The sequence below is a fragment of the Passer domesticus genome, chromosome 4 (genome assembly GCF_036417665.1).
Source record: "Passer domesticus isolate bPasDom1 chromosome 4, bPasDom1.hap1, whole genome shotgun sequence".
Taxonomy (NCBI): Eukaryota; Metazoa; Chordata; class Aves; order Passeriformes; family Passeridae; genus Passer; species Passer domesticus.
In genome coordinates, this window is record NC_087477.1 from 54,746,962 (window position 1) to 54,806,429 (window position 59,468).

At 37.4% G+C, this 59,468-nt stretch overlaps 1 protein-coding gene across 14 annotated transcripts; it reads right to left on the bottom strand.

Annotated features, from left to right (window-relative positions):
- Nucleotides 1-1,729: 1,729 nt before the first annotated feature.
- SLC7A2 (solute carrier family 7 member 2) lies at nucleotides 1,730-54,582 on the bottom strand. 14 transcript variants are annotated; one of them, XM_064418032.1, is made up of 18 exons: nucleotides 54,442-54,582; nucleotides 52,869-52,954; nucleotides 41,570-41,742; nucleotides 37,512-37,611; nucleotides 34,347-34,935; nucleotides 30,623-30,696; nucleotides 27,230-27,291; nucleotides 21,852-22,242; nucleotides 20,491-20,646; nucleotides 17,454-17,619; nucleotides 16,957-17,093; nucleotides 16,060-16,282; nucleotides 13,394-13,533; nucleotides 9,541-9,643; nucleotides 8,160-8,359; nucleotides 7,715-7,881; nucleotides 7,029-7,137; nucleotides 1,730-6,454 (listed from the first exon to the last, which is right to left on the bottom strand). In XM_064418032.1, the coding sequence occupies exons 8-18, from the start codon at nucleotides 22,225-22,227 to the stop codon at nucleotides 6,276-6,278; spliced, it is 1,956 nt and encodes a 651-aa protein (XP_064274102.1). In that variant the 5' UTR covers nucleotides 22,228-22,242; nucleotides 27,230-27,291; nucleotides 30,623-30,696; nucleotides 34,347-34,935; nucleotides 37,512-37,611; nucleotides 41,570-41,742; nucleotides 52,869-52,954; nucleotides 54,442-54,582; the 3' UTR covers nucleotides 1,730-6,275. The 14 variants fall into 14 exon arrangements, with proteins under 14 accessions (XP_064274102.1, XP_064274103.1, XP_064274106.1 ...); XM_064418033.1 differs by lacking the exon at nucleotides 54,442-54,582 and adding an exon at nucleotides 53,997-54,105; XM_064418036.1 differs by lacking the exons at nucleotides 41,570-41,742; nucleotides 52,869-52,954; nucleotides 54,442-54,582 and adding an exon at nucleotides 37,731-37,826.
- Nucleotides 54,583-59,468: the final 4,886 nt, after the last annotated feature.

Below are 59,468 nucleotides of genomic sequence, written 5' to 3' on the forward strand. Positions count from 1 at the left end.
ATATTTGCAGATTACTTTAAGGAAGCCTAGGCTCCATCTGCATCCACACAAAAAGTTAGAAGGTCCATGCACAGCGCTCCCCCGCCCTCATAAATACACACAGATGCAGAGTTTGGAGACTTGCTTGCCTGACCCTGCTCTGAGAATTCACTCTGGGGTACTTGGTTAGCATAAAGAAGCCAGTAGGGCCCAGGAGTGGAGTAGGATGATGAAATTTCATTATCTCTTTTTCATTCTGTTATCAGTGTATCATAAACATGTCATCCATTACCTGTAACAAAATTTTTAAAATACTATTTTGGTTGCTACAGGATATTTAAAAAGTGGTTCCCCCTTGAAGCAATTAGAATACCAAGTATTATATCTGAAAAGGTTATCAGTCTTTGGTTTAATGCAAATGAATCTCAGAGAGAACTCAGAAAAGTTGTGTAGTATAAACTGTAAATTTGCAGTGGAAATACAACTCCTGCTTATGATGAAGAGTGCGCTTTTTTTTCCCCCTGTCATCTGCAAAACTACTGGTTGCAATCTTTATGTGCCTTCCTAGGTGAAATTTCCCTTTTGTTTTCACACACAGGGTAGGTCAATGGTGTCTGAGCTTCAAGTATTAGTGTATTATGGAAAATATGGTAATAGCACATGGAAATAACACTCAGACTGCATTAATTTTAAGACATATTTAAACTGACATATTCCTTTTACCCATGTGTACAATGGGTACAATGAAGAAAGTTATTTTATGAATTTTACTCTACCATGGGTATGCATGAAAGACTTTTTCATTTATAGCCATCAGAACAGCTAATGTAAATCTTCATGTGAGGAACCGAGTCCTCCACATGAGTAAGCTGATAGATTAAAGTAATATTTTAAATGTGATTACATGCTTGCAGAATGACTTGTCCTCATTTAAATCAGTGGCCCTATTCCACTGCTTCATGGGACCAAGATTTTCAAGACCAGTCTTAGTATATCTGTATGTACAGTAAGGTGATTATTAATAATTTGAATACTGTTCTATGATTCCTTATAAAGAATATACCTCAGAAGAAATACTGTTATAACTACTTTTAAGTCTGTGAACAAAGATGACTACTCAAATGTCTTTGAAAACAGTGCCAGATGATAATCTTGCTCTGTAGTAGGGCTCTGTCTTCAGACCATTGTAATCCATTGCCTAGATACATGCTTTTATTCTCTTGCTATTCTCACAGTACTATCAAAATTGATGAAGGTTTTTGGGTTGGGTTGTTTGGGGTCCTTTTTGGGTTTTGGAAGTTTTTTCTTTTTTAGGATTGGGTGGGGGGGGGTGTTGTTAGTGTTGTGGTTAGTTGATTTGGTTTGGGTTTTTTCCACAAAAAGGGAACAAGGAGACAAAAATGAGCTTATTCGTCCAACTCTGCGGTCGGGTGAACACCAGGACAAGGCCTGGTGCTTCAGAAAGTTGAGCATGAAGCTAAGGGCCACTCACCCCCTCTGGAAATCAAACCTAACATCATCTCTGGTTTGGCAGTGTAACACAAAATGCCCAAATCAAAGGCTGTTATTCTCTGTTCCCTCAATACAGTGCATACAATGTTATCATGTTATTTATTTTACATGCACTCTGATTTGTGTAATATCATGACACGAGACATCTGGCATACTCATGACGTTAAGTTACTGCATTATTTTAGTGTTAACTAAAAAAACAGTAGTGATTAAAGTTACAGCTGCTGTATGAAAGACATACAAGTGATATTCAACTTTATTTAAAAATATGGAACAAATGCACTATTGTTATCCCACAAAGCATGTTTTACAGTAAAGGAGGAGCAATGTAATTCCCATTAAAATTTGGAACTAAGGTAACTAAAAATGTCACTGGTAACAATTCTGGGGAAAAAGCACCACATTCTTAAATACAAGCAATTTTACATTCATAAAAATTCAAGACTTTTCATTCTAGTAGAGCACTTCAAAGAAATACAAATTTGTAGTTTAAATTGCATCATAATCATCCTATCTACACTTTGAATGCTCAGCAGCACACAATACAGAAATAATGACTAAAATGTACATACAAACAAAAAGAAAAGATAGATATGAATGCTAATGTTTTATAAAATGATTCACACATAATTGTTTTTAAAGATATGTAACACATATTTCATGCTTTATTTCTGGTACCACAAAAGAAAAAAGCTCTCCTAAATATTCAAAGCCTCATGTTCTAACTCCAACTAAACTTGTTGAAGCTGGAGTTGACCTTGTACAAGGTTCATGAAAACACAGAAAAACAGAATTTATCCAACTGACAATAAAAAAATATATACACATACAGTTCTTTGTAATGCAGGTCTGCATGTCTATGCACAGAAATCCTTCAACTCAGCTCATGTAACGAGTTTGATTTCTAAGATCAAACGGAAAATAGATCAGCACCGGGTAAAGGCGTCATATTTAGCTTTGAAAAAGTCCAACTATTAAAAATGCAGAGGTCCTCAAAACATACCAGAAAGAAATACTAAAGGTACAGGAAATTAAAAACAAACACAAAGATCCTATACTATAGGAAATACCACCCGCTCTTTCTGTAAAATTTGTATTTGCTTAACACCGAGTAACCTCAGTGCCTTCAGTGAACATACTGCTATTCATACAGACTTCCCAGCATGTCCAGGAAGCATTAGGGCCTAAGAGCATTAAAAAGGTGCTTTCATTTTCTCTTTATACTCAAGTAAGACACATCAGACTTCTTGTGAATTAAATTCCTACTGTAAAAAAATGTGTCTCAGTGTCAAAAGCCTCATACCCAATTGCACAGTCCCACACAGGTTTCCTGCACTGTCACCCTCTCAGGATGCTTATGGCACATTGATATTGGCACTTATTAAAAATTCTATGAAAACACTGTACCTTATATTTCTTAAATATATCTCCATTTTTTTCATAAATTTTAGGGGAGAGGTGACTAGACTTGTAAATTTATCATGTAATAAAATACAGAATATATATTTAAGCTTTACCAAGCTTTGCCTCTAAATTCATTGTATCATTGAAAATTTCTGGATGACACAAGTCAATTCCTGCTTAAGTAACTCTGTATCACTAAGACTGACATTTATTGCTGCTGGTTCTCCAACAGCAGGTAATAAAAATGGCTTTAACACTTGGGAACATAAGCACAATATGACAGATTTCAGGAATCTGACCAGCATTTGTTGTGCAGGAAAAAGCATACTATTATTAACAGAATAGTTTTAGCCATGATAACAGACAATGAAATCTAAGTTACCACATAAAAATCCCATTGCAGAATGAGGACTGGGATACCACAGGAAGACCACTTTAGTTAACATGAATTATTCAGAAATGTTTTATAACTCCTATACATCAGAACAAAAATATTTGTTCTGTTTTAAATATACTTTGGCTTACTTTCTTAAAGACAACTAGGGAAGAATAATTCCTTTATCTAATGGCATATCCTGAATGTCCCAAAAAAAACCCCACCATCTTATAAGAACTTTTTTTCTGCAAAGGAAATAAAAGCCCAATAAGTTACCTTCAAAAGTAGATATTTTGTATTAATACGTACCATTATTACGCACAGAACAATTTACAATACCAACAACTGTGTTAAAAAATAACAGTTATTTAGTTCCAATGGACTTGTGCTTTCAGCTGATCTTTCAGCAAATGCAGAGATACAGCAAATGTGAGAAAAGGATCAGGATTTCTTGCATCCATTGCTTCTGTGTAAGGACTAGCAAGGCATGTCCTTTGCTTCTGCAGAGTTCCGCTAAAGCATCTGGAATTTTAAAACTGCATATACAAATGCACATCAAATTTACCATAAATATCTTACTTCTGGCTTGTCTGTTTTCACTCAGCCACTGACTCATAATGACTATACACACATATAAATAAGCTTTCTGCAGTTGAAGCAACTAAGACTACTTAATGCCTTTTCTTTAATTTCATTTTATATCTCATTAGTTATGTGGATAGTTCTGGTGCTGCAGCTCCTCCCATCTGTCTTAGCAACACTTGTACAGGTGCATCCTATTATTTTAAAATAATTAATTTTGCTAACAAGTGGAGAGAAATATTCATACAAGTGAAAGGGGAATTTGTCAATACACAAAGGGCTGACACATCCATCAGGTAAATAAGCTAGAAAATGTACTGCCTTAGCTAGCACTTGCTTTAGCCAGAAGCTAAGTGTATTGGCAGTATCCCTTGAAAGGGAAAGTCGAGTGCAATATAGAAATTATTTTAACCAGTACATCAAATTTGCTATTGGCTAATTTTAGACAGATGCAAATCCATGGACAGGTGTGCACACATACATTCTCTCGGATGGCCTTGGGAGGGAATGGAGTCTTCCTAGCACAGCATAGAACAGCAGCAGTTTGTGCCCTGGGAGCCTGGCTGGCCTGCTCTATGGCATCAACAACCATAGCAAAAAGTAAGTCTGTGCTTCCCACATGCTGAGATGTGGAAGGAATTTTAGAACTGTGTTCCACTGTAGGCTTGTAAAGACATCATGCAAAATCTTCACATGGGTGTGGCTGACTTGCTCCCACAGCAATGGCTGTTTTTGAAGCTGAGGATTTAAGACTACCAGGAAAGAAGTGATTTTAAGATTAAAAAGAACAATTTATTTCTCTGAAAAAGGAGAGAGACAGAAGCAACCTAACTAGTTTGTTTTTTCTTTCTTTTTTTTTTTTTTCCATAAAATTCCAGCTATTATAAAAAGTAAGGTGCTCTTCACTGTCAACCAACATAGCTCTCATGGCATCAAAGTTCTTATACCTAACAATAGAGATTAATACCAATGCTTAGTACCAGCAACAGACTGCAACTCTCCATGATAAAGTCCAAGACTGTTCTTACTCTAGGGAAGGACTTATTATAAATATATTCTTGCAAAATGACTTCATATTGTGGAATCAATCCTTCATGGGACCTGAACCTATTCCTTACTGAGAAAAAGTGTTAAAATATCTGGGTGCCTTTGACAGATAACATGACTTGAAAGAAGAACATTTTCTGGTTTTAACAGCATTAAAATAATTGTTTACCCAGCACTGCTTCACCAGTTTGGTTCTTTACATAAATTAGCATTTAGACATCATACCTACATTAATGGATTTGTGGATGTAGGCTTGGCTCACAAAAAACAAAACGTATGTTAGTGTAGCACTAACAAAAAATGTATAAGACTTTATGAAGCAATGAAATACTGTTTTGATAAGTTTTTTTTTCCAAAACCCAGACCTCTGTTTTTTTAGCCTCCCCTACCAAGTGAAAAGAAAGCTGGGATTTTGTTAGTTAATTTTTCGTAGAAGCAATATGTAACACTAATCTCAGCAATATCAATTCTGGAACATGTATAAAGGAGAAATTATAGGGGGGGAAACGAGTAGTAAGGAGGAAAACTGGATGACTGCTGGAGGTAAGTGGCAAATTATTTAGTCAGATGAAATTCTGGCCCTTCTGAAGTCAAAAGCACAAAGTTTGCTAAATCACATCTGATTGCCACTGTCAATACTGTAACCAACAGATTATTCCCCACATGATTTTGCAGAAAACAAAAGAGCTTCTCTTGTGAGAAGCATCCTTCAAAGAAAATGCATGCACTTAAGTAGAAAACTTGAATGCTGTTTAGAGGGACTAAAAACCTTTAAAGTATCTTCACTGCTTGAGTTCTCCATAACTACAGATTAACAGTCATGATTAGTAAAGATAAGCAATTACTTTTTTTTTCATAAATAAATGCTCCCTAATTTTTACAAAGTATCTAATCCATATAATTACCATTCATTTTGCAAATACTTTCCATGCCTGTATGAATGAAATTTATCTCCCATGAGTTACTTCAACAGAAAGAAGAGAATTTAGATTTTTACCAAAACACATAACAAAGATAAGGAGAAGGTATGAAAGGCACTTATGTTCACAGTGGATTGTCAAATACTCAGAACTTCTTTCAGACAGTTCTAAAATTCTTCATATCCGATGACTGACAGTGATTTTGAATGAAAGTTCAAACAATGTCTCCAAATTTTTCCTTGCCAAAGGTTACTTTTTAAAAAAAAAATTTAAATATTAATCTCCATGCTGTAAGTTCTTAAATTATGAAGATGGATTAGCAGCTTGTCCAAAATACCACTTAGGCCTTGTAGTAAACACTTTCAAGAGGCACATGTTGGCAGAAAGCTTCTGAAATTTCAGTCTGCAAGTAAAATGCCAATTGAAGGTTTAAAAGATTTGTGTGTTTGCAGAGTTTAACATTCACTTGTCCTTTCATGTGGAAGAAATTGATCTCTTTCATTTGCATTTTCAGGGTCATCCACTGGGTTCTTTTCTTGCATCCCACTATTTTCTGAACAAGAATCATCATCTCCGTCACCACGATGACCTTCAACACTGTGTCTGATGCCATAAGCAAAGTAAATGAGGAAGCCTTCCAAAAGGAAAAAAAAAAAGTTCATAGGGTTTTCAGGCAAGTAGTGCATTAAAAAGTAGGTATTTTTCTCTGTCTGAACAGATTTTTGCTAAAGAATATTCTTCTTCAGATTATCTGAATCAGAGCTCATACTTTAGGTCACCCCTGTTTCTACAAGAAATTCCAGTGCATCTTTTTTGCATAATTAAATGATCTAACAAGTTATGGGAAGTACTATCTCTAATTCATGTCTATATGGAATTAAGACAATTTTTTAGTTCTAAAAGAGGACAGACTGATATACTGGGAAGTAACCTGTTACAAGCAGGTTTCTACATAATTTTGGCTATACTTACTAGGAAAAAAAAATAGTGTCTTATTGGAATTCTTCCTCTTACTTAAAAACTGTATTTGTAATTTTGACTGCATATAAATACTGCTTCTGAAGCATGCTATTCCTTTTTATCAGAATTACTAACAGATTTTTATTAAATCACAGAGATTTTTTTAAATATTGAAGGACAAGAATGTTCTAAGATGGGAATAATGAGTTCTAGTATATGAAGAAACTGAAATGAACAGAAGTACATACCAAGTAACATCCAGAAGCTAAATCTTATCCAAGTCTCTCCACTTAATTGTACCATCAAGTAAATATTTACCAGTATACTGAATGATGGCAAAAATGGCAATAGTGGGACCTAAAAGGAAATATTTAATATGTTTCTATTAAACATACATTTTTTTGTATGTCACACTTGGGTATGTAACACAAACTAGAGGTAACATGTAATCACTAATAAAGAATTTAACTTTTTTTGGTGTTGCAATGTAGTGAAATTTTCACTGAGCTTAACCAACAGTTTCTATAGATCTTAAACTTTTAAAACACATTATGTTTCATATATATTCTCTAAGTCTACAAGAAACCTTTCCAGTTTGTCTGGGAAGTATACAAACAAATTCCTGTATTTACAGCTGAAAAATAATATATCTATCTCTCTTATTCTGAAATGTTCCCCCACCTCCACCAGATTCCTTGACCTTCATCACTATACCTCATTATTTCCATTAAATAACTGATCTTAGAACATAAGTGAAACTGCAAAATGAAAGTACTTTTACTCTGCATTAGGTCCAAAGGACTGCAGACTACACAGACAAGTGATTGTGCACTCATCAGTTTCTGACTTGTTTTCCAGCTTTAAGTTCTCTCTCACTCATTAGAATCCATCCAAAGCTGTCATCAGAGAATAACATAAAGAATAAGTTATTCACCATAAAGGCTACTTTCTGCTGGTTCTGAGGCTGCCTTTGGATGAGGAGAATGGTAACTATGAAGGATATCACCAATAAAGCAAGAAGGCCAATACTCCAGGGCTCCAAGTTAGCAATGAAATGAATCCCATATGTAATGAGGACACTCAAGCCACAAATCAAGCAAGCTGTATGAAAAACAAAATTACAGAAATGGGTCACTTAATCCTGCGTTGAAGAGGAAGTGACTTTTAAGAAGAGTGGTAGCAAGCTTCAACATGTACTGTTGTTATGAATACGTTTAATTAAATGAAAATGACTACAGATTAGATTGATTCATGAAGGATAGAAGCACAGAATGACACATGTATGACTGAAAGAAGGTATGTTATTTTTAATTCTGTCTTTAATAAAATTCCACTATAAATGTTAATGCATATATGAGTTCGGACAGCCAAATACTTACCTAAGAGGCCCACTAAGAAGTTAACTATAGTTGCAGTCTGCTTAGTGGGTAAACTGGATGGATTAATCAAGGCCTGAAGACGGAAGTGATTCTCTTCTATCATGTTTATCTGTGACTCACTTACTGCAGATTCCCTTTCAGCTGCAGCCAAAGCTGCTTTTTCTGGAGAGTATTTTGGTTCCTCATAGGTGGGTTGGTACCTATGCATAAAAAAAAGTAATAAAAAACCATCAAGCACACTTCTGGATTTGAAGCAATGTGACTCTAGGAATGTGCTGAAGTACTAAATTCTTTTCAGTAGAGCATTAGAATTTCCCAAGTTATAACTGTACTGCGTTATTAGTCAGTGCCATATATAAAAATACTATGGCAACACACTTTTTGGATTGTTTTGTTTGGAGATTTTTTTTAGCAGTTTTTTAAGCTACCTGAATGCACCAATAGCTCAGATAAAAGACCAGTCCCATACAGAAAAAAAGGACAGGGTCTGGTAGTCAACAGCAAGCAAAGAGTAAGGGATCTTGTTTCTGACTTGCTTCCTATACTCTAAGAGGCTTCTAATTGGCATTAACTGAAAATTGACATCTGCTTTGTTAGCTTTTGAGTGTATTTTTAAAAATATTTATGGTCAGTTCTTTTTAAATATAATAGGCTTCTTTTTTAAACTGTAAATTATTGTAACAGTGAATTTGAGCCAAATTTAAGCTGTTACACTTTTCAAAGTTAATTACTTGCCCTTAAGTAATAAAGGCTAACTTTTTAAAATCAGAAGAGCAATACATAATAAAGTGAGCTGTGGCTAGCAATATATAATTCCCTAGCTTTACAAACAATGACTGAAACCAGAGTTTTACTGAAAAGTATTTATAATCTCACTCATATTTGCCCTCTCTCCTAGGGCCACCACATCTTAGAACACTTGTCTGGTCTTATATTTCTGACTAGGATAATACAAAGCAACTATTAGAATTTGTTCATCTTGTGAACCTTCTGGAACATCAACCCCTTTCACATATAGTCCCCAAAATGCAATATGCCTGATGTACAGCGTAAATTGTATTCATATACAAGTAACATTCACTGAATTCTGTACTCAAGCTTATATTTAGTACCTTTGGGACTAATGCTTGGACAATACTTCTTCTGGAAAGTAAAAGGTGTCTTGATTTCACTGAAAGTTTTAAACTGACTCACTGCTATACTTATGTAACAATATACCATTGTTTACTTAGAGGAGTCACTGCTTCTTAGAAACCATTTATATGCTTACAGCTACTGGTTATCTAACAAAAACCATGTCTTGTAAATATGAATTCTGTTTATTTACTGACCAACCCCCAAAAAACCCCACAGTAGAATACAAAGGATGTTTTTGGCTCACCTAAGAATGAGGACACAAGTTGCCACAAGTGAATAAGCGAGAAGTGTGCCAATAGACATCATGTCCACTAACGCCTTTAGGTCAAACAGAAATGCCATCACAGCTAAAAAAGAAAAGAGATGGAAGAGATTCCAGGAGACTGACATAGAATTGTAGCATCATCCACACTGGGAAAGAAATTTAAGAACATCAAGTCTGAACATAAGTGCCAAGATTAATAATAAAAATGTATTAAGCTAAGATTTTAAAATCTGTCTGCAGCGTAACTTATTGTTTTACTGACAGCAATATGAGTGAAATCACAATAATCCTGAAAACCACATCTTTTAAGCTACTGGTATCATTCCAAACCCAATTTCCCACAGTTGGGAATCTCATTCATATAGATAGGTCCTGATGAGTCCTACAGTCATGCTGCATAATCAAATGCAGCTTGTATTAGATTTATTTGGATATAAGTATTTGCAAACATATTATTGAATTTGGGCCGTTATTAAAAATACGTTTTTACAGAATGAAGTTCAGATCCTGCAGCGGAATCTCACCAAAGCTGAAGGGATAGATCCCACTGCCAAACTGAGAAAAAGTCACTGTGATGTAAAATTTCTGCTGAGCTGGGAAACAGCTCTGTGTGAAGAGAACTTTCAGAAGTTGTCTCAAATAAAATAGTTTTGTGAGGTTTTTTTTGAATGGTTATCTAAAAATAGTTTTCAATTCACCTTCAGGAATGACCAGTAACATCTCCAAGAATTAATATTCTTATGATCATTGAACTCAGAGACAGAAACTTCCATAGCAGTGCAAATAATTATAGAGATCTTGTGTTTATAAAAGCTAATGCCATATTCATTTGGAAATTCTGGAATATCTTTTTTTGTCTATGCTGTTTGCACACAGAAGCACATTATTTATAAAGAAATTAGGAGAAGCTATCAGTAAATGAAAGGCTAATTCCAATTGATTTGAAAGACATACACATACTTTAAGAGCCTCTTAAAGGATTTGTATTTTATTAATATTTTTGAGATGCAGATTTTTTGAATCATCAATAATCTCAACACCAAAGAAACTATTAAATGTAGTCTTTATACACTGTGTGCATATGCACACCCGAATTATTCTGTATTCAAAATATTTAATATTTATGGTATACATTTGTTAATGTATTTGTAGAGAGCTGCATAAGTGCACAAACACATGGACACATACTCCCCTGGTATTTGATCCTAAAGGAGGAAGCAAAATGTGATTTTCTGAAAACAAGACTGCTGAATTACAGAACTTTCATATAATCTGGAAGACTCTTTTTCCAATTAAGAAAGACCATCCTGTTTTCCTCAATATGAGTGGATGTTCCTAAATCCAAAAAGCAATTTGCAGTGTAGATTTTTGAATACCTCACTGCTTTTCATGCTCTAAAGAGCAAAGGTGAGGAAAAACAGAACCTACTAAAACGTCATGTATGGTAGCTATATTTAATATTAAATCCCAGCTTTGAAAGGCTACTCTGCAACCTGGATGTTCTTTAACTTTAGAAACAAGGTGAAAAATGCCTGCAAGTTTCTCCTTAGTAATTCTTCTATACTAAGAGAAAAAAAGGCAGAGTATTTCTTTTCCCCATCTCTTAGTTCTACTCTAAGAGACAACAATAGGACCATTAATGGTGAAACTGGACTGACACCAAAACATTTTGCCACGTGCAGAGGTCAGCCATGGTGATTACCACCTGTGAAAAGGTCAGTCATGTAATAACACATGATGGTTGCCTCAGCTGTAGTCTTCACTTGATAACTTTAATTAAGCACCTCATCTCCTTAACATTTCTTACAGCTGTAAAACTACTCATGCTACAAATGCATTGAAAAGTCAGATAATATAAGCTTATAAGCTGTTGCATACATCCATAACTATAGTTTCTGTCAAAACTATTTATGACCACAAATGACCAAATATAGCTTAAAAAAAATTAGAAGAAATGCTGCTCCAGCAGTGGATAAAGCTGTTTTTCTGGTGAGCTGTTGATGCACCAGCTTGCTAAATATTGTCTAGAAGCAGTCCAATGTCAGCTGCTGCAGAGCTACAGGCAAGGCTGTGTAACTATACCAATCACTTTACCAGCTGGGTAATATACTATTCTTTCTTCTCATCATTACTCTGATTTCACATAAAGATCTTGATTTCATCCCACAAAACTGCACTTCCAAATTCTTATAGGAGAATATGTCAATTAGATAAATTCAAATAAAATAAAGTTGAAATAATAAAAGTAATGCTTTGCAATCTATTTGTACTCTGACCAAAGAAAAGGGAACTGATAAAAATGCGTCATGTGGGAACTATCTGGACAACAACTGTGCCTTTCTGCATTATTGTCAAGTACACAGATTGAGCAGGTCCAGTCTTGTGGCTTCTGAGGATGACCCTGACTACAAATAAAAATATTTTCGTCTCATTTCTGAACCGTTTTTTGAGATTAATTTTAGCCAAGGTTCATAAAAATTCTAAGGCAAGTATTTGATATTTGAATTACTTAAAAAACTTATTTATTTTCCTTTGAGCTAAATACTTCTAAAGCTGGTTTTCCAGGGTGATTAAACATCCCACTAAAATGACAATGAAATTTGGGCACAGCTATATGTACCTCAGCAAGAAATATGAACATAAGTGAAAGAATTGAATGTTAAGAATTTACCTTAGGAGTTGGCAATGGATCCCAAAATACTGTTTTGGCAAAATAAATGTAGGCACGTATGTGTGTACATGTATGTGCAGACACATAAGCCCCCAACACACACATACCCCTCAGCCACAACTTGGTAAGCCTATACAACAACAATAATTTTCTATGGAGGACAATTTAAAAAACCCTTGTAGTTGACACAAAAGTTGATACTCTGCAAATGAATTTTTTCCCTTATATCTCATTAAAAAAAAAAAGTGAGTTATTTTCCCCCCATTACAGATGGGATGAATATATTAGGTCTACAACAGACAAGAAAGCCCTGCCAGTAGAGCATCAGCCTAAGGGACTCAGATTAAGTAACAAGCTTATTCACCATATGGGGGTTAATATTAAAAAAAAAAAAAAGAAAAAAAATTAAAAATTGAATTCTGTGGCATTAAGGCCATCACCACCACCATGATTGGCTTGATCTGGAGTTCTTACACCCGTTGATTACTCAGTAATTTTATTCCCATTGTACATGCAAGGGACGTTAACAAGCAGCCCTTTTCAAAAATACCAAGTACCATGCACGTGCATAGAGTGTTTAAATCTCAGTTTTAAGTAACATGGGCTTTGAGAGCTTACCAGAGATGACCCCTGCTGTCAAGGTGGCAGAAACTGGTGCCTGCCTCTTATTCACTTTGGCAAGAAAACTAAAGAGTAAACCATCACGTGCCATGGCAAACAGAATTCGGGGCAAAGGGAACATAGAGCCGAGAAGACTAGAACAGAAAAATGTATAGTTCAAGTACAGGTTATTAAAAGCACAATGCTTTATTGGTAAACCCAACTACACAAAAAGAAAGCTTGGAGGAGTTAATGGGTTTAGGTATAGTTTTGCTTAGGCTCCGTGTTGCTGCTCTTAAGATTTTGTTTGGTTGACTGATGTTCTTGGTTTTGGGCTACTGTTTATTTTGACCCTAGGCTTTGAAAGCACTTGAGATAAACCAACAAGTAAAAATCTGAGGTAGAGAAAAATTTTACTGGTAGACTACTTTACCTAGCAACAAGCAGATTTGATCATTTGAGTCCAAAGCAAATCAAAGCTGCACAACAGTGGTTTATTTCCATATATTCAACGTGTTTAGCAGTGCACCTTTCTTTACAAGGATCAACTCTTAGTCTCACCTGCTACTGCACCAGACGATAGAGTAGCAACTAGTGGGGTCTTCGTTTTGGAATTGATTTGAGCTAGACATTTGAAAAGCAACCCATCCTTCGCCATAGCATAGATTACACGTGGTATTGGGAAAATGGATCCAAGAAGACTGAGTAAAAAGCAAACACATGCAACATGGCAAACACAATTCATGCAGAGTTGTATTCATGGACAAGATAAAAAATGTTAATTAATGGCATGTATAGAAACCAAATGCATGGTTGTAAGACAAAACCAGAAAGCCCCATAGCCCAAAATACTACAGATCAGACATGAACAGATTTTTTTAACTGCAAAGTTGATTTATCATTATTATTATATTAATTTAGGTAATAAAATAGCTTCACCAGATGGAATCCAGATTAGCAAGATAACTCTCTTCCCATCACCATAACTCTTGGGTATCAATTGACCAGGAACATGTTCCAGATCACACTAAATATGCAATTAAGCTTTAGTATCCCCGGAGAAAGTCTGTCAGTCAGCAGCAGCAAATAAATAAGCATAAGCAGCATCCCTTACACTCTATATTTCCATGTAAGCCTGCTGATTAACAGTAATTCAAAGTAAGCACCATCATACAAGTGTACTTGGGCAGATTAATTCTTTCGATTAAAGCACCTCTAGGCAAGCTGCATTAAGACTTTTTTGGAAGAAGTAAAGCTAATTAATTTAGATGTTATTAGAACACATAAAGCTTTTAAATTACTGATAACTTGAAGCTGTTAAACATATTTCTTAAATTAGTTGGTTTCTTTTCCTCAAAGAGAAATACTTTTAATTAAGAAAACAAAGATGAAGTCATAGCCAGTATAACTTCTGCAGCAAGAACATAATTTTTTAACCATGTGAAGGGTTTCCTTTCTTACTTTAGAGAAGCAACTATATCACTTAAAGAAGGCACAGCTCTTACATGCCACAGGTGCTAGGTACATCCAGTAATGCTTGTGGGACACAAGTATTAAGGATAGACAGAAGAGAAGTTTTATTGCAAATAAACTGATTTTGATGTGTACCTTCCACAAAGAAGGTACATTCAAAAAAATTCCGAAGTTTTTTGTTGTTTTAGCTTTGTAAGGTTCATTTGTCCTACCCTTCTTCATGTACATTCACATACATAATGACAGTATTAACAAACATCTTTACCTGGCAAAACAAGTTCATGACATAGCACAGTAACAGAAAACCAAAAGCAATTAATCCCAATGTTTTTCCTTTATTGTACCTCTAAACTGAGGAGCATGAAATACAGTTTCTTTTGTTTTGTTCTAAACTAACATCAGTCAACAGACCGAAAGATTAATCTCTCCACAGGAGTACATATAATTCTTCAGAATACACTGGAAAAAGAGACTGACACTTCAAATTTCTAAAAATTTCTTACCATCTCAGCTCCCTTTGTTTTCCAGTATTAATTTCTTTAATCTAGTTTATTGCATACAACTTGTACTATTTATCAATGTAAAGAAAAAAGTAAATGAAACCCTCCAACCTGAGGGGACCATGACAAATATATAGAAAATAACAAAAATAATCACAGGATGAACTGTGTAACTGTGACATTCTTCAGTCAGTCCTACATTTCTTTTAGTGTCCTTCTGGAACTACTTCATGTTTCTATCCCCTCCTGCATCTAAATGTTCCTTTCCCTTAGACCATTGCCCACAGTCAACAAACTCATATTCAGGCTAATGCTTGCGGGGTTATGTCAGAGTGCTGTTAGTGTTAGTGCTTCCACAGGCAACTTGCTTTCCTTTGTGGAAAGGCAGCCAGTGTTCTTACTACTGAAGCTCTTGGAAATGAGCTCCTTATCTACATAAGCTCAGGTAAAAGATGGGCATCAGCATTTTTCTATCCCTAAATTCAAGTATCAAGCAATTTTCTGTTTTATTTAAGTGTTTGTATCATGTTACAAGTGGGGTGTAATATATTTGAACACATACTAGTATATATTGTGCCCTCCCTGATCTTTTTAATCAAAATAATATGTTAAGGTTACATTCACAGTTTCACAAAGGGGAATAAATTATAATAGTTTCACAGCTATAGTCTACATCTCAAATACCCACACAGAAACCACAGGAAGGGATGATGTCAGAAGACAGACTGGCTGCTGGAGGAAAACAGAGACAGGCAATGAAGATGAGGAGTGGAGCTAGTTAATCATGTCTTCAATTCTGCCTGCAAATACACAGAGCCCATAAAGCTGCTGAGTCACTGGGAATGGACAGCAAAAAAAGGAAAAATGAGGGACGTTTACTTTGTCAGTTAATAAAGATAACTTTCAGGTCTTATGTTTGAAAATACTTATATATATATATATATATATATACATATATATATATACATATATACATATATACATATATATATATATATATATAAAATGGGTGTAATAAGCTCCTACCAAAGAGGTAGAGCTCAATAACTGTACAGTTAAAAAAACCCAAAAAGGAACCTAAATTAACACAGCTACTGTCAACTAGACTTGCTTAAGTTCAAAACTTGCTTATAATACTTTTTGCTAATTCTTTGCATGGACTGAGTCTTCAAAATGAACACATGAACATACATAGAAATGTAATATATTATTCATCAGCTTTTCCCAACAGAATTAGTATTTCAATATCTTTACCTTGTAGACAAAGCACAGAGGGATCCCACTGCTACAACGTATTTAGCAGGACCCCATCCAACATATTCAAATGCTACTGGCAGAGGACTTTTCTCATCTAGCAGATAGTATGGCATCATAAGCGTCAGTGCAGCTGAAACCAAGCAATACGCAATGAAGCACACAAGAAGGGACACCACAATTCCTATGGGTATGGCTTTCTGAGGATTCTTGACCTCTTCTCCTGAAAAAAGGAAAAGAAAATGCCCCACCAAAAATTCGTACTATTTTTCCCCTTCAGCTTTAAGAGACAACATCAAAGACAAATCACTTGTTAATCTGTCATGGGAATCACATCTGTAATAAAAGTATTTAAAACCTGAGTAAAATAAACTGAGACTCACAGAACAGAACTCAGTATTTTGTTGTCAGAAATAGTGTTAAAATAGTGGTAAATTAAAGGTCATAAAATACATTTTATAGGGAGAGTATTCCAAGCCTGTAATTTTTATTTACCTATGCTTTCAATGTACTCAGTATACTCATTCCCTGTCAGCCATAGACACCTTATCTCAGAGAACTGTAAAAGTGAGCAGGTGATTAACATTATTTGAGCAGAAAAATTGTATACTAAGCACTTTCCAGAAAAGTGCTTAGAAAGCAGCAATCATTTCTTTAGAAGAGGAATGAAATAAGCAGAACCTCCCACCTCTTCCCAGAAAGATAGCCACATTCAGGAATGAACTTAGACTCATTCTACATTGACTGAAAGAGCTTTGGAAGAAAGCAAAGTAAGAAGAGTAGACAGAGTATTATATTGTTTGTGGTTCTTTGTTGTTTTGTTGTGGGCTTTTTCTTTTTTTTTTTCAAAAATATCCCCATATTAAACATATATACACACATATATAAATACTATACCAGTTGTTGCAATGCAGTCAAATCCAACAAACGCATAAAAACAGGTTGCAGCACCAGCCAAAGTTCCTGTGAAACCATATGGCATAAAGCCACCACTCCCATACATACTTGTCACATTTTCATAGGATGAGCAGTTCCTATAAAGAACAAAAGTACAGCAGGAAGATAATTTTTCCCCCCTCATTATTGGTTGGACAAACACATGCACCCTCCTACCCTAGAACTCTGAAACAAAAAAGTTTTAAATGTTCTTGTCATGACAGAGGTCTGCTTTACAAAACTGCATGAGATGTCATTTTTATGTCCAAGCTTGTAATAAAGAGAAAAATAGCAGCAAAAGAAAGAACATCTGAATCAAGTAACTATTGTCATTGTCTTACTTTCTTTGAAGTTTGTAACAAAACATATTAAAAAACCAGCAGTGTTTATTACAATAAAGCATGTGTAAGAGGAAACTGCTTGAAATATGAGAAAGAAAATAGATTTTTAAAAATTACTCTGTTACTGCAGTAAAGTTTCTGAGATATTCTTCACTTGTCTTCCAGTTGTCAGCTTCACCTTTCACAAAACCAGAAATAATAACGAAGACTAGGACCAAGATGTTAATAGCAGTGAAAATTCTATTCACCCATGCAGACTCTTTTACTCCAAAAGATAAAAGACCTGTAAAATAAAAATATTTTATAGATGTGAATGGCCCATTATACTAATAAAATGGCATTTAAAGAAGGGACATATGTAAAAGGAGGGGTGCATGTGTGTGTGTATCTATATGCAAGTACTCTGAATAACACTGAAAAAGCGTCACCAGATTTTAAAAAAAAGCATTATCACAAACATACTAGACTCTTTAACAGCATGACAATAGGCAAATATATTGGAAGCCACAAAAGAGAAAGCTTCTTTAAGGATTTAAAAGTATTTTTAGCAATGGCTACTTTTTACTTCTCTGAGATACCAATCCATATCGCTGTTTTATGCCATGGAGTAAAAGTAGCTACAAGAATTCTATGCTTTGTAAAAATAGATTGGTAGAATACACTCCTTACAGAAGAATTCTCTGTTAGATTAAGAAAAGAGGCACAATTGTTAAATTAACAATATGACTGATTGACTCTACATTTTTCAGGGCACATCCATCAGACTAAGTCCCGCTTCCTAGTTCATTAGTAACAGCTTTAAAAGAAATGCACACCTCATGTTTGTAACACTGATGCATAGAGATTCTAGAAAACAGTCAGATACAAAATACACATGGCTTTAGATTACAGAGTAGAACATTTCAACAATCTGAAAGTTATTAGTCAGGATTCTACTTTATAATTAGATTTCACACAATTTTAAGTGTTAGAGTGTTAGCAGTTTAATGGAACAGACAGTGAGCAGATCAGGAACAATTAAATACAATTGGAAAGTTTTCACAGGTCCTTTGCTCTCTAAGCATTCCACTATATTACATACATACTTTCCCTCATTATTTAGAGATTAAGACTGAAAATTTTAAGCCTCTCAAAATAATGTCTAAAAAGTTTCTGACTCCACTAATGAGATATTTGCTATCTTATCAGAACACAGAAATTATCTTATGAGCTGCTTAAGTTTTCTTCACCAATGACATTTTTATTGAAATAGATGTATGCTTTCTTCAGCTCAGTTTTTCCCAAAAAGGCAGTCTGAATCATAGTTTGTGCATTTTTAAAGTCCTTTATCAAAAAAACCAAACCAAAACAGAACAAAAAAACCCCCAACAAATCCCCCACAAAAATAAACCCAAAGAAACCAAAAATGAAACAAACAATACCAAAAAAAAAAACACAAAAAACCCAAACAAAACAAAAATCCCCCAACCCCCCAGATTTCTATGTACTTTTTCTTGTGCTTAGCACATAACATTTTCTGTATAACATCACCTGCTACTCCTACAACTCAGTTTTACACAGCTCACAATCCAGTTACTGTATCATGCTCAGCCTACACAGTCCTGAGCCTGCCCCTCCTTTCAGCAGTGGAGAATTCCACCCAATTCAGTCACTGGGGGTTTGGCTCCTTATCACAGACACCTGGAGAGGCAATTTGAAGCACAAATGGGAAAGGAGTGAAGAAGGAATGATGGTAGAGATTAAAAGACAGGACACAAATGAAAACTCAGCAGCATTGATGAACAACAGGGAAAACATTTTCCCTTTTTTCAAGAACCTCTAATTCTGAAGCAGCAATGGCAATGGAGAAAACATAAAAGATGTCAGCATCTAAACTAGGACTGTATAGTTTGGTTTGTGGTATTTCAGAGCTCTGCTTTTCAGGGTGTTATTTTTTGTCTCCTTTGTTTGGAAGAGGTGAAACTGAAAAGTCTGCTCCAGTTATATTCCACATTCATTCCCAACTCTCCTGAGGACATAAGGGTCTGAACTGATCCTGTAGGCAACTCTGAGCTACAAATGTGGCAGGATGCTGGACTAAACCTAGTCAAGTCAACTCCCAGATCTTCCCAAGTACAGGAAGCCATTCTTTTATGTACAGAAACCTAATAAATCTTCAGATGCACTGGTCATTCATTCGAGCAATAGGTAGAACAGATTTATTAACAGAAATATTTTCCTGTGTCAAAAAAAAACCCCACTCAGAACCAGAGAACAGGTTATGTAAATATAACTTAGTTTCACTTTCCAGAGAACAAAAGCTTCTGCTTTGGTTTAATCCAAAGACAGACTGAACATGACAAGTATATGAGATATGGGTAAGACCTCTACTGAATATTAAAATGCTTCTAGTATTGCCTGAAAACAAACTTTAGAATACGCTTCCTGCTTCCTTCACTCCCAGTGGCAGTAGGAACATTTCTATATGGTAAGTAATTGTCAAACACAAACATGGAAATAAGTTGCAGTATTTTGAGCCTTCTGATCCCTCAAATAGGAAGTAGCTAATGTCAGCGTTTGCGATTTAAAAGCATGATACATGAGTAAAGAGAAAAAAAGGACTTGGAAGAGTAGACAGGAAAGGTTTACTCAGGTTTCTAACTGGTCTGTTGGTCCAAATAAGTACCTTAGGGTGCCCTTTAGGTCAAACAAACTCTAGGATAAACAACTGAAGACTTATAAAGGGGAATGTTATTATATACCAGTAAGTGAACAATTTAGGGGGAAAAACCCCTTTAAAAATACCCACTACCTGCACAATATATAATTTAAGGAGACCACATTACCAAACTAGAGAGCTTAACCTTTACGCCATTCCAGAAGCATTTGCTGGTGAGAGAGCCATGAAAACATGGAGAACTGTGTAATTTTCCTATTACCATCAATCTCTATAATAGGTTTTATAGAAAAAAGTACTGACAAGTGATTAGTTCATTATTCAGTTTCAAGAGAAGTGCATGTGAAAATCTGGTTATATATATTTAATTCACAGAGTCACTGTGTCAGTACGAAATGTGGCTCTGAACTTCCTTAAGGTATTTCCTGTGCAAAACCCTACAATTTAGCACTTGAAAAATATCACAACCACCATCAATTAAGCCATATATTTTCTTACCTGATAAAAGTAATATAAGGAGTACAGCAAAGAAGTCAGGATATTCTGCTAGCCCAGAGTAATTCATTTTAAAGTAGGCACTGAAGAAATGACCAATCCGTTTTCCAAGAAGTTCATCAAAGGTGCCACTCCAGGCTCTTGCTACACTTGAGGTACCTTCATAAAACACATGCATGTTTAGGGTTTTATATCCATACAGTGGGACACAGATACTTCTACTGAAAAGGAAACAAAACTAAGCCTGTTGCTACTTGTATTTTAAAAAGCAGAGCCTGTGATGTTTGCTTTGCTGAAGAATTTCAATGTTTAAGAATTTTGCTTGCTAAATTGTAACAAGTTCTTCTAGAACAAAAATATAAAATTTTTCTTTGCCTCATTTATTCCCAAAAGATTTCAGAAATTATTTCTGTGTCATTTATGCCTGATCCTGGAAGAAGTTTATTTCTAGCTATTTCTAATTTCTATGACAGATGTTAAACAATAAAAAGTAACATAAGAAAGCACTTTAAGAAAGAACATAAAGGAAAGTTTGCCCACCTACAAGTAAAGCAAAAAAAAATTACTAGCAAGACATATGTTACTAGAATGTGTATTTAAAATTAACACTCTCCTGTGGCAAAGAGTTCATGGCCAAATACAATTTGGTCAATCTTATTTGTATAACTCTCCTCTCAGGAAATACATTTTAATACAATACTGGGGAACATCAGTTTTTGTAATGTAATTGTTCATACACAATGTAATGGAAGTTTGGAACACATTCCTCTGGGAGAAATCATTTTAAATCCAAAAATGTTATCTCTGCTGAAGCACTGAAATAGCTGTTTGACTATCTGCCATATAAGTATTCATTTTACTCAAATCTGGTAAATTTTGTGTTTTATCGTATTACCTGACAGGACAGCACTTAATTAGCACAATGATATAGTTAGTGCTTAAACACCATGACTTTCCTGTAAGGAAAAGTGGACATTTACAGGACTCCTGTGAAGTCCCTGTAAATGTCCTTGCTGTATACATTTTTAAAAAATGTTTATTGGTTTTACTGAAATTATTTTTGCTGACCAAAAATGGCAAATAAATCTTGTTTATTCCTGTGCATCATCACAGAATTGTCTGACACAATCTTCATACAAGGTATGTGGTTCATATGTCACACTGTTACAAAAATATCCTGCAAAAAACCTGCTTGCAATGGTGATGCATAGAAGGAAATAACCTAATCAAATTATTTTGGTTATTTCATCTCAACAGGACTAAAGAGTAGCTAAGTGTAGAGACAGAAAAGAAAAAGAGCCCAAGTCTGTATCTTATCTGCTGTCTCTGAAACCCCTAGGACCGGTGTTAGTTCTTAAGCTTACCTATAATATAGGATAAAACGAGATTCCAGCCAGTGATAAAAGCCCACAGTTCACCTACTGTAACGTAAGTGTACAAATATGCAGAGCCAGTCTTGGGAACGCGAGCGCCAAACTCGGCGTAGCAGAGACCTGCCATCACAGACGCGATGGCAGCAATGAGGAAGGAAACAATGATGCTAGGTCCAGAATCAGATTTGGCTACTTCTCCAGCAAGGACATAAACACCAGCGCCAAGGGTACTCCCTACTCCCAGGGCTATAAGGTCCAGTGTTGATAAGCATCGGCACAGCTTGGTGTCCTCAAGGCTTTCGCCGCCAATGTTCTTCTTCCGCACCAGACACCGAATAAAGGACAGAGCTGTTCCACAGGGCAACATGGTGGATGTAGAGCTCTGAAATAAAGGAAATTGTTCCAGAATGCAAAAGGTAGTGTAGACTCTGTTGAAAATCAATGGGAATAAGTATTTGCATGAAGAACTTTAATCACATCTACTAACTAATACATTCACACTGTTTTGTGACATTAGATAAGACGGCATATGCTTTTCCCCAGGAAACAAATTAGGGATATACTATTCCTAAAGCACTTATGTCCCCAGGGAAAGAGATCCATTATCCTGAGGTTTATTACATTGCTGTAAAAAAGAAGAAACTGTTTATAATTATCTGCTAATGGCCACTTCTTAGCCACTTCTAAAACAGAAACAGCCTATTATGTCATATATCATAGAGCCTTTTAAGATAAGGATCAACACCAGCATAAATAAGGGGTTTTGGAATCTAAAACTAAGACTGTGAACAGCAAAAGTTTAAAATACATTATTCTGAGAGCACCAATTCAATATCCTTTTGTCTTCAAATACATAGCTTTTGCCTTTAGTATTTGCTTGAGTGAGAACGGCTTCAAAGCAGATTAAAATAGTGTTCATATTCTCTCATACACCAGTGAAGTTTCCCAGATCTAACTATCCTTACAAGAAATCTTTCACACTTCTGCCTAACAATCATCTAACAAGAACTGATGGGCTAACCCTTCCTTCCATGCCAGCTGCAGTTCTTCAATATTCTCAGTGCCTGCCACAGTGTGGGATGCGATCAGCTCTAGCACACAAGCTCAGAATCTGTGACCAACCTGGTTCTGGGTGCCAGCAAGTGGCAGTGTTTCTCTGGCCCACAGGGTGCCTGCTAGGAGCAGTAGTGATCAGCTTCCCAAGTAAAACAAATTATCACTGAAGGTCCAAAGCATTTGCTTGGGAGGGATGACATCAGCATCCCGTAGAAAATAATATTTTAAAGAGGCAATATTAATGTACAAGTTCTGTCTTCATGTATTTGTTTGAATTGTATTGTTGATGGATAAGAGTTTGGTAAGAATCAAGCAATACCATCTGTCATCTTCCCAAACTCATGTTTGTATTTGCAACTCATACCATAAATATCTATACTCTACTCACTCTTTGTTAAGTGAAGTGGGAAGTGAAAATCTATTTAATTTAGACTAAGATATTCTGCTGGTTTATTTCTTCCTGGTCTCTATTAGTTTCCTAGAGCAGTAAAGGACATTTCTACTCACACTAGTTCAATCCCCTAACAGGATGACTTTGTAAGAAGATGGATAGCTCAATTAACAGTGCTTCATCCTAAAACAGAGAGTCAAAAGCAGAGAGTATCAGGAACTCTCCCATCCTGATTGCTTCCCTACAAGATTGCAAATATCTCTGGATATTATGGTTTTCTCTGCTGAGAAGGAATCTCTATGGCAAAATAAGAGTTTTTCTGCTTCTGATTTCTACTTCTTGGGGAGAGGAAAGAGCCTAGTTCTTGCTAGCCACAAGCCAGTGAAAGACACTTCGACAGAAACCCAGCCTTTCTTCTTTAGTCTTTAGAAACTGGAGCACAACCAAAGACAAAGTTCAGTATACAAACTTTGTGTCGGTAGAGGAAAGAAAAAAACACCTCATGTGCATGGCAAACTTCTCTTTGTAAGTATATCCATCCTAACGCAGACTTGACAAACACGTGTCCTTTTACAACCACTGAAATCCGGCACATCTTCCACAGTTTCCTACACTTAGTATGTCTAAACTCATAACAAAAAATGCCTGAACCCTGCTCCACAACTTCTGTTGCTGCATGCCAAGTGCAGCACTGTACCTCAGGCATCGCCCCCTTTCAGATTTGGCTGCAACATTCCAAACTTCATACTTGATAAGACAGTGCAGCAGGAAGAACTGATGAGCTTACAAAGCTCTCTGGCTTAACACCGGACCAAATGACACAGCTATGAGGTGACAAGTGTCTTCAGAAATAACTGAGAAGTGTAATGTTTTTAAGTGTCCCTTGTAAAGCAGATCCTTTAATGCATTACCCCTGCAAGAGAACAGCCTGAGCAATGGCTCACTGCTAACGTGTGCTGACTCACAAGCAGTTTATCAGTACAGTGAGACAGAGAACATCTCGTCCTAAAATACAAACCTACAGGAGCAAAGAAGGTAACAGCTGGGTGTGCCTTTTGGTGGCAGCATTGTCCTAGACAAGCTTATACTGACTGCCACCACACACTCTTATAAGGGGTCTTATTCCTGCAGACCTACAGATCTTATTCCTGAATTTGGACAAATATCAGTTTTCTTTTCTGCTTATCTTTATGGCAGAGAGAAACATGAAGTAGGGCAAATGAGCATATTTAAAATTGTCCCTCTGCTTTTTGACTAGCAGGTTTCAGTATTTTCCTAACTGCTCCTTTATTTTTCCTCCTTTCCCTGCTGCAGCCTCACTGTGCCTCATCCTAGCATACAACTGTGGGCTCTGCTTCATTTTGGCTTCTATTGTTGTGCGCTCTGCCAGCGCTGGCCTGGGCCCCTGCTGAATGTGCTGCACAGCTGAGGAGCACTGGATCTGCTCTGAGCCTTCCTGGGAAGGCACATTTGACAGCCTGGGAAAGGGGGTTTTTGATAATTACACTGGGTAATCAATCAAGAAGGAAGTGAGTGCTTTTGAGGCATCTCTGGTGCACCTGTCCTACATTTCTTGGAGCAGAGGTGGATACCTGCCTGCTTTTGAACAGCAGTGTAAGGCATGTAGCCTGCAAGGACCACCAGTCATGGTGCGCTGTATTGTTCATGCAGTTTAAACAGAGAAAACATTGAATCCTCATCTTATACAGAGTTTAAAAATAGGCAATGCGTAATAAGAAACCACAAAGCAAAAAGCCCTTGAACTCACTGACAGTATGCAGTTATTTCTAATTAAGATGTGGAGACAACCTGATTAGTGTCTCATGCAATCCAAACTGTGCTAGGCTCCTCTTTGAAGTCTGCTTTACAGAGAGCACTGCGTCACAAGCAAAGCAAGTTTCACTTTGCCACGAGCAAACAGCTGTGAAGTCTCTTTGGCTCCACATCTGCTGGGTCACCGCACTTCTGAAGGCTCTTTGGACCAAGTTTTAATTTAGCTACAGGTTACGCTATAAACACTGAATACACCTCCAACAATCCTTCAAAAAAGGCAAGGTTCAGTTCAACTGCCTTAGACTTGAGGACCAACGACCAACCCTTACGGAAACAACCTCCTTCCTTGAACAAATTCCTAGAGAGAACGGCTAAGCTATCCACACTACAATTTCGTTTTACCCCTTCAACCCCCTTGAACAAAGATACAACAAAGAGGAGAGTAGGACATAATTCAGACAGGAAAGGAACTTGACAGATTTATCTAAAAGGGGGAGGATAAAACAAAACAAAACTTTCTTATGTCTGGTGGACTTTCATAGTATTTGTCAGAGTACCTGAATAAGTGGGTATTTCTCCAATCCCTCTTGGTCTTCATTGTCTTGGTTACTTTTTTTTCTCTACAACATCTGCTGATAAAATCATCTTAATTTCAGCCTCTCCTGGCCAACTGTAAACCAGATAATTTACCGCTTGTCCCCTACACCTCTGGACGCCAGTCCAAGAAAATAAGTTTAGCCTTACAATTCATACCAGCCCTTGGTTCAGGTGGATAATGAGGAACATTTAATCGTCATCAGTTGTTAGCCCTCTTACGTCAGAAAATGTTTGGCATCAAAAAATTTGTAACTAAAAACACGATGCAAGGGACAAAGTCTCTATCTGCAAAGATTATATTAATATTTAAACCTGCCTTGACTGTTTCAAAGTCATATAAAATCTACCATTTCTGCAAAGTATTTTTCATGTAAAAATAACCTAATACAACCTCCTATCCCACACAAAATTCAAAAAATATGTGGATATTGGAGCAAAAAAAGGTAACTTACATCATGTGCCAATAATTTTATTTCCATTAAAATAAAAATTTAATTTGATTGTCTCATACATGGTTTAAGTTAGTACACATTAAACCCAAGCTAGACATGGGAAAATCCAAAGTTTTGCTGCAGTTGCTATTTAACTTTTCCCACAAAATTTTCCATTAAAAATTCTAATAAAAAACCATAAAAATCTCATATGGAAAGCAAATGTTATAAAGCAATATGAAACCTCTGAAAGTTTTAGTACTGTTGAGATTTATGTTTAATGATTTTTGAAGCCAAAATAAAATAAAGATATTTTACTCAAAACTATTCTGTTGAGCTAGTATTATATTATATACTATTAATCTTATATGCAGTAGTTAAATATGTTAAACACCATATCAATTAAAGACAAAATACTCCAATAAGTTTGTAACATATAGAAAATGGGAAAATACAAATATACACTGGTTAATACAGATTCATTTAGCGTATTTTTTTCAGCCTCATTTTTTCCTAAAAACTCTGTTAAAGTTTATGCATTTTTTCCTATTAAGTACATGTAGCATTATTCAAAATTGCAGTATTACATTTACTAGATCTTGTGCAATAATATATGAAAGTAAGATCTTGTGAAATAATGCAAATAATACAGAGATGAAGTAAAACTAGGTATAATCTATGATTTACGTGTGTGTACACACATGCACAGGTAATACATTATTTTACTGCAAGTGTCCTAAAAATTCATGTGGTGCCCAAGACTTTCACAAAACTCCTAACGGCTTGAAATATTTAAAGTAGTGTATTTCAATAATAAACCATAAAATTGGAAAGCAGCACCTGTAACAGAAATATAAGATACATAAAAAGGAAAAGCAAAGCAAGTTTTATCATTCAAAAAGCAGAAACACCTTCTAGGCAGACTGGGAAGGAAAATATAACTGCATCTGATATATATTAACACAGAATCTTTACCAAAGACAGAATAATGCCATAATGTAAATAAACTGCATACCACAGCTCTTGCTACTCAAACAGCACATATGCTAAAGGCAAGGTTCCCCACGATAACCTACGTTGCTTTCAGGTTACTTCTTTCAGCAGTAAACTTCATTACTAACCTGATTCAGAACAACTTCTGCTGGGCAAATTTCTGCTCCTCTTACTCAGTCCCGAACTCCTGCTGTCATAAATAGAAGAGTAATGACTTAAAGTGATTTTATTAAAAGACTTGCTTTAAAAGCCAGCTGCAGATGGTGTGGGAGCCCTCAGTGTTGAGGGGTGGAGGCTTGGCAGCCCAGGTGATTGGAGGGCTGCTAGCTGGCTAGCTATTTGCCCAGCCAAGAGGCAGGGAGGGAAGGAGGGAATCTCGCTGGCATTCAGATAAATCCTATCTGCTCTTCATGTCTCCATGACACAAAACCCAACTAGAATGCCACTTCCTGCATTTAAAATGCCTGTGTCAGGGAAACTAGGCATACATTCTGAAGGAAATGCATGGGGAAATCCCACCATGATACCCTTCCATTGCCCTTGTGAAAAAAAAACTGGTTTTGAAGCATATTGAAGGATGCTTTGCGATGTTTTGAGACCTGAGTAAATTTTAGAAGAATATATGTAATTTTGAAAGTATTGCTGTGGCTAGAAGCAACACAGAAGGCAATATATTTACAGAGATGGTTTAGAGCCCATTCTGTTGAATTGGGGTAGAGGTACCATAGATGATCTTCTCCTTTATATGGCTTGAAATGAAAAATGCTGAAGGCTGGACTTAGAACAAGCCAAACATTCCTGTGACACAACCAATAAATAAACCTGAGTTTCTTAAAAATTAGCCTCCAGAATAAACCAAACCCCAATGTATAATTTTCAGCTCTATTTTTATTACTTCCAATGGCAGACAACCCTACTCCAAACATGTAGTAGTATTTCCAGCCAGTATTGTTCACAGCATATTGTTTCCTTCTAAACACTCATGTTTCAATCACTTTAGTTTTGTTCAGCTAACATAACACAAACCTTGCAGAGAAAAGTGCTAGGCTTCTCATCATTAAAAAGTCCTTCCTAGGAAAATATGTAGAAAAACACATAGTGTAGCAGCCCATTGCAACTTTCTCTCAGTTTTTACTTTTCCCTTAGTGTAAAGTCTGCCAGTGCTCCAGAAGCACAGCACTTTTTGCTTCATGAATAGCCCTACTTCCTGCAGGCACACACAAGGGAAGAATACAAGCTTTCCTCAGCTCTCCAAGATCCAAGCAGAAATGCATCCAAGAAAGTATGCTTCACAAGGATGGGCTGTGTTTCAAGACAGGAGTCCAGCTTATGTTACCCAAGCCCATTATCTTCTGACAGGCAAAAACATATTAAGAGAAAAGGTCTTTGTAGCTGAAGGTCTGCTGATGTTGACCTCATCCTTGTTAAAGATGAACTTTATCTCTTGCACAGTTAATACACAGTCAGAAGACAGAAACAAGAAGTTATGCTACAGGTTAGGTTTCTTGTACAGAAATGCATGGCAATCACTTTTAAGGAACATCACTCTGACCTGTGATAATATCTAGGCATTTTTTTAATCAAACTAGCACTCTCTAACAAGTCTATGAGTGACTCAAGAATTACTCAGGTGATTGTTGAATATCTCCAGTGAAGACTCTGAATCTCTCTGAGCAATCTCTGACCATGCTCTGGTCATCTGCACAGTAAAGAACTTCTTCCTCATATTTAGCTAGAACTTCCTGTGCATAGTTTTCTGCCCATTGTCACTTGTCTTGTTGCTTATCTCCTATCTCCCATCTGTGATAACAATTCATCCCTGGTAGCACCAATACACTTACGGATCATTACAATGACAGGACTGAGATGCTTTGGTTTATCTGACTTTCTAAAACTTAATCCTGAGAACAGTAGCACACAGAAGCTGCACTGCTAAAGGCATTTAAACCTAGGTCCCTCCTGACTCCAATCAAGAGGCAGGGAGCACATTGGCTGGTGAAATAAAGTGACTTACATCTGCCCCACCTCGACCTACCACTGTGGGGTAGACCAGTGTATCCCCAGTGTTTGGATCAAAGGTCCCACAGACAGACACTCAGACATAGTTTTGGGTGTGTTTTCAGTAACACATGCTCAAAACTACAAGAGCACCGTGTTGCCACCCAGCAAAGGTCATTTTTGTAGATTCAGCTGAGAGCTGTGTCTGTGTGGCTGAGGGTGATCATGAAAGAGATGATCATAAAGGGCTGGGTCTAGTGGGGGATCAGTGAAGGATGCCCCAGGTGCTGCTCTTCGGACAAGCCTGAGCAGACAGAGTGCTGTCTGGTGGCAGCTTCCTGTACAGCATACCCAGCTTCTCTGTCAGAGGAGATTGTTGTTTCTCTCCAGGAAAGAGCTGTGGTAGATCCACTTTGTGCCTCCCAGTTTCCTTCCAGTTACAAATCCAGCTGTGTTTGGACCAACAACATTAAGTTCTGACTTTAGAGACTTTTCTGCTCCTTAGAAACTACATCACTTGGATTAATCTAAAAAGCCTCATCTAAGAGGTCTCTGATTTACATACCCCAAGGACTTTTGTAGCACATTCTTTGCATTAAAAAGTTGATCAGGAATTCTCTTCTTGCCAGGAAACAGTTGGCCACATTAGAGGGAATGAACTGAAGGACAAAATTATTTTATTTTCCTATGAAAGGCTCCTTTTAAGGCTTTTCCTTAGAGTATGAACATATTTGTATACAGTTATGCAGAAATTCAAGCACAGAGGATTTTAATTTTACAAAAAACCCCAAACAAATAATTTAGGAACTTGCACAAACTGAAACAGAGTTCTCAGATGCCCAAGTGACAAAGTGATTAAAAGCTGCTCTGTTGTTGGTTCTGACTTGTCTCACATGCACAGCTACGGGCTGAGGAGTTTTACATAACTGAAAGTGCTAACTGTGCACACGCATATCCATGTGCTTGCCCATATAACTCACCAAAGTTAAACATGAACAAAAGTGCTTGCAGGCCCAGGCCTTAGTGAACCATGGCAATCTCTCCACTTTGCAACCAACTGTAACAAACTCAACTTTTGTCCTGCACAATGAAAAATAAACACATGTTCTGTACACTTTGTGCAGCTATGATGGGTTATGAGAAGATGTACTGGTATTCATAAGAGGATTCATCGAGTAGCCAGCAAGAATCTTTTCAAGATAAAGTAATGACATTTTAGTGGTTGTGACTTGTGGTTCTGAGAGTAAAAACCCAGTGCAATCTGTGTGCTAATCTACATACGATAATAATAAACATTCAAGAGAGAAAGAATCTTTATAAAGCTTAACAGTAGTGTAGGCCATCTCTATAATGTTATGACAAGATCATTTCTCAAGAGAATAAATTACAATTGAACACTTTTAAAAGGATTTCCATTTTATTAAAATAAAAATATATTTTAGATTGCTTCTCATGGTTTAAGCAGATTACTAAAACTAGTTCCTACAAAATATTGTACAGATTAAAATAAAATTATCACTTACCAAGTCCCTCAACTTTTCTTTAATAATTCTTTTTTTCAATTTGTACTTAGGAAGATACATCAAATCCTGAACTTCTGTAAGATAAATTTATAAAAAATAAACACATACTACTAGACTAATCCAAGCAGTAAGAATAAACCTGAAATCCTGCAACATTTAATATGTAGCAGGAAGAAGGGCTACATTATCACAAATTCCAGTTAGGCTTTTTAATCCAGGAATGAGTAATTTAACCTAATATTAAGCATGTCCCAAACAGCTACTAGCTGCCTTTTGGTGAATTCCAAATATTCCCAGGGGTCTAAAGGAAATTTTTTTTAGTGCTGTCTCACAGTGCTGTCCCTAAGTCTAAAATCAGATTTTTTGAGAAGGAAAGTAACTATTTAAAGCCATGCTTTCTATTAAAAAAATCCACACATACTTTTTCAGCCTTGAATACAGGATAAATATAGATAGAAAATTTAGATTAAAAAGTTTGTAATATATACAAAGAACAACCAAGAAAATAAAATTCAAACCTAAGACTTGATCTGTAATTGAAAATAAACTATGATGCTATGTCTTGCAAAAACTGAAATTATTCTGTTTTGCATCTCCCTGGACACCTGGGAAAGGTGTGTCAGATGCAGCTCCACATTGCAGCTTGGGCAGGAGCAGGAGAAGGCACCACCAGCCAGCTGAAGCATGAGGGCACTTCTCCCTCAGAGGCAGGAAGTTACAAACAGGCTTTCAATAAGAGCAAGGACAAAGATCTAACAGAAAACAAACTATTCAGGCATGGTGGATTTTTTGTGGTGTAAGCTATTGGGTAACATCTTACTCTGCTTTTTTATAAGCCTGTTTGAAATTACAACATATTGGACTGAAGTAAACGTTAAAAAAAAAAAAAAAAGTATTCAATTTCTGACAACAGTCCATGTTTGAGCCAAATGTGTGATTGCACATCTAAAGGCCACTTAGGTAGGTAATTAGGCACATTTCATAGAAATCATCCCAGCCTATGTAAATTCAACTGACATTTAAAAGTAGTACTTAATGTCAAAAAAGACAGAACACCAAGCTTTTTTACCCAAATAATGAGGCTCTGGCTTATTAATTATTAAAAGTTGTATAATCATGTATGAAGATAACAGTCTTTTAGCTATTTTGAATGTGCTTCATTTACAACTTTTTAAGGTCACCCTGTTCCAGATATCGCTTTCTTCACTACCTGAATTAACCAACTGAAAGTTTATTTCCCAATCCTTCTGTAATACAGGACTTCCTTTGACTTACTGTTGTTAATCCCAGGCAATCAATCTCTTTCCTCAGTTTACTTGGATTTTTTATTGCTGGAATATTGGTGAGGGGTTTTGGTTTTTTGGTTTTGGAGGTTTTTTGGCTGTTCTTTTTTTTTTTTGAGTTTTTGTTTATTTGGTTGGTGTTTTTTTCTGGTTTTGTTTTTATTTTTCTTTAAAAATTTTTAAACTGGAAAAGCTAAAAATTATCTTTTTTCCCTGTATCAAAAAGGGAAATCTTTCCAGTTACTATCTTTAATTAGCATTTTTTTCCTATAAAAAACAATTTCATGCAGAAAATTTCTATTAACTCCATTCCTACTTAACAATCATTTTCCCTTCCGGAAAATTATATGAAGGTTGCTTTTTTTTACTTACTCTTTTTAATCAGTAACAGAGCTTTACCTTTCACCCCATGGTTACCAAGTTTTTACTAACAGCCTCTTGTGTAAGACACAAGCAAAAGCCTCTCAGAAAGTTAAATCAGATCACTTCCCTGTATTGTGTTTTGTTGAAAACCTGACAGAATCAAAAAATAAAACTCTGAAAAATTAGTAGAGATGTATTTACAAATACAGTCCTGGAATATTTTTTTCTGGGATATTAGGAAAGATACACAATGACTGCAGGATCAAATTTAAGTCCCAAACATTTCCCTGATAAAAATTTTACTGATTAGCAAAAAAGCTGGTGATTCTCTAAAAGGGACTTAGACACTGGTTTTAAGTAGAAATAGTGAGAATCTTTTCACTTGCATAAATTCCTGAGGTGGCTTCTAGAATGTCTATAGAATCTATATTTTTTAAATGGCTTTGTTTGCACACTTCTGTGTGCTTCCACAGGAGAGTTGAAAAGCCCAAAAAATAGCCTAATCTCATGGTGCAAGAGTGGAAATTAAGCAAAGAACTAATGATTCACCTCATTTCTCTCTCCTCCCTTCTCAACCTCAGCTGGCTGGTTTGATGGCTTAGGTAGCACCAGCTCCAGGTGCTCCTACTCTGCTGAGGTTGTCCATCCCTCTCAGCCAATCTAACCAGTGCACCACTAATGGGCTCCACTGGGTCTTTTTGTTTCAAAAAACAGTGCAATTAATATTCTGTGCTGAGTCACTGAAAACTGTTTAAAGTAACTCAATTTCATATGTGTTGAAAAGGGTCCTTTCCCCTTATTTTCTGTGTGGGCCAAGAAAGGAACAAGAGTGAGTGGAGAAGAAAGAAAAGCTGAATATATATAATTTAAGACTAAAAGAAATCACAGATGATCCCAGAAATAGCCTCACTTACAAAAATATCATGGAGCAGGGGAAGGAAGGGAATTCCTATTACACATCTTATTTGTTTCTATATGAGTTTTTAAGGCACATGGAAAAGATGCCATCTCAAACAGTTTACCAAAACCCAAGAAAAATCTGGGTCTAATCAAGGTGTCACAACTTTCTCATAATGGAACATCTAAAATGAAGCATGTTTTAATTATCAGCCAAATACAAGAGTTTTTGAAACTTAAGTTTGCTTTCATTTGCTTATAGAAATCCAAGAATAAGATGCACAATATTTATATTCCATATTTCTTTTATCTCAAGCCAAAGGCAGTAAGAATTAATTTAAGGGATTCTTGCATAGGATGTTTGAAAAATCTCCTTTGAAATCAAATATTACTATGAAATAATGGCTAAGTATTTAAATTAGGATTCTTCGCTGGATCTGTACTGGACTTTAAATATTAAATCAGAGCTTGCTTCCATTCTGTGTGAAAAAGGAGCTGTGATATGCCCAGCACCACTGCCACACATGGCACACACCAGACATAACATGTCTGCTAAATGCACTGCTGTGATTTATTTTAGGTTTATACATCAGAACAATAGAAAACAACATAAACAGAAAGGATTAGTTCACAGGATATAAATAAGCTGCATCTGCAATGCTTAATCCCAGAAGCACTAAACAGCATTCTGTGGTCTGAAGTTACTGCTGTTAAAACCACCCCCGGATTCCTCGCAGTTACTTTCTGCACCCTGCAAAATCAAACACCACTTATTTCAAGTATGAAATCTCCAGAACAATAAGTCCCTGCAAAGTCACTAGAGCAACCCTGTTACAGAGCACTACCCTTTGACATTAAATGTGGACACTCTAGACAGACATTCTTAATATATACTGTACATATCAAGATCATATAAATCCAAATCTAACATGATTTATAACTGAGATAACTAATGCCAGAGCATTCCCTTTTCATTCTTGGCTTTAAATAGCACTACTACATTTAATGCTTCAGGAACAGAGTTTGAAGAACATTACAACCTTCAACTGGGTAATTTTTTGGAAAGACTTTCAAATTTCTCAGTATTTTTGAAGCAAGTGAATAAACAGCTTGATTGCATATAATATCTTATAAGTAGAACATGATTAAGACTTCAAAACACAGCAAAAGCCAGTACTGACCTTGACAGTTGCCCACTGAGATCTTGCTGACAGATTTCCAGGGCGGAATAGGTACAGCAATAGGTACAGCAAGTAACCCTAACCAGGCTTTCCAGAGAGCCTGAACAGGCTGCAGAGCTCCAAGATGTAACATAACATAGCATACCCTCAACATCTTTTGAGGGTACCTCAAAAACCCTCTGTGAACTTCCATTAAGAAAGAAGTGTCTATTGTATTTTGATCAAATCACAGCTATGCATGACGCTTGCATAACTGTGATGAAGACGTGCTTTCACATCCATGCAGATTTTACGTAACCTATGAAGACCAAAACATTGGCAGGTCTGCCTGAAGAAACCAGACCTCTTGGAATAAATCCACGTTCAGCAATAACATGAGAATCATTTCAGCAGAGCATTGAAGAAGCACAAGCACTGGTTCATAAAGCAATGAGTAATAACCTGTAAATAATAAATAACATACAGAATAGGACAAACATTTGAGAGAAAATCCAACTCAGGTGTTCACGTGTGTTTCTGTACTCCCAGCCAGCCAGCACAATAGTTCTTTACTTGCAACTTTATCTTCCATATAAATCATCTGGAGGTACTGAAAAAGCAAACAGTTTAGCAGTTCCACAGTTTTTCCAGGCGGCAGTTCTACTTATAAAAATCAAAAGTCATTTGGGCATTAAATTGCATTTACTCCACTTATGAAGTTACTTCACTGATTACCAAATAGCCCAGAGGAACAAACCACATGAATGTTGCCTGCAGTAATGTACCTGCAGTACTGACTGATGCCAGTTAAATACTAGCAGAAGTGTTTTCAGGGAAATTTGTGTCACATAGCAAAGAGGAAATTATTGGGACAGCCATTACTTTTCCTGCATGAAGATTGGGTGAAATACAAATTTCCAATTTTATTTTGTTGTGGCAACAGAAGATCCCATAAATGTGTAACTTTTTATTCTATCTTCAGCAAGCACAAAGCATCTCAATAAACATTCTATACCATCTCCTCCCCTCAGTAACTTTCTTCCCTTGCCATATCCAATGATCCTGAATGGCATGACCAACATTAGACTGAAAAAGTCAGGGAAAATCACACAGATCATTTCCTCAAACATCCTCCTCTAACTAAGGTGTACTGAACATAAGCAATACAGAACAACAAGCCCATTTAGCTACCAACTTCTCTCATATTTGCTCTTCAATTCTCTGTTCATATATTTCTTATCTTTCACTGCAACAAGTAGAGTAGCTGTCACCAAGGAGAGATCCTTCCACATATGTTGTGTGTATGTGGTTTTGTGTGTATTCATGAGCACAAACTACATTATTTCCCAGTTCCTACTATGCAAAAAGATACTTTTATTATGGCTGGATCGCAATTTTGGAGTAGAAGTGTTCTGCTTGCTCACTTTCTTCTCATGAGCTCTGGAGCAACAATAACAAATTAAGTTCCAGCAACCCGTGTAAGCAGAGGCAGGGTCTGGCCACAACACATTCCTTACCTGCCCCAGGAGAAAAAGGAGGCCCGGACAGAGTCACAGTCTCAAGGGCCAAACCCAGAGAACAAGCCACCAGTTGAAATGCAATGGTCTGAGAAATTACAGGCAGGAAAGATCAGACATCTCATTTTAGCAGCTGCTTGCAAGAAGCTTCGGACATCAGGTACCTTGTTTCATAGACAACTAGAATACAACCCCAAAGGGGTAAAATATTGAATGGAAAATGTCATAGAAATTCTTCTGATTTCAAAATGCCACCACTTCCCTTAGTAGTACCAGATGGAATATTTCAGCAACCTACTGATTTTTATTGAACCTGATCACTGGTTAATACCACCTGCAAATGATACATGTTCTCATAGTGCAAAAAAAATTTGGCATGAAGAGTAAGTACATATTCCTCATGGAAACACTATTAAAACATGAATCTTTAATTTTTCTACACCAGCCACAGATACTAATAAATGAATTTTGTTACATAAAATTATTGTAATCAATGTTAAATCCTTCATGCCTAATCTAAGAATAATTCTTAGCTAGTTTCAATGATAATCAATGCATCAGCAAGAATACCTTGGCTAAGACCTTTCTCACCTATGCATTCCTTTATTGGCCTTCAGAAAATGCCATTTTGGCATTTGTCAAACTATTGCTCTTTATTTCTGTCCCCAGAAACTTACCCAGCAATGCACATGCATATCTCATGCATCTCAATTTCCAGCAGCTGAAGAGGCTTAAGAAGAACCAAATGTTCCCTGTGATCAGACTCCCACAACTTCCAGCTACTTTCTTTTATTTCCATGTATTTTTGACCTTTTTCTATATTTCACATACATACTAGGTTCAAATTTTCATTATTTTTTGCCTACTTTAATCATGATTCATCATGCAGGAAAATACTATGATACAGTAATTGCTCCACTATGAAAATATTCTTGAAAATGTTTTAAATTGCTTCTAGCTATATAGTAAGAATTGTTTGTTTTGGCTCAAAAAGAACCCCTAACATAATTCTAATGTTTAGATGAAAAACAATTTAGAAATACTTTGATGATAAGAGAAGGAAAATCACTGCTGTTCTTCAGCATTTTTCCACTGAAATCTAAAAATAAGTCAAAAGACCAAAATATCTTCAGTTTTCAAACTTTATGTAGCCTTCTCAAACAAACCATCCAGAGATCAACATCTGTTAGTGAACTGCCTAAAACATTATCTATCATTTTTTTTGTAAAGAGGGGGGAAAAAGAAGAAAAATGCAGCAATTACTAGTCCGTGCATCATCCATTAGTAACAACATGATTCTTTTGGGTTATTTGGTCTGCGATAATAAACCATTTTGAAAAAAATGTCCTTGTTAAATGCTATCAATCTGATATACTTGAAAGACAAATAACAAGCCTAATTGAAGTAACAAAATGGGATGGAAGTCTGGAAATTCGAGGTAGGAAGTCTGGGTCTAGATAAAAGAATATGAAGGACAAAAAGCTCCATGTGATTTTCTGGATTAAGAGCAGCTACATACTTCCTAGCAAAGTTTCAGTGGTGCACAAATTGGACATGTTTTTTTGTGCTAGCCAAACACAGTTTTAGAAATCTATCATATACACAGCAGAATTTCTGGCTAGAACAAAAGGTAAAAAAATCAATCTTGAAGATAATCCAGGTGACTCACCTGGATTAATGGAATTAATTGTCATCTTCTTCTGATTTAGGCAGGGATTTATTCCTGAAGTCTAAGTTCCTCACTATTTCCAAACTCTGCATGCACAAAACTTTAAAAAAGAAGACAAAAATCAATGAAATCTGATGCTTTGCTTCAGCACTGCAGATACTTAAGGAAAATGGCATAGCAGCCTGCCTGTTGTGTACAAAACATCTGCAATTACTTTACCTCTAAATGATGGTAGATGTTCTACCTCCTCGTGTGTAACTCTCCAGTAGCATAAGCAGTCATCCGACCTCACCCTGGTTATCCCTAAAGATTAACTGGATGATGACACTCTACAGTCTCTTGCTGACATAATGTAGAGAGAAATTTTTGAAAATTGAGAGTACAAGTCTGAAAAAGAAAACTGCTGTTCTTCTAGCCATGCACTATAAACAGGTATTTCTTCTGAAATTTTCAAGACAACTAATTTTACATGTGAACTATTAGCTAGGTACTGTCCTGAGCAGGAAAGCTAAGACTTCACAAGGGTACAGTCAGTCAGACACATTTCACTTACTCTGCAATTCCCAACAGCTGCAAAGAGAAATGAAAAAAAAAAAAAAAACCAAAACAAGCTCCAAATCATTAGAACTGATCAATTATCTTAAAAGACGCCTTAAAAGACTGTTTTTTCCGGATGGGAATTACAGAACCCACCACAAACAGCAGACAACTGTGTGATGACCAGGCATACTTCTGAAAGGGTGTTCAGGGCAGGCCAACAGCAAATGGATGAATTGTCCAGAGCAGAAAAAATAGGTTTACTCCTGAAAGATATTGGTGGACTCTGCACTGGATTGCAATGATTCATATGAAACTGGTGACAGCTATTAGGCCAAAACATGAGAAAATGAGAAAAAGGCAGTAGAGCTACTGAGCCCAGAGATCAAACAGAACGAAGACAGCTACTCCTTCAGAAAAAAAAGGCTCTTTTAAAATTTTATTTATAACTTTGCTCTCTGATGATAGTTGTATGAGTGTGTGACATTAGAAACTTTGTCATGATCCAGACATAAATTACCAAAGAGCAGCAAATACATCTGAGAAAGCAGATAATTTGCCATTTCATGCCTATCACCATCAAATATACACTGGGATAAACGACATGATGACATGCCATGACTTCTTCAGAATTGAAGTAATTTTGTGCATCCTTGCATTCCACTTGTTTCTAATTCTATAATACAAACTCTGAAAAAACCAAACCTCTCAGAAAGCTATTTCATATGATTAAAGTTATGTTCTGCTAACAGGTTCTCTTCAAAGACATAAACAGAGCATGAAAATACCATTCAGCTGGGGAAATTGTTAGAACTATGAGTATGGCTCTTCCTAAACTTAGCTTAACTCAATTTGTTCACATTGCTTCTTTTCTTCTCCCCTTCCTTCCACAAAAGACAAAAGACCAAACAAAATAATGTTCAGTTTTAACTGCTTGGAAGTAAAACACAGCACATTCATTAGAATTTGTGTAAAAGCAAGGAGATGGACTCTAAGTGAATGTTATGTTGTGTTCAGAGTATTTCTTTGTTCAAAATTTATCAAACTGAGAATATGGCACACAAAGAAAGCACAAGTAACAAGCACATGCTGGATCAGAGGCTATTTGAAAAGGGCAATCAAGACCAAGTGAGCAGTCATGGATAAGGAGGAGTTAATTTTTGGCATTGGTGTGAATTTTGGAACAGTATAAAAGATGAAAAAGAAGATAGTGACCATAAAGATTATGACATTACTACCTCCTCAAAATGAATTGAACATCTCCCTAAGATTATAACTGGGCATTACATGGACTTCTAGAAGTAGGGTGGCCATCAGATGTTAGCCACAAATTATTCTATGACATCTATGCTTAATACAATTTAGCAATGCTCAGAGACAGCCAAAATTATATGCAACAGAATGACCAATCTGATGGGAAATGTTTTTAATACTCAGATTAACAGAAAATCTTCTTAAAAAAAAAAAAAGGAAGAGGAGGAAGGAGAAGGAGGAGAAGGAGGAAGAAGAAGAAATAAGGAAAAAGGAAAAAGGAAAAAGGAAAAAGGAAAAAGGTTGGGCTGTATCTTATAAGCAAATTTCTGTCCGCTTTACAGATTTTAAGCAGAGTTTTGAGAGTTTTGTATTATTACTAACAGTAAAATAACTTGGCGACCCCATTTATTTGTATAATTCTTGAGGTTGATGTGACTCAAATTCACGGAACTAATTTGTCTGGATAACAGCTTTACAAGGGTTCTGAAGAGTCTAGACATTTTCACTGTGGGAAAAAAAGATGCACAATCCATTTTATGCCAACTTTACAAGTAATATCCTGCAGTCATCCTGTCATATTACAAATTGTACTTCTAAAGTCAACAGCAGATAAACTAAAGCGTTTGAAAGTAGCTGTGTTTGTGCAACACTGGAAAGTATAAAGGCAAATGGAAACAGCCTTTGCTTCAACTATTTTGTAAGAAATGATGCAGCAAAGAAAAAGGTCAGTTATCTGCAGTGCTATAGACTCCACACAACTTAATTTTTAAGGCACGTGAAATTTTACCTAATGATAATATGACATGATGTGATATGAAAAGATATATGATATGAAAAAAAAGCTACTTTTCCAAGAACTACTTAACTATGTTATTTCCTGTCTACACTGATTGAGGCTCAGGCAGAAGACATGGAGGATCCATGAGAAGTTTGAGTACTGTTTCTAGCAGTCTAGCTCAGCTAGACTAATTGGAGAAAGAAAAAAGGAGGTGAGGGAAGAGCCAAATACTTTTTTTTTTTTTTTTGAGTTGCACATCACTCTCTCCCACTATAGCTGTAATTTTAGCTTACAATTAGGTTTTAAAACTTACCTCTAACATACTTTGGCTTTACTCCACTGTAGCCTGCCAAACTATTTTCCAAAACTGGTTTAACTAGAACTTTTTCAAACACTGCTGCCAAGATATTAAAGCTCCAGAACAGGAGGAAAAGGAAGAGTCAGGGTTTATTTATTTTAAAAAGTAAAAGAAAATACTTAATCCTTTATGCTCAATCCAGAAATTCAATTTATGCATAACCAAAAAGACTGAAATCTCTTCAAAATTAGGGCTCTGTCATCAAAGCACTTGAATTTACTACAGAAGTAGCCACATGGCACAATTATCTCTATAAATATACTCTGAGCCCCAGTTAAACAAAAACTTTTCAACTGAACTAAGATTAAAAAAAAATCTCTGCATTTATTCATACTGCAGTAATACTCAGCTCAGAATCAAAGCCTAAGAGCTTAATCTAAAAAAAAATTGATAACATTAGAAAAGTAGAGTTAAGCAGTGAAATGTACATGTGTTGGTGGGTTCATCTGTCTTCCTACAGATGCACAATGAATATGCCTGACTACCAAAATACCAAGATGCTCTAGTGTAGCTACTGCTGGTCAAATGAGACCAAACAAGAATAAGAGTGGAAACAGTACACTTCATCTGCCAAACACACATCCAGGTTTCTTTCATTGGTGCTTTTTAGATTATTCAGATTCAAAATTTTCCTTTACACAGCAAATGCAACACTTTCAAGCACTATCTTTACACTTCCCTCTTTTTGGCCAAGCTTCATGGAGGTGAACACTCCCTTTCTACATTGAGTCACATGGCAAAGACAAGGGTAAGCAGTAAAATTTGTTTCTGGGGAGATTTCAGTTAGACACAGGAGGAAAATTTTTCACATGAGCATTTAGTCATTGACATAACTTTCCCAGGAAAATGGTGGATTCTCACATGCTTTTAAGATTCAGCTGCATGGGGTGCTAGGCCATCTTGTCTAGACCGTGCTTTTGCCAAGGAAGATTGGACCAGGTGATCCTTGGTGACCCTTCTAAACTGGTTTTCTCTGATTCTATGTTTCCATCAGTGGAAGATCCACAGTCAGTCTAGAATAAGAAATTCCCTTCTTTGGGTACTAAATTTTATGAGAAATTTACACACACGTGCACACCAAGAACAGCCCAACCAAAAACCTTTATTTAAATTTCAGGTTGTCATACGTACCTCAATTTGCATAGAATACTGCCAAGGTAGACAGAGGTGGGTGATAAAATGTGCAGGAAAATCTCTCTTTTTCTGACAATTACCACCAACAAAGAGTGCCATTACCACCAACAAAGAGTGAATGAATGCATCAGTCTCAGAGCTTGGAGATCAAAGTGGGACCAGCTGCTGAACTGTCACCAAAATAAGTTTTGAATTAGAATCAGAAAGAAAGGGAGAGTCATGTACAACAACAGAAACCCCACTGATACCACAGAGCAACTGTCTGACTGCAGCATCCACAGGCAGAGCCAAGTTACCCTTGGAATGTTTACACTGGCATTTTTTGCTCAGATGCATATTTTCAGAGATATTTTCCCTGTCATCCAGACAATTCACTGTGCCTTGGTTCACTCCATGGAACAATCCCGAGGCATCCTTTAGTATGAAAGGAAATTTGGATATGTATTCCACAACAGCAACCAAGTACACTCCACATGGTAACGGAAATTCAGCCTGTAGCACCAGACATAAACTAACCTGACAGCCTCCCAAGTGTCCCACACACAGCAAAACATAAGTGGCATGGTCAGAGAATCCACAGCATCAGAAGTTTTCCTCTGCAGCTTCATTCCTATAGAGCTGCACCAGTTGCTGAAGTAGACAACTTCAACTGCCTCTGCATACAGATAATATTGAATGCTCAGGTGCAAAAGTTGCAGGCTGGTCTGCAACCCACCTGAATGCAAAGGTGCTTATCAGACAGTTAAGCTCTGTGCTGCCATTGCCTCATCAGCACCTATAGCACAGCTGGAACTAAAACCTCAAGCTAGCATTTCCACCAAAATAAGTGGTGCATCCTAAAACCAGATGCTCGCTCCTGCATTCTTTTCTTGGGCAAACATAAACATTTCTGTGGTGCAAAAAGTGAATTAAACCGGGGAATGGAGACACACTGGGCAGGCACTAAATCAATTTTGAATCACACTGGTTTCCTGATACAATTTACTACAGAGCTGCACAAGTTCTTGTAGCAGCACTACTGCAGGGTACATATGGAGAAGGATTAACTACTGTAAGCAAGACTTAAATATTTCAACTCTTTTTGGTGCAACCTTAACTCCAATTAAGGAGAAGATTATTCTCAAGAAAGGCCACAACAGTCTGAATGGCAAGATTAAAGTCTACAATGTAACACTGCAGCACTGTTGATGATGAATGACTCATAACAATGTGTAAAGTCTGACTCCATCACTGGTAGGAACATGTGCAAAAGACAAATCCATTTTAAGTAAACTTGGACAATTCAGTTTTTCAATACACAGCATTACTGGTACATCTTAAGGGAATAGAGATATTTAGAATGTAACAGTTACAAAAGTTACTTTAAGTCTTATTCCATTCCATGTTCTGTGAAATTAATTGAATACTGACACCACACCCTGCACCCTGATGTGGCATTCACTCATGGGAAGACCAAATGAATCTCCGACTACAAGTTACTTGATCTGAAATGCAAAAAAAGCATATTAAGGACACTACAGAAATAATAAAGTCATTATTAGTTCTGCTTTATTTATAAGAAAACACAGCCTAAGTTCTATTTCAGCATGCCTTATTTTCAGTGCACATACTCTTATTTTGGAACTGTAGGAAAAAGCAGCTAAGAAAGACAAGGACAGCAACCTACAGAGACTGCATTTGTATGGGAGGGGTTTATTTACTTTCTTATTTCAGTCTTCTGTTTCCACAGTTTCTGGAGAAGACCATTATGACAGCTCATCCCCGCCACATGCTGAGATGGTCTTAATACACGAACCTGGAACTAAAGTAGGAAGTACTGCTCATGTATCTAAATCCATACAAAGTAGACTTCTTCCCCTTTATGTCAGTTATAAATTTCTTACTGGCAACTGTCCCCCTGCTTCACAGGGCTTAGTATATACCTTTTTAGTACACAGTATATGCCTCAGTATAACAAAAGGGCTGTGGCAGGCATTTGGGTAGTACCTTCTTCCCACCATTGAAAGGCAAGCTGGTACACTGTACAAGCCTGAAGACACACACAAACAACCACTCCTTCCAGTGCAGCCTGGGACCATATTCTGAAACCTCAGTTTGAACAGTACTGTTTGACATTTTGCAACCTTGGGAGTGGGATTTTAACTCTATTGTTTCCACTTCTCCATTTCTTGAAGGCCATTACAACACCAAGTTTCACCTCTTCAGGCAAAAAAACTCTATTTCTTGCAATGTCTCCTACCTCAGAGTCTGTTCTCAGAACCTTATCTTTCTCTTCTGCCCAGTGATTTACTCAATTTATCAGCAATACTGAACCAAGCCAAATACATTTCAGCAGAACTGTATCAGTCACGAAAATACTAATGTCAAGGACTGCAGTATTTCTGATGGGGCAATCCAAACTTCCCCTTCCTGGGCCTCCAGAGTAGAAATCCATGGTAAAATATTCAGCCTTATGCAAGTTCCCTCTCTAAGTTTCATATCAAGGGAAACAACTTCTATAGCCTATCCAATTCACAGATTTATTTCCCAGGTTAGTTTTGGGGAGACTTATTTGTTATGGTTCCTGAAACCCTGCTTTCTAAAATTACTAAGAGAAATGCAGAAGTATTCCACACTCAAGCCAGCAGCCACGCTAGCTGTTCAGGAGAACATGACAGAAGTAGCATTGTGAATAAAGTTGCTTTATACCACCGTTTCAGGTCTTCCTTCAGCCTTTGGATTTGTTTTCAAGGGGGCGTTTACTATCAAAGAAGATTCTACATATAGCATGGAAGTGTGTCTCCAACTGCTCTGACTTCCCCTTTCAACTCAGATGATGTTTTCCAGAGTTTGTAGTCTCCTCCAGCGAGGTGATGAAATCCAAAGTCACATATGTCACATGCCCTGCTGTGCATTTCCAGAGTCCTGTTTCCCTCAACATAGAAGGAATCAAAGTACCAGGAGAAGTTCTTCTTTTACAGTTCCAGGTTTCTTTCCAGCCACCCCTCCAGGGAACACTATGAGCAACATTCACATCATTCTGTTCTTCTGCTGCCTTTCTTCTATTTGCAAACAGCTGCAATTAAGCCAACTCACTGGCTGTGTGCTCTCAGCAATGCCTGTTATCAAATCCTTAGAAAGCACAGGGAACACTAAAACCCACACTTCTATTGGCTAGGTTTCAGCCAAGTTAAAATTTCACTGTATTTCACTGCTCTTCGATGAAGATTAAAGGATGACACTTATCAAACTCACCATCCTCTACAGGAGTAATTTGTACCAATCATAACATAACTGTTTGGACAAATATGCCTGTGTTCATGAAAAAGCACAAGAAAATAACTTTGGAGAATTTTTTAAAAAATACATTCTCATAGCTTATAATACTCTACTAATAAATGCAAATGAGAGTTGAGATAGTGTTGGGGATGGGGAGGGAAGAGGAAAGATATTTGCTGCTTTGGTAACTTCACTGGTTCCTATGAAAATATTCTCTATATTTTCAGACAAACAGCGATAAGAAACAAATCAAATATGCACTACAGGAGCTACAGTTAGATGTGACAGATTAAAAATAAGAACTATCTAAAATTCTTCATTCAGAACCATTTCACATAGAAGTCATTCACCAAGCCAGTGTGGAAGAGTATCACTAAAAATGCACTTCAAAAGTGACATCTTCTTGTTTGAAAAGTTATTAGTTTCTTTAGTTCCAGTCGAAAGGAACAAAACTACAGAACTGAACTCTACAGGACTTCCTTTGTTGAAGGAAAAGAATGATTCTAAATTAAATGCCTAAACTTACTTCAAAAGTTTGAGGGATACCACTGTTATGGTCAAAGTTTTTCAACTAATGCTTTCTTCAGTGACAAAGACGGTCTAAAAGGAAGTGAAGACAAAAATCAGAGGGTGTAAGAGAAATTATGTTATGATTTACAACTATGTGGAGCACGCTAAATTGTTTCTTCCAATGGCTGTACAATTGAAGCAGCTTACACTACTCAGTCTGTTATCTCCTCTGTGTCTGTTCTTTAGCTGTATAGAGGTGTGTGGCCATTCCAACTGGAATAGGGAACTGAGCCTCAACCAAAAGTATCCCAAGAAAAAAGATTAATGTTTCCTAATCCAGCCCATTGCACAGAACCACAAGCAGCCATGCAGGCACAGAGGTATGGTTACAGGAGCAGGAACAAGAGACAGCAGCCTGGAGCACAACGTAAGAGTTCCTTATGTTGACACTGCTTCAGTAAGAAATGCACAAATTGTACCTATGAGCCCATCCAGGCCCACAAAACTACTTCTTTCACAGAGCACAGTGGATACATTTTAATTAATTTCCATGAAAGAGTGTAAACATTCACTTCACATAATCAGGAAGCTGACTTAATTTATTGTGTGTGAATAAAAATGCAACATAAACAGTATTTAACTGCAAATTCTGCTCATTTTGCATCTGGTTCATTGAACTAAGTGCAACCCATCTGTTACCATATAGGACAGAAAAGCTGTCAAATAGGAAAAAAACCCTTTTATTTAATACATCTCTAAAATTATTTGCTTAGACGGCTAATGAAGTGGAGTATATAGGCAATTAAACTCCACAGAAGACTTTGCAGAGTACTGTAAAATTGAATGAAGGTTTATAAATGTTTGTAACTGAGACAATTAGAAATACAAAATGGGGTAATTAAGGCTGATGTTGAAACCAATTACTTTAAAATAAGACACATGCATAAATTAAAAAATAACTTAAAACAATCAAATTATCTCTAAGAGCTGGACATTGCATGGGAGACTGCAAAACATTCTGGACCAGACACTCAGGCGCACTCTTCCACTAAGGAATAAATGTTGAGACAATTAGAACAGATTTCCTTCACTTAGAGAAAGTACATTACAGGGCTGATTTTTTCCCTCTGAGTTTCTTCTCTCTCTACCATGCAAAATCCACACAATGAATCCCTCATTGCTCTAAGACATTCATTCTACCAGAACACCTCACAGCAAATGATAAATTGCTACCGCATGGTATTTTTCAGTATCAGGCTCTACCACGATGATGACAGTTGTATTTTCATAGGACAAATGGGATTTCTCCAAGCGATACATGAACATCTACTTTTTAACTCCTGAAAACTTACAGTAATTGCCTCAAGAATCTAAAGGTGTCTCAGCAATAGCTGGTTGACGTAATCCCCAGAAAAAGATTATACACTTTCAGAGGTTGGGCATTCAAAAGAGAGCCGGAAAGAGCTAAGCAAATATGGAGAAACGAACAAAAAGTCAGACTGGTAGGAAAGTCATATATTAATATCATATTGTAATTGGCAAATCTACAATAAAACTAAGCTGTAAAATCCAAATGTATGATTTTTGGGAGCATGTGTGTTTGGGGAGGGCAGTAGAAGATCACTGATTAGTCTGCATGATGATCTTGGCCTAGAGCATCATGAACTCAAGTTCTGGTGTGACTGTCATGCATTCCAGCAAAATAAAATAGTTATTGTTGCTAATTAGGCAAGCAATTTTTAACTCTGTATTGTTTTTTTATAATAAAATGTACTTAATAAAGAAACAGAGAACACATGAATCGTGAAGTCACAACACTTTCCACATAAAACATACTTATGAACCTGTCATTCCTGCTGAAGTATGTATTTAAATGCTTTTGGTGTCCAAAATATGCAGTTAAATAATTTTGGTGTCCATTGTGGGATTGTTCTAACCTATTTATTTTATCACCAGGTCAGCAAGAATAAAACCAAAGACCACAAAGTAAGATCTTGCTAGTGTTCTGTAAGCAAGCCAGCACTCAATGTTCTACTTATACTACATTTAATTTTCCTGCAATTTTCCAGAGACCTCATATGGCTCATAACATATGTTCTATGCAGCACAAGAATTTATGCAGAATGGGACTGAAAACGTAGAGCTCTCAGGTGATCTGGATCTACCACAGGTCTTAAACAAACCTGCTCAAACTCTCAGGAGCACATACCATGTGAATCACCACTGCTTCTCTATGCAGCATCTCATCTTCAGCTACAAACTACCACAGGGAACCTCACAGTATTCTTTTTTCTCATGTTACTGCCGTAACACAAGTTTGCCACTGCTCCACCTCCACACACTGCAAAAGGTCTTTCAAACACAATGGCCTCTCATTATTTTCCTAGATGCTGTGTTGCACCAACCATGCATTTCTGTGAGCAGAAAACCATGAAGTTATTCTGTACAAACTGATGTAAACATAAAGTATAGGAGTCTTTGCTGCACTGAAAAAAAAGGAGCTGGGAAACAGCAAAAACAGTACTCTGAGAATATGAGGAACAGCAATTCACATTTGAGGCTTCCTTGGGAGATGTTTTGATCTTTTTAATAGTAAGTATTCTGGCCAATCTGGATTTGGGGCACTGAATAAAACTAACAGAAATTATAAGATATTTGTCAAAGGGTGGCAAGAACAGGTACACAGGCTACCTTAAAACACTTAAAACCTCAAAGCAGGTCTATAATATACAATAGGAAGTCTCCTCATAGATGGTGTTTTAAGAAACACCAATTTCTATTCCTCTGGACTTCTCAATCTCACAGTGAATACTATAATTGCAAATTTCATAGTGTTTCTAACCAAGCACTATGTACTTCTTGGTAATTAATATATTGTCATTTTTAACATTGAATCTTTTTACTGATCTCGTTTGAGATAAGTGCAATTTTTCTCTTACTAGTTTGCCAGCACAGCAATTTACCTAGTGCATACTACTGCCTTTTGGAAAAATATTTTTTTTTTAAAAAGCCAAATTCATGGATGTAGAAGGCACCTTCTACAAACAGGCCTGAAGGAAGCCTCCAGCTCAGGACTTCCCTCTTCACTCAAGATGAGACCTTATTATATCTGTAGAACAGCTCCTCTTTATCAAAAAGTGCCCAAGACCCCTCCTTGAGTCTTTGTAAAGAAAGAGGGTGGGCAGAGATTGGCAAACAGTGTATAGAAATAAGGCATCAAGATTTTTTGATAACATATTGCTAAGGAAAACTAAAAACCACAGAACATGTAAATTACTATGTACATATTATTGCACATAACAAACCTGATGTTTCATGATACTTCTTCAGTACTACCCTAAAAAGTTTTCCCTGTCTTCAAATCCTTGCAGCAAGAACAGAGCAACTAAATTCTGAAACTGATTGTACTCAAAGACTTACCACTACTTTAAAGACTGTCATTACAAGGATCAAAAATACTGCCTACGCATCTAAACTAATGGCTCCAAAAAGCACACTGAAGCACTGTACCTTTGAAAAGAATCACACAGGCATGCTAATTCTATATATCTACAAGACTTTCATCTAGTTCACAGTGCTGAAAGTATTTCCTGGCAAGTCACATCCCATCATTTTCTCTCAACTGCATGATAGTCTGAACCCATTTGAGGACAAAATAAAATCAGTATCAGACCAAATCATTCATAAACTGTATATTCAGAGGAATTAATTTAGGCCCTCACGGTAGTAATCAGATATCTGCACAATATCCAAATGTTTCAATTTCCTTAAATGATATAGAGATGTTTCTCAATTTCCTTAAATAATATAGAGATGTTTCTCAGTCTAAGGAAACTGAAAAAAGGACAATAATAATCCCTTCCTAATTCTGTTTCAATTATTATTTATTCCATAATCACAATGTGCATGGTACTGCACAAACAAAATAAAATAAGCACCACCGCTTTCCCACATTGTCAAGCAGCTGCAATACAACTCCAGGCAAAGAATAACTAACCCCCAACAAAGGGGGCAAGGAGCAGAGATCAGCTACATGAATTCACAGAGCTACAGAACAGCTTATCCACATCATTCACTGTTACTACAATAAAGGAAATGAAGATTGTATTGCACTGTATCCAACTCCCTCCCCTAAAAAAGTCATCTAAAGCATAATGTGCTTTAAAGCAATAATTAATTTATTCCATACATTTCTCAAAGAAAAATATTCCAGAAAGCAAAAAGCACAAGTGGAGTAGATTTGTGTATTAAATACAGATGATGGAAGAAAAATCTGGCAAACTCACTTGGTACAGTTTGTCTTTTCCTTCAGTCCAGTCCCAACTAGCAAATGCTCCCTAGCTAAGCTAGCTCCCTGCAGAAGATTATTTTGCATTTTGCCAGTTGACACCTTTCTACGTTTTGGTACTTTGCTACAACAGATAAATTCACAAAAATTCTAGTAACCAATTAATCCAATTCTAGTGATTAATTGGATTAATGCAATCATCCCTTTCTAGTAGTAAATTTGACAGCTTAATTTTCAGAAATGAGGTCATTTAGTGAGAACAACGATGCAAGAAAACTCTGAAAACTGATGTTACCATCACAAAGAGGCAAAACTAACCTGCTATTAGCAATAGAGGGAATTGCAGCATAACACTGAATCATCAACACTGACTCTGCCTGTTTTTGATTACTTATCAGAAACAGCAGATGCTGCGTGCACTCCACTGCATTTCTAATGAGTTGTCACAGGGAATGGAGAGCACCAAAACCCAGATCTCTCCAGCAACTGCATGGAGTTCTTTTGGGTCACCTTCATTAACTACTGGGTGTGGCAGGAAAAGGTAACTCCAAAAGTGAAAGGGAAGGACCAGAGCCAGTGAACAATCATGATGATAACGTGATGGTTTATGTATGATTGCTTCCTCCTATGTGGCTGGTTTACTACTACTTGTCAGACACATGCAACCATTCAGACACTAATGGGAGACTATACTCTTCCAAAGCAAGTGTTGTGGAAGTCATCCTACAGCCTGAATTTTCATGTAAATAAGCTTTACATTGTGTTTCTAGAAGACATAACACAAACCAGAGCAGATAGTTGTCATCAGAGCTCTGGTGTTACTATTCCATACCATTCAAAAGTTCATTGCTGTCTGGGCAAAATTTTGAGAGGCTCCATCTGTCTTAGAGATTCTATAAACTTTACAATATGTGAATGGACATATATTTTTTTTGTGAGGAACTCTGTTATTAAGTTGAACCATAAAAAGTTCTACTCCAGTTTGCTGCTTAATTCTTCATAACAGATGTTCACAACATATACTTGGAGTATATCACACATATACTTGGAGTCCATGTGGGCTAGGACAGAATCTTTACAGCCACAGTAAAGAGAAGATTGATACAATTGTCTATGTATGCTATGCCAGTAGCACTTCTCCACCCTAAATAAACATATAGGCTCAAAACCAGTCATTAAACTATGAATTTTTTAGACTGCCACAACCTGCCCACCCTAATTTCTACAGAGTTCAGTTCATAGCCAAGTGATAAAGAGGGATATTCATATATGTAACTGCTGTAGATCATATACTGTCATTAAGAGACCTGCAACAATCATCTTACAACCAGAATGCTTTATTTGAGGTAATTTCTTCTCCAGTTGTGTGTAGAACTAGATGTCCTGAAATCATCCTGTGGTTAGTCACATTTCCCATCAGTGTCGTACATCCATTCAGAAATCTCTCATTCCACACACATGCAATCTGATGCAGGAACTCGTGAAGACAAGGACAACATTCAGTGCATTTCTAAATGATCTTTTCCTTGGAGTATGTCCACTTGGATAAATAAGAATTTTGAGATCAGGCAAGATAATACTGTGATCTTGGATGATTTTCAGCAATGACTAAGCTTAGGAGTCCCAGAAGCCACTTTTACTAGTAACCTTTATAACTCTCACTGGAGTTGTAGTGGCAGATCACTTATACAAATGCTTTTCCCAGCAGAAAGGAGGACACATTTGTCTTTTTCTGAAAGTTCAACTGGTTGCTTCCAAGAGCCCTGTCAATTGAGTTACCAATACTAAATTTCTCAGCTACTAAACCAGTGAGATGAAGTTCTCCCCAACTGCAGAACGAACAAAAGGATGAAGAATTGAGAAGCCTGAGGATCAGAACTGTATCATGACACTGAAGGATCAAGGGCCAAGTGCTAAATGGCAAAGGTATTGTGAAGATGGACACTTTCAGACACTTGAAAATTTACAGACACAGAAACCTGGCTCCAAGTACTTTTTACTACACTGTACACTTCTTAATAATTTCAGCAACATATAAAATGATTTTTTTATATCTCAGTATGGAAAAACCTAATATGAATGCATGAAGTTCTGCTTTAAAGCCAGAAATATGCATTGAAATGGCATTGCTAGCTTTCTACACCTTTGGCTACATGGTATTAATAGATCCCTAACTAAAATGTGCTAAGTACATTAATTTATTAACACAGTGCTCTCAGGCATATGGTGTGATTTTTAGGCTGTCCTGTGCAGGCCAGGTATTGGACTTCAATGGTCCTTGTGGGTTCCTCCCAACCCAGGATATTCTGTGATTCTATGATTATTAAGAAAATTGAAACTAATTTTGATTTAATCTGTGTGTACAAAACTAGAAACTGCTCCCTTGTAATTTATCTTAGCAAGTACGCTTTTACTGAGATCAGGAGCTTGGTCAGACCATTTATGCATGTACACAGTAGCCAACATACTGAGCTTCAGGATCAAAACTTCATGGCATTTAAACTTGACGAAGTGCCAGGTTTCATCCACATCTGAAGAATCAAATTGCATTTTAGTAACATCACTTAGAAGACTACTCCATGCATGGATAATCTTTATCACCACATGTGGCAAAAGAGTAAAAATGCACATCATTCATACAAAACATCACTGTACTTTTCATAAAATACCAATATGGCTACTTATGTCATTGTGGGGCTGTTTAATTTCTGTGCTAATTTGTATCAGCACCCAATGGACTGGGGCTTAGAAGAATTGTGTGGTCAGGGGCAGAGTCAAATGAAATCAATTGCAACCATGGAGATCTGCTTACAGGAACAGGGCAGGCAGTCACCATTTCTTTTTCTGTCTGGGCATGTAGTACATCACAGATGTCAATGAAAACAAACTTAGAATAGGCATCATGCCTATACAAAAGCTTACTGTCAAGGTTTTAATGCCATTAGGTAACACAAACCAGAACTCAAAACATTTTCCACAGCGTTCCAAGACCCACTGTGTACTGAGTCTGCTCAGTGTCTACAGGAACTTTTACAGAATGTGTTTTGTCTTTCTAGCATAAACAAACTACCATCAGCTTGTTTCAATATATACAAGTTCTATATGCCATGATCCCTTGTCTTACCTCCTCCATCTCTGAAACATCCAGATGCCTCACAATAGATTTGTTTTGATTTTAACAGGGAGAATATAAAGAAAAAAGTTTGAAAGCTTGTAAAATAATGTTGGGTATTAATATACCTGAAGCAGAGGGTAGGCTTGAAGAAGGTCCTTTCACACCTTAGGCCAAAATTCAGGAAACTTCTGTTCCTTTCACAGGTAAGTTGCTGGAATGATATGTTAAGCACAAGCATAAAAAACAGCAGAAACTACATGTGCTGTCAGAACTGAAGTGGTGTGGGACTCCTCCCCTTCCCCAAAACTAATGTAATTCAGCCAAATTAATGGAGTTCACCCAGACCCTACATCAGACAATGCTCTACCATCCAAACGGTAACACAAATCTCTACTGATACCAAATATTTTAAAGTTGAAGGATTATGTTCTGCAGCTTCTGACAACTAAAATTTTAAACTTGTTTACTGGACTAATTTTCTCCAGCTGTCAGTAGCATTATATGGAGGGCCCTATATAATTCAAACACATGTCTAGATTTAAACATGCAAAGTTGGCAGAAAGGAACATTTCCTAAACTTGTTTTACCACAGTTAGGCATCTGCACCTACTTCAGGCTCTCCACTGAAGTGTGACTTCCCCAACTTCCCAAAACGCACTGAAGAGCCGGGCTTGCACTGCGACTGTGCGCTTTGGGTCAGTGACACCTGCAGGGACCACACCTGCACGGGTAACACCTGCAGGGACCACGCCTCCAGGTAAAGCCAGTGCCTTGAGCGAGCTTGGCAGAAACCCAGGGAGGTTTCACCCATCGACACCTCCAAACCTTTACAGCAGCAGCCAATGCCACCCCAGGCCCAGCAAACAAGGTCCCACCCAAGGTGCCGCCCAGGAGCCCTTCGGAGCCCTTCCCCTGGTGCCCGCACCCACTCGTGCCACACGCACCCCCACGGCCAACAGGGCCGGCAGGGCAGCGCCAGCGCCAATCTTCGACCGCGGACTTTAAAAGGCAACAGGGAACTCCTGTGCTTCTCTCCCAGCTCAAGTTATCAAGTTATTCCAGCCAGGAATAACTCCTGGGAGCGAGGCGGGGATCAGCACCCCCCCCCCGGCCGCACGAGCGTGGCTGGACATGGGGCTTAGAATCCCTCCCCACCACGTCCAAGCCGCCGAGAGGCCCCGGCAGCGGCGTTTCCTCCGAGCCCTCGCCCACCCGGTCCCGAGGAGGGGAAGGCGGAGAGGGGAGCCACTTACGCGGCCCGGGCACGGCTCCCTGCGGCGGCGGCGGGCTGCGCGGAGCTGCGCTGGCAGCGGCGGGGCTCTCCCGGCAGCCAAAGCCGGGGCGCTCCTCCCCTCAGGGAGCCCCCATGCCCGGCCTTCCCACACGTGCGGGCAAACCCCACCCTGCCGACCCCCTGCCCGCCCTTCCTTCTCCTCCCTTCAGTGACCAGGGCAGTCCGCTCTGCTGAGCGGCGCGGGGCGCACCGGGGATGGCAGAATTCCCTAAAGGGTCGGACCGCGTTCCCTGCCGTGTACCCCGAGGAAGGGAGGCCGGCCGGCCCCGGGGTCTCGGAGGCCGGGCAGATAGCCCCGCTTCCCCGCCCGCACAGACCCACGGCACCTCCGCGGGAGCCACGCTGGAGTCCCACCCGCGGCGCTCTCCCACTTCTCACTCCCAGCAACCACGGGCTTCTCAAACCTTGCTGTGCCCCGAGTGGTTTCATGTTCCGCACGCGAATAGCCCTGGCGGGGGTTCGTGAATGATACGTCCTCAGAAACAATTTTTCCCGGTGGGTGCCTGCCCTGGCTTTGTGCTGGAGGCAGCAGCGGAGGCTGCTCCAGGGCCGGCCCTTTGCCACAAACGCCCTTTGCCGTTTGCGGGATCAATTTTCCGAGGCACCTTTCAGAAGCGTGTGGTGGGATTTGGTAAGGAAGCTCCAGGCAGTGGTGAGAACGAAGGCAGAAGCGCCGCCCTGTCTGTTCTAAGCAGATAACACTTTCTGGAGACATCATAGGCAACATTTGTCTGAGAGCAGCAGAAAGTGTCACAGAATGGGTACAAGTACAATGCAGCTTATTTTCATTCTAGTGTTGTCAAGCACTGCCTGTTCCTACAAGCCTTGTTATATTTGTTTGAGATACCTGGAACTTGGCAGCTCTATCTATACACTGACTGGACAGTGTTAGTACCTCTCTCTTCTTCAGCCTAAATAATTCAAATAATTTCTCTCAGCTAGATATCTTTAAAAACTCATTTTAAGGCTAAGAATAGCGTTAGGCTAAGAATAGCTACTGCTAAGATTAACATTGAGAATAGCCAGAATAAATCTTACAGCCATCATCTTTTTCTCTCTGCATACATTCCACTTACATAGGTCCTTTCCTTTTAGCACTATAATCTGGATTGCCCAGCTGGTTCAGGGCGGTGATTATCCCACTCTGCTCTGTGCTGCTGCAGCCTCACACAGAATATTGTGTGCAGTCTTGGGCACCAGAATATAAGGATATAAAGCTATTAGAGAGTGTTCAAAGGAGGCCTACAAAGATAGTGAAGGGTCAAGAGGGTAAGACATATGAGGAGAGACTGAGGTCACTTGGTCTGTTCAGCCTGGAGGAGACTGAGAAGAGATGTAATAGCAAATAGGGATAGTGGAGAGGCAGTACTGATCTACTCTCTTTGGTGACCCGACAGGACCTGATGGAATGGCCTGAAGTTGTGTCAAGGGAGGTTTAGGTTAGATATTTGGGGGGGAAAAAATTATCCAGAGGGTGGTTGGGCACTGGAACAGGCTCCCCAGGGAAGTGGTCACAGCACCAAGCTGTCTGAGCTCAAGATGCATTTGGACAATGCTCTCAGGCACATGGTGTGACCCTTGGGGCTGTCTTGTGCAGAACTGGACTGTGATGATCTGAGTGGGTCCCTTCCAACTCAGAGTACTTCATGTGATTCTATGAATACATAAAATCCTTGGACACAACTTTACACATTTTGGCTATGGATATGCTCATCTCTCTTTTATGATATTTTGTCACTAGTTATTGGGGGGGGGGGGGTGTGTACATATGTATGTAAACATGTACGTTGTTCCTACTTTCAGGAACTGTCTTTCAAAAGTAGCTTAAATTCCATCTTTAACCTGGGTAGGTTTTGCCTTTCTCCTTCTACAGGGGAAACTCTTCCAGAACTATAAGTCTGAAAGAAGTCAGACATCTATAACTCTGAGTTCTCATTCCATAAGTCTCTTTCTTCTTGCAGAAGATCATATAGAGGGCCAATCTGTCAAGATAAGAAGAGGAGAAACATATTTGAGGGGGTGACTTTTTAGTGACTTAGCACTTTATAAGTGAATTTATGGCTATAAATTAAATTATTCTCTGTTTGCAGAAAAGTAATCATGGACTATGCTGTTAAACAGTCATGTTGTATTCCCTTGTGGCTGGACTCCTTTTACATTTAAATTCTCATTAGAATTTTCCATCTTTCATTTTCTGAACATTTCAGGTACAGAGTCATCAGCCTACTAAGAAATAGCTACATGAGTAAGGTAAGCAATACAGGGAAGATTTTTTCAGAATACACATCAGTTATTGGGAGAAATCATGTGACTAAGGGGCAGCCTATTGAACCAAAACATTAGCAATCAGAAAGTTATTTGTCTTTGCCCTTTCCATGTGTGCAGAACAACAGTTCTGACTAAATATTCTGATCTTTATCAAGAAATGTGATACGTAAAATCTTCTGAATACTACTGAAGGGTAATTTTCAAGGAATTGGATTTGTAAACACAAATGTTTCACTAAATGCTCTATATATTACATTATGTGTGAAAAGTCAGATGTGAAAACAATTAAGCAGAACAGAATAAATTAGTCTCACAAAATGTACAATACAAAATTATTTTCGTGAAATTTCCAGTCACCCAGCATATTCTTGCTGTACTGTATGTGTTTTTATTACATGAATATGAAATAGTCATTCTTCACCACATTCTTTAGCTGATAAATGCAAGGAAATTTTTATCATGTGTACAAAACAAAATTAAAAAACTATTCATCCTTTTTCTTTCCCTCATTCTTCATCTATCTGAATGAAGCGATTGAAACCTAAGATTGTGTTCTCATTTTGAAAATTCTAGTATTATCCTCTGTTAATGTGTTCCTTTCACCTTCCTGTTTCCACTATGTTTTTTGTTGTTGTCATCTTATTTGCAAAAGTTCCATACCTTTTTCCTGATTTCTCATGGGTAGCTCCTCACAGTACCAACTCCTTCCTCACAGCACAGCCAACAAACTCTAATTTCCTCCTTAGCACAGCCGACCCACTCTCTTATAGCACTCTTCTTGGTTACAGCTGTGGCTTGTCCTTAATTTTTGATAGTTGGTACAGCTGCAACTCCTCAGGGGTAAAATTACCTTATATTCTATCCCCCCACAGTTTTTGTATGTAATTGTTTCTGTTCTGAGTATTTATTGTCCTGGGTGTCCTATTGACAGGAGGAAATGTTGAAGAGATAGTACTAATATACTTAATGAACATATAGTAAACTTAATCTCTTGAAGTTTAAACATGTACTTGTGAGCTGTGCTGGCTGGTGACCTGGCGGGAGTAGGCTAAGCTCTAGCCTCCTCCCTCTACATCACCTAGCTCATGGCAAAGTTATTCATAGACAGTGGTCCTTTGAAGAACATAAATGCTGCAGAAATGAAGGCATTCTTCCTTGCAAACAGGTTCATGCTGATATGGCCATGACAGAATTATGTAGCAACGCAGAATGTTCATGTTTTGGCTGCCTTGACTACACTTAACCATTAGATAACTAAGAACTTTTATTATGCAGGATAGATTGTTCTTTAAACTTTTTAAATACAAACACAGAGGGGAAAAAATGTTTGCAAAGGAAAAAAAAAAGCCAAAAAGTATTTTTAATCTGTGTTAATAAATAAAAAACACTGTATTTTATTCAACTGAACAATAATAAAAGGTAATTTAAATAATTAATGTTAAAATAGTGTATCTTTTTAAGTAATTAATTACCCATTTGTAGGGAAAAAAGAAATATGAAGATTTAATAGAATATTGACATGAACTCTGCATGACAATTTTTAACAGTTGGGGATTGATTTTCTTTAGAGAACTGGTCCGTGTAGAGTCAAAAATAAATTATTGCTTTTCCCTAGTAGGAAAAAAAAGTTCTAGCAGGACTTGATCCTCAGCTGCCTGAAGCAGGCTTTCCATTTGAGACTTCAAGGGGGTGTACCAAGGGGAGTGTAAGGGGGAGTGGCAGGAGAGCTGCAATCATCTCCTGTTTTCCCGTGGACAACACTGAGGTAACGAATAACTACCTCCAGCAACCTATGGCAAGTCTCAGGCATTGAGCAACTGAGGCCATGTCAATGAAACCTTTAAAAGGAGAAGGAACGTGCCAAGAAACTTGCCCAGACTCATCAGCAAAGAAAACATACTTTTTGTTTCAGTTTTCAGCAGGTTGCTGATGTATTAACTAGTGCTTAGCAGTCTGTGTTTGCAGGCTCAACCCAGTCTCTTCTGGGATCAGAATTTACTTAAGTACTTAGGGTTTGATTAGCCATAATGAATCACGAGTGGCCTCAGTAAGACAGTGTTAGGTGACCTGCTGAAGCTGAACCAGCAGCATGAGTTTTGGCCCATTTATAGAAAGAAATGTACCTTATGGGATTGTGAGGGTTGGCTTCTTTTCATCTCTTCTACTTTCCCACATGATCTGTGCATGGAATTGACACCTTAATTTGTCTGAGAGAAGTTAAGGAGGTAATCTCTTAAATTAAGTTGGGATACAAATTAAGTTTGATTTTTGACTTTTTCTAAGTGATGAGATAGTTGCAAGTTTTTCAATCTGATCTATGTGGAGCTGCTAGTTAAATTCAGAAATTGTATGCACTACTTATGCATTTATGCATCATATGCATTACTCAGTGGAGTTCTGCACAAAATTAGCATCTGCCCATGCAGGCTTGTCTGGTAAGGCGAGCAGCAGAAAGGGAGCTACCATGTGTTGCAGCAGAATTTAAATGCTAAGGCTTAAACACAGTACTGTTACTGTTGTCAGTTCTGCACGCTCAGAATAGCTTCTGAACCGTAAACTTTTCTTCTTTTCCAGCATCAACAGAACCCATAGACTGTATGACTTAATGTCCTCAGACACTAAGCTGTCTTGAAGAGTCCAAACTTTCAGTTCAGAGGGAAGAAAGTACCTTGCCTGAGATTTATAAAGAAAGCTTGAATAACCAGATACAAATGCTGTCTCATTGAGCTTCTGGGATTCCTGAAAAAAAGTTCATAGTTGAGAACAAACTGTTCTGTGTAAAGGTTTATATGTTTCTGTGCAAAGGATGCTAAGGTTATCTTTGAACATGTTTTTGATTCTGGATAACATGTTTTTGATTCTGGATTCTGATAACTATTTATATAAAGCTTTGTGTCTCTGCTATTATATTTTTCCTGACTTGTGAACTTTGTTCAAGTCTGGAGGCCCTTTAACACTCCATGCCAATTGTGTACTGTAGACACATGATGAGAAACATGAGCTGCTCAACACGTTTCAGTCAGATAGTTAATTTTAGTGCCAAAGGCAATTCTATATCAATGGCACTGGTCTTTAATTAATTAACAGTCTATTACTTTGATGTTCACCATACATTTTAGTTTCAGTTCAGCAGTTTTACACTGTATCCTTGAGCTCCTTCTTG

Bases quoted from the DNA above. Each gene is read 5' to 3' on its own strand.
- SLC7A2 (XM_064418040.1), bottom strand. From the start codon at position 22,227: ATGTTGCCCTGTGGAACAGCTCTGTCCTTTATTCGGTGTCTGGTGCGG. The intron at 13,534-16,059 runs GTAAAGATATTG...CTTTTTACTCAG, and splicing joins CTCTGTGCTTTGTCTACAAG to TCTTCTTGGATCCATTTTCC. The intron at 6,455-7,028 runs GTATGTACTTCT...TCCTTTTGGAAG, and splicing joins TAGCTTCTGGATGTTACTTG to GCTTCCTCATTTACTTTGCT.